A 72,089-nucleotide genomic window follows, 5' to 3' on the forward strand; every position below is an offset into this window, starting at 1 on the left:
TATTTGGTAGTCTGTATGAAATATTGATATACGTATTGAATATCATGCCTCTAAATGATATGATAATAAATTAAAATTTAATTTCATGTGACCTTGCGATTTTGAATGAAACTTTTTTTCATGAAAGTGAATGCATATTGTGCTAATATTCTTTACTTAGGCATTTAAAATACACAACGGAAGACCTATTGTAGTTTTATAAACAAGTATAACGAAAACCCAGTGGCCTATAAACAACCACAATTGTCGCATGTAATAACGTTTCAGTAAATGAGCATACTTAAATGGTGTGTAAAGAACAATCTAAATTATAAAATGGAAAGTTTACAATGCTGTTGTCGGCTGTCTTTCCTCCCTCCTTCAAAATGGTAGCACTTGTGATTCAAAGGTACCCAGTCGGCAGCCGAGCATTCATCTGCAACAATATAACATGACATTTATTGTTGTTGTGGCTAAGGTAATGTAGAGCCGTATTTTCATATTTAAAACATCAAGAACAAAATTGGCTACACAGTAGTAATAGTTGGAATAAAATGTAGAATATTGATATACATGTAAAACCGTATCTGGTGCTGCGTGGATGCTCTAAACGCTTCGAGTGGTAAAATAGGTTTCAGTAAAGAACATTGAGAGCTATGCAACCTACAGTATGAGTTTGATGATGCATTCGTCATCTGCTATCTGGAAATCAGAACTAATAAGAGAAATGTAAATACTCGCATCATTGGAATGATCATTTTGATATTTACTCATTCAATTTCTGTTCATGTATCCCGGAATACAAATGTTGATGTTCACACTCGACTGTGTTATGCATTTTTATGTATTTCATCATGGACGTAGATGACGCGTATAAATCATTGATAGCTTGTAAAGAAAAACCAAGTAAAATTGTAGCATTTTGAATTCGGTCGATGCATGTATTTATTGACGTCCTCGGTCTTGATCAATAGTAATATGCATCATCCTCATCAAATTGCTATAATCATATATTGTTTACATTCAAATCGCCATGTAGTAGATTATAATGGTTAACTCGAATAACCCGACAGATACATAATGTCATGTACAATGTAAATGTAATTATGTTCAAATGATTGATACCTTGGTTCAGACAGACGTAACTGCCACTATCGATGCCAACACAAACGTCCTTCTTTGAACATGAGCCGCAATTGTGACTGACACTCTGTAAAAGTAGTGGATAGTATTGTTATCAATAAGTTGATTTTCGTAGTTACACATATCTTGCCACTATTATGTTTTCGTATTAATTAAACATTGTCATAAAGGTATCAACCTTTCCTAAATGATAGAACATATATCCCATTGAAAATATCGACTTATTTTCAATGTCCAACCCAAACTAAGATCCCGCGCGCTTACATCCGGGCCATCGAGAATGATTTGCACAAGTTTTATTACTTGTTTCGTAATCGATGAAAAATAAATAAAGTTTATATTATATAATAAATTAACAAAAACATCGATCATGGCAGCGTTACATGGAAAACAAGAGGCCCAGAGGGCCTGTATCGCTCACCTGTTTTTTTTAGTAAATCTGTAATTTAGTAATTAGTGATTAAAAAATCACAATTGACCCCACGATTTGTTTAATTTTGAATCCCAACAATATAATAATGCTACACCGAGCCAATATTTATCACATACGCACCCCTTGACGACATTTTTCTATGTAAAAGAAGCGTTTCCACGTGCGTAAATAGCGTAGCCTGGTTTGTACGATTAGCCCCGGTGGTATAGGGCGAATGGGGTATTACCAAACCATAGCTATGAAATTTGATTTAGGTCATTTCACATAATTATGCACATACATATAATTTGATAACATATCTTTAGTTAATTCAGGAACATCGTCTTTAAAGTCCATATAGGAAATTGTTATTCAATCATTGCCTGATATCACTTTGGAATAGTGATGTTTACGCTATCCCTGCTTCCTGGAATTTACCATACTCAGGATATTCTTTAAACACATACTACTACACACTACTACACTACACGACACAATCCACACTCTACTCAGGACATATCTACAGACACCAACACTCGGAAGCCATAAATAATTTTATGAACATGTACTTTAGTAGGACGGTTGAACTATTACTGTAATTGCCGTACAACTAAGAGTCAACGCCTTTCATGATCATTATTCATCAACGAAAACTGACCAACAATGAAAGTCAACAAACATAACATAATTGTATTACATGAATATAATGTTGGTGTTGTGTGTTGTATTGTTGAGTGAATTTGAGACGAGTAGAAGTCAAATGCAGGATTGTAGTTTCAGTACTTTATTCTTCGATACCAGGAAGCAGGAATGGCGTCACATCGTGACTTCAGGCAATGATTATGTGCAATGACCTAAATCAAATTTCATAACTATGACCTGGTAATACCACACAACAATTTTGAGAATTACAGTGTTTTCATTGCATTGGTTTTAATTTTAAAGTTCAAATTGGAGCTGAAAATGAGTTTTAAACAGTACTGAAATGAGTACCTGCGGTCAGACCATGAAGGCAAATTGTGGTGTATAATTTTTACAGTGTTATTAGTAATTGTAAAGTGATTACTGCCTGCTAGAATGTTTCAGTCTAAACATACATCAGGCGTAAATACAACATGTTTACAGGTACGTAATTTATGTGTTGTTGCTAGCGTTTAGAAGGTATCTGAAGCCATTTAAATGATTTCCATAGCTTAATTCATCAAACCTTATGGTTTAAATAGAATAATGAAGAAAACATAGCATGTCAAAATTTTCGCTCATTATAACTTTAACATATAACTTGAAGTAATACAACTAAATCGATGAAAATACCAGTTTAATAAACAAATCATACACGAATATAAGTGTAGTACGATTTTAATGTCAACTCACCTGGTCCAAATGCAGACAACCCAAAAGTGATGCGTCACAGTACCTTTTCTTTCGTACGTCCATCATAAGGTCTCACGTGAGCTGTTTCCCTGTTTGTGGTGGTATTTTCTTACAAAGTTTGTATCTCTAACACATCTTAATGCATTGTGATACACCAACCAACTGGTGTCTAAACTGCAATGAATTACCTGTAGTAACTCGTTTAGATTTCCTGAACAACCATGGAACATTAATTTACACATTGTTCGTGTCCGTAACGGATAACAATTATTTTTTCAAGAAGACAATCACTATCCTGGATATACTTTTGATGTTCTAAAATATAATACCATTGCCTTTGTTAGAAACGGATACATCTAGCTCTCTGACTACCCATTACTGTATGTCTCCGTTTGTTGTGGAAGCAATCACAAACTGCACGGCACTATGAGACTGTACATCAATACACCGACCTATTGTACAGGTCGTTGACTGCTTATAATTTATTCACGCCAATGATGCCACATTTATGGTTATATAAAACTGAATCATGTCTAGTTTTCCTTTAAATCACATGTGAAGTTTTGAAATATTAACTATTTATGTCTCGTAGCAATGACAGCCTGCATTTTTGCACATTATTTCATTTGAGTGTTCATAGTGATTAAAGCGTATACATCAGAGTAGAATATGGGATACATTGATAGGAATTACATGACTAAAACAAGAAATTGTCATCACCACTAAGCCTTTCAAAACAACAGAACGCCTCAATTTAATGAAAGTCCAGACAAAATGTTTTTTTTTATGTCAGACACTAAGCCTTTCAAAACCAGTAAGTTTTGATAGATTTGTTTGGCCATTTGACCCTGAAAAACAACGCCTCAATTTAATATGTCCTGAAAAAATGTTCTTAAATACAGGAAGCATGTGGTGCATTCTGGACTATGTTAAGGGGGCGAAGAAAGGTTTGAAAAAGAACAATTTTTGATGAAAAATATGCCTAAACAAGCCACTGATTTAGAATATGACAGTGTTATGTCTGCTGTAGGAATGACCTTCTGATGATTTTAGTAGACGGTTTCATTTCATCTCAACAAATTTTCATTATTTGTTGTAGTCAAAAGGATCGAATAACAGGCAAAACCTATATAAAGTCTTTCCTTGGGTGGATAATAAGTTAAATATTTGAAATGAATATAATTATATAACAACAAAACATAGAAAAGGTAACTATTAGGTTATATATATAAATTACATAAATACATACATTCACACGCACACCATTAAAAACACATTTATTATAAACTGAATACAGATATTAGTATAAGAAATAAATACATATGAAATAAGACTTTTTAATAAGACTGACAAACAGTTAGGTGGTTTGACCAAATGTCCTTGTGCATTATTATATGCACAGGCCATACCATCCTATCTGATAATGTCTAAACTTGTGTATAATTTTATATATTTACTAAATATATGTTAGTTGGATATTTATTATTAAGTAAATATAAGAGTAAAGTTTAAAGAATTGTAGTATAACGATGCCTTGAAATGGAAATTTAATTTAAAGATTTAAGTGAAAGTAAGCTATATATAACTTGGTAATTTGATTGACCAATGTGAATGTCTTCAGGCAGTTGATTCAGGAACATCGTCTAAGAATTAAGCCCATATAGGAAGTTAGTTCATATCTAGGAAGTTGTTATTGAATCATTGCCTGACATAATTTTAGGAAATCGTGACCTTTACGCCATTCCTGCTTCCTTCCTGGTATCGAATATATAAGACACTCTACACTCTACACTCCACAGACACTCGAAAGACACTCCACAGACACTCCACAGACACGCCGGACACAACATACACTACAGACATGACACACTTCACACCAGGACACCTTTGAAGATACCAACACTAGGAAGCATGGAAATAATTTTGTACATGTATTTTAGTAGACGGAGAAGTTAAGATTGTAATTCCCGTCAGGATGTATAGGACTATATGGTCCTTTGTCCACTGTACTAAGTATTTATATGGAACCAAATAAAAACCATGCAACTGAAAGTCAACGCCTCCATCATCATTCAACTCTACAACTACATCGACACGAACATCACGAGCCATGGGACGAGAACAACCCACATCAAGCATACTCCATAAACTATCAAAATTAAAAATATTATAGAATCACAAACTAATTGTTTAACAAGAGATCCCAGAAGGTCACAAACTAATTGTTTAACAAGAGATCCCAGAAGGATCTTGGCGCCCACCAAAGAATGATCTATGTCTGACAATGGAAAGAAGGATCTTTTCCCTGCTTTTCAAACTTTTTCAAACACACTATATATAAAATTTGAGACAGATCGCTATAGTTATCTCTGAGAAATAGTGGTAACAAACTTAAACAATAAAATCCAAGATGCGGCCGTGCAGCCATCTTGTTGACCTATCAGTTACCAAATGCAATATGCACAACAAGGGCCCTAGGGGAGCCTACATATAAAATTTGAGAGAGATCCCTTCAGTACTTTTTTTTAGAAATAGCAATAACAAACTTTAACTCAGGCGGCCATCTTGTTGACCGATTGGTCCAAAAATGCAATATGCACAACTAGGGACCTACATATGAAATTTGAGACAGATCTCTTCAATACTTTCTGAGAAATAACAATAACAAACTTTAACTATCAAATTCCAAGATGGCTGCCAGGCGGCCATCTTGTTGACCGATTGGTCCCAAAACGTACTATGCACAACAAGGGACTTATTGGGACCTACATATGAAATTTGAGACAGATCCCTTCAGTTCTTTCCGAGAAATAAACTTCCACTACCAAAATCCAAGATAGCTGTCTGGCGGCCATCTTTAGACAGATCGGTATCATAACACAATTAGTTCTCTAAGGGAACCTACATATGAAATTTGAGTAAGATCCCTTCTGTACTTTCTCAGAAATGGCGGTAACAAACTTTAACTATCAAAATTCAAGATGGCCACCTGGCAGCCATCTTGTTGACCTATCAGTCCCAAAATGCAATATGCACAACTAGAGCCCTAGGGGAACATATATATGAAATTTGAGAAAGATCCCTTCAGTACTTTATGAGAAATAGCGGTAACAAACTTTATCAAAATTCAAGATGGTCGCCTGTCGGCCATCTTGTTGACCGATCGGTCCCAAAATGGAACATGCACAACAAGGGTCCTATGGGAACCTACATATGAAATTGGAGAAAGATCCCTTCAGTACGTTTTGAGAAATAGCGATAACAAACTTTAACTATCAAAATCCAAGATGGTCGCCTATCGGCCATCTTGTTGACTGATCGGTCCCAAAATGCAACATGCAAAACAAGGGTCCTATGGGAACCTACATATGAAATTGGAGAAAGATCCCTTCAGGACTTTCTGAGAAATAGCGGTAACAAACTTTAACTATCAAAATCCAAGATGGTCGATCAGTCAGTCCCAAAATGCAATATGCACAACTAAGGCCATAAGGGAACCTACATATGAAATTTGAAAAAGATCCCTTTAGTACTTTCTGAGAAATAGCGGTAACAAGAATTGTTAACGGACGGACGGACGACGGACCACGGACGAAAGGCGATTTGAATAGCCCACAATCTGATGATTGTGGGCTAAAATTGGTTCATTAACACACAAATACAGACTTATTGTTCAATTGGGTTCAATCGGAATAAAGGATTATACTATATTCAGAATTGGATAACTACGGTCAATACAGAGACTTAATTTTATAAATATTAAATCGTTTAGACTTTCCAACGAAATGATGAATATCTTTAAGCATTTGGTTATTTATATTAATATCACAATTATTGCATCCATATAACAGGAGGCCCAGAGGGCCTGTATCGCTCACCTGGTTTGTAATGCCAAGTAATGTTCTGAATACAGGTTCATTGTTTCTTTTCTGAAGGAATTTTAATATTAACCTCTAACTCCCCTATTGGGCCCCGACCCTCCTACCCCCAGGGGGTCAGAGCCAACATTTATAAAAGTTCTGTTCCCCTTCCCCCAAGGATGTTTATGGCCAAATTTGGTCACAATCCAAGCAAAACTCTAGGACAAGTAGCGATTTATAGGATTTACCTCTATTTCCTCTATTGGGCCCCACCCGTTCAGTTCTGTTCCCCTTCCAAAAAGGATTATTTATGTCCAAATTTGGTTACATTCCATGCAGAACTCTAGGACAAGTACCGATTTAAAGGATTTACCTCTACTTCCCCTATTGGGCGCCCCCTCTCCTGCCCCCGGAGGGTCAGAGCCAAAATTTATACAAGTTCTGTTCTCCTACCCCCAAGGATGTTTATGGCCAAATTTGGTTACAATCCATGCAGAACTCTAGGACAAGTACCGATTTAAAGGAATTACCTCTATTTCCCCTATTGGGCCCCGCCCCTCCTGCCCCCGGGGGACCAGAGCCAAAATTTATACAAACTCAGTTCATATTCTCCCAAGGATGTTTGTGGCCAAATTTGGTTACATTCCATTCAGAACTCTATGACAATTAGCGATTTAAAGGATTTACCTCTATTTCCCCTATTGGGCCCCACCCCTCCTGCCCCCGGGGGGTCAGAGCCAAAATTTATACAAGTTCTGTTCCCGTTCCCCCAAGATGTTTGTAGCCAAATTTGGTTGCAATTCATGTAGAACTCTATGACTAGTTGCGATTTATAGGATTTACCTCTATTTCCCCTATTGGGCCCCGCCCCTCCTGCCCCCGGGGGTCAGAGCCAAAATTTATACAAGTTCTGTTTCCCTTCCCCCAAGGATGTTTGTGGCCAAATTTGGTTACATTCCATTCAGAACTCTATGACAATTAGCGATTTAAATGATTTACCTCTATTTCCCCTATTGGGCCCCGCCCCTCCTGCCCCCGGGGGACCAGAGCCAAAATTTATACATGTTCTGTTCCCCTTCCCCCAAGGATGTTTGTGGCCAAATTTGGTTACATTCCATTCAGAACTCTATGACTAGTAGCGATTTAAAGGATTTATCTCTATTCCCCCTATTGGGCCCCGACCCTCTTGCCCCTGGAGGATCAGAGCCAAAATTTATACAAGTTCTGTTCCCCCTCCCCCAAGGATGTTTGTGGCCAAATTTGGTTACAACACATGCAGAACTCTAGGACAAGTAGCGATTTATAGGATTTACCTCTATTTCCCCTATTGGGCCCCACCCCTCCTGCCCCCGGGGGGTCAGAGCCTAAATTTATACAAGTTCTGTTCCCCCTCCCCCAAGGATGTTTGTGGCCAAATTTGGTTACAATCCATGCAAAACTCTATGACTAGTAGCGATTTAAAGGAAATGTTGACGGACGACGGCCGCCGCGCCATGACATAAGCTCACCGGCCCTTTGGGCCATGTGAGCTAAAAATGTATCAACACTAATGTGATTATGTGTATTATTGTATATGTTGATGTTTTTGAATAATTAATTGCGAATATAAATGTAAAGGGGGCATTCCAAAAAATAATGAGAAACTGTCTCAGATGAATCAGAACAACTACATGATGGGTTATCAGTTAGATGATCATAATGTAAATCAGAATTTAAATCACTATAACTATTTCTAAGTTGAGTAAGTATGATATTTGCTCTCCTTTCCCCTTCATATCAGTAACTTTATTTTTATCTAATAGATGTATGAAACTTGCAAGAAGGAGAGTTAAAAATATTTTCATCTGAGGTATTAACTGTGCGGTACATTAATGGAAAGAAGCTATCATAGTAATTGTTAGTCCTACAAATTGGGGAATTAAACTGTCTTGTGTGACGCGTGGCCCGAAACGTTATATATAGCGTTTTGATACGTAAAACTCTTCAAATCATGTCTTGTGTGACGAAGAGAGTAGTGATTATCGTTAGGATTATTAATAAAAGGTATTAGAATATCTTGTTAATACTGAGGGGCTATATTGTGCATTAATTTATACATCATGATGTATTTATGTTTTTCTCTTCTGGCAACCAGAGATTCCAAACCAAGTTCAGTATAAAGTTTATTATGAAAAGTGCCTGATCTTAAAGGGACATGAACCTAACTAAACCTTGTAAATTTGAGTTAAAACATATTTCAGACGTGTCAGATACCTTACTAAGTTATATATATCAGTTATTGTGCAAATATGTCTAATAGAATAGTTATAATGAAAATTCCATCATTCGGTATTTTGAACCGGCCCGGTCGAATTTTGTCGATAAAAATAGCAGTGTTGAACTTCAGTGACCTCCCACGATGCACTGCACACATTAAATGAATGTAAACAAAATGGTGGGTCAAAAACGTGCGTGAAGCGAACACAAACGAATTCCGATAGAAAACGGAGCACGACAAGAGTCCGTAACGTGCGCAATTGGGAAAGTAGGTAAATATCAATGGATCGCTGAAATACAAGATACGGGAGCAACTTCCCACTTTCTACTTGCGTGATGTACATATTTGCAATAAGTCAAGAACCTCTCTTTGCGGTGCCTCATCGAATGAAAAGTCTCGTTTGACTTTTGACTTATCTTTCTTACGCTAAATACAAATGGTTTTATAACAATATTAACAAATGTGGCTTCATATGTCAACAATCGTTAATTAGAAAATAATCTTAAAAATGTGGAAAACTAATATTCCTTGTCGTGTCAGCAAGTCTGTTGTTCATTATAACCTCGCTTTCGACCAGCTTTCGTTTTGTGTTCCAAAAATAGAATATGACGGTCTATTTTTATCATTTGTGGGGTAGGTATTTCCCACGTTTTTCGGTCGTTTTAGATAACCAATCCTTGTAATAAAATATTCAATAAAAATCTGAAAACCATATCTAAGCATACAGAACAACTTATCTAAGGTTCATGTCCCTTTAAGCCTGTAATTATTCTTGCTGCTTGCTTCTAGTTGAATTGATTCTAAAAGTTCTGAAGATTGTTGAGTAGTTATCCCAAACAATGTTAGCGTATTCTAAAATTGGCCTAATAAATGCTGTATATAAAGAAATTAATGTTTTCGACTCACTTTAGTTTATTGTGGGGTGATTTGCGTTTCGTTTCCTGGAAAATGTGACAGATTTAGTTTTGGTAGGGTTAAATTTTATGTCCCATAAATGGGCCCATTCGCTTAGTTAGTGAGGTCGGATGTTAATTCCGGTTCCGCTTGTGCAGGGTCATTGTCTATAATCACAAAGAGGGAGGTGCCATCTGCAAAGAGCTTTATATTAGTAGAGATATTTTCAGTGATAACATTATTATAAAGAAGAAAGAGAAGAGGCCAAGAACAGATCCTTGCACTAATAGTCTTGAATTGGGAATAATAACCTTCTGTACTTACTCTTTGCATTCTTTCCAGAAGATAATTTTGAAACCATTTAAGCATATTTCGATTTATACCATATTTTTTAATTTGAATAAAAGACCTTGGTGCCATACTCGGTCAAATGCTTTGCTAATATCACAAAAAATAAACTTCAACTCTTTGCCTTGATCCATATTACAAACAATTTCATTATAAATAAACAACAATTCACAGTTGAATCTCCTGCTGTAAAGCCAGACTGATGTCTGGTAATTATAGAGTTGTCAACAAGGTAACTATAAAGATATTTAAAAATGATTTTTTCTATCAATTTACTAAAACAAGATGTTATTGAAATTTGTCTATAGTTCAGAACATCATTTGTAGAACCATTTCCTTTATAAATTGCTTTTATATTAGTAGATGGTTTGCAGCAAGCCCTGGCTTGAAATTTGGCGGGAAATAGATGACATTTTTCCGTAAACATGCCAGTATATTTTCCGTCAAGAACGTATTAATTTTAGATCTATACAGAGTATGTTGTAATATTTTGTAGAGTTATTCATTTTTAAAATCAATTGTAGAATTTACAACATCTTTCATACTTAACTAAAACACTAATATACCAAATAAACTAAATAAAATGAATGAACTGAAGAACACAGCAGAGATAGAAAATACGACATAGTATGCACAGAAAGTTTAGAAACATTCAGGATTCCTTTCCACTATACAAAAAAACAACACAATTATACACTGATCAGATACCGATTACAGAATACATTGTAGAATACTTCCGACAAACCCTAATATATAAAATGATAAACAATTCATCAATTCATATGCAACCTTTGTAATGAAGGGATTGAGACGACTGAACATGAATTGACAGAAAATGCAATTTATATCGGATTATATTACAGCGAAGGTTTTCGAAACAAGACTGTAAATTTTAAACTGAGACACAAAGAGCATATTATTAGGCCTCATAAATGTAGTAATAAAAATATTTAAAAAAAAAAACATGATAGAAATTAAAACAAAATTATTACATATTTCTTAAAATATTACATAATTACAAAATTATTACATATTTCTTAAAATATTACATAATTTTGATTTTTCTGACAAGGTCAAAAAGAACTCGATGTGTATGCCTTTGTGATATCGAATCCATCTAGGAAATCGAAACATGACTATTCCTTGCAAATATTTCAAATATTTTAAAGTCTATAGGGTGTCAATAGTACGGCTTAATACTGTCTTCACACGCAAATCGAGGCAGATTTGTTTCAAAATTAAAGTCCATCAAATCGCCTTCATTGTCGATCAGTCTCAGAACACCACAGTTCTCGTTATCGATGTTGTTAGGTTCACCGTTACCCCACCATTCATTTGGCACTTCGTCTCCAGACCCCCACACCCACTGGTTCTCAATAGCTCTATCGTTTGCCGCCGTCCAAATAAGTTCTAATCCTGTAAATGAAATATTGCTTTTGTGCACAATTTGTTTGTTATATTAAATTAATATGACTATTTGATTGAAGCCAGGGTCATAAACGTTAAATTAATCAAACAAACGGATTGTTCATAAAAGTACAACAACAATGTCATTCTCATTTGATGTAAGACGGTCATCTTCTTAGATAATGATCAAACACGACATTTCAAGAAACACATATTGTGGCAGTAACACATAAATTGGAATGTCAATTAGGACAGCTAGAAGCATAAGGGAACCTATGCATGCAATTTAAAACAGATCTCTTCAGAACGTTTTGAGAAATAGCGGTATCAAATTTTAACTATCAAAATCCAAGATGACTGCCTGTCGGCCATTTTGTGTTAGTGATCGGTCCAAAAAGGGGGCCTAGGGGAACCTCTATACGAAATTTGAGAAAGATCCCTTTAGTGCTTTCAGAGAAATAGCGTGCATTTGTAACAAGAATTGTTAACTGACTGACGGGCCACGGAAGAAAAGCTATTTGAATAGCCAACCATTAATTTTGATGATGGGTGGCTACACATCGTAAATTCTACACCTCTCTAGCGTTCAGCATAAATAGAATGGTACAACTAGTTCGCCCGTTGTCAGTAAAATGCGATCGAAGACAACGATGTTATTCTTTGTCTTTGGAATTGCTTCAGTAAAACCAGGACGAATATTAGGCTACCTCTCGAAACAGACTTCCACACATTAAAATGACCTTGAACCTAATAACCAAACATTGTTTGTGCATTTGTTCAGCCAAGTTGATGTACATTTATAGGTAAGGAAAACACTCTCCTCTCTTTCCCATTTATGATGTTAAGAAAAGAAACACATCGTCGTTGTCAATCCTCACAAGCTTGGCATTCATAGTTCTGCAAATCTCCTGGATAATGTAAATAAAATTTTGCATTGCGTAGGGTGGCCGAAACCTACAATAGTCTAAAATAGTTTCTGTTCTCTACATAAAGATGATAAAAATACAAAAACGACCTCCCAAAATACGTCAGTGTAATATGGGATGTGCTTATTCCGTAGGTTCGGCAGTACGCTTAAGTGAGATAGTAATATAAATACAGAATGGCTAGGAGACGCATATACCATAATTTATTGCAATCTCTGCAAACATACAAATCTCTACACACATCGGCATACTGTACACATGAAATTTACGGCTAAAATTGTAACTCCTACCCCTTTTGCTTGATTTTTAAATGCGACTAGATTATCTTTTCTCGTCTTCCTAACTAACTTCCCTCCATGTTTTGTGATGTTACAGGCGTTACACTAACTAAGAGTTCTACTACAAAAGAAGACAAACTTGAAAATACCAAAATACACTCATCGCACTTCATACACGCAACATTCACCATACACGGGAGGCCGTCCTTAAATGACCTAGCTGTTAATATGACGCTAATATAATAAACTAAATCAAGCCAAAACGACGTTATTAAACGCGTGCATCAACCTGGAAACTGCACGGAAGCTTAAATGATCTAAGCTATAAGGACTTATGAATCAGAAACATTAAACAAAACAAAAAACCTATAAAAACACAAAAATCATAAAAATAAAACTTAACGGTGGTCTGATCCGCAGTTTTCTGTTCTTCGCCGAAGAAATAACACTTATTGTGGAATGGTATCCAGCCGTCCAAACACATATCTGTAATATGAAAAAGATGGTGCAGGGTATGAATGTCATTACAATCTACAACAAGGAGCCGCAAACCGTGGCATTATCCCCGAGCCTCGCAGTTGGAATAAAACCCAAATACATCAAGGTCAAAGTAACAAGTATAACTTTAAATGATTGCGAGTATTGAAAACCTGAAAAAATAACAGCAGGTAACAAAAAGAAAATGCTATTTGGCATTTTTACTGAGTTTCCATGGTAATAGAAAAAAACACCTAACATGGAAGGTCCGTAATAGCAAAATCACAACTAGGACATTTGTATGATATATTCAGAAAACTTCACTGAGCTGCGTGGAACGGTTTTAGAGTTATAGCCCAGAAACAAAAGGAAACAGTTATTTGGTATTTTTGATTAAAAGTTTCTGTAGTAACGGAAATATTCCAAAAATGGAAGGTCCGCAATATCAAAACGCACAACTAGGGCATTTGTCAGATGTTTGTTTGTTTGATTAATTAACGTCCTATTAACAGCTATGGTCATATAAGGACGGACTCCCATGTATGCTGTGTGTTGCGTGTATGTTGCGCGACGTACTTGTTTTGGGAGACTGCGGTATATTCATGTAGCGTCTTCTTGTATAGTGTAACTGTTGCCCTTTTTAAAGTGCTATATCACTGAAGCATGCCGCCGAATACACCAAGCAACAAACCCCACCCGGTCACATTATACTGACAACGGGCCGACCAGTCGATCCCTGTATGCTGAGCGCTAAGTAGGAAAAGAAACTACCACTTTTATAGACTTTGGTGTGTCTCGGCCATTTTGTTCGTGGGTACTGATATTCTGCCTGTGGCATGCTGGGATAATGGGTTACTACGTTTCACTTTTATTCAAGGTCACAAGGGTCAAAAAGCTATCTTTAAACGACGTGTGAATAACTAAAATGTCAAGAGAATGATATTGGGCCTGCTGCATGCTGGGATGAAGGACTTCCACGTTTGTTCAAATCAATGGTCATGACCTTCATTTAAAGTCAAATAAGGTTAAATATTAAAACAACGGAGATCTCTAGAGACCTGATATATAACCTGCAGCATGCAGGGATGAGGGGCTACCAAGTATATTTCAATGAACGACATTGGTGATTTTTCCTGACTAATCATAAAGTTGCATACTGGGGAACAACTTTGATAAGAAACAAAAGATTTCAGAAGGATCTTGGCGCCCAGAAACGAATGCTTTATGTCTGAAAATGGAAATAAAAGGAATATGCACAATTAGGTCCTTAGGGAAACCTTTATATGAAAGATTCGTTCATTACCAACTTCAACAATCAAAATCCAAGATGGATGCCTGTTGGTCATCTTGTTGACCGATCTGTCCCACAATGCAATAGGAAAACTAGAGCCCTATGGGAACCTACATATGAACTTTGAAACAGATCTCGTACATCTACATGTAAGTGCTTTCTAAGAACTTAGAGATAGCGGTAACGAGCATTGTTAACGGACGGGCGGACCACGGACGAAATACGTCATATTTATAGATTTTGAAAAATATCGTCGTAATTTCTAATTAGACTTTACATTTATCTAATCGGAAGTAGAATGACACGAAAAAGCCTTTCTTTATCCATAACTGTGAACATCTGCGCTAGTATTAAGTAACGTGTGAAATAGAAATCTAAAGTCCATTCATAATAAATTGTCATTGTTGGAACTGTTATGAAGCATTGCAAATCACACCAATGTAGTCTTACAAAAGAAGGCTTCAACCGTTCGGACGACAGCGTCGCTGTTGGTGTCTTTCTTTGTCAGTTTCGTATATCATTGTTTTCCCTAGGAAAAAATACAGTATTTAAATAGGAATACCTACCTTTATGAATACAAACCGGGGAAGCATTGTCTCTGTCAACACAAACTTCAGTTTCCGAACAAAGGTCAGAGTTAGGATCTTCCCCCTGAAATCACGACATTCAATTATCTACTAATAATGCATAAATTGTCTTCTTTCATTGTTAAATCAAGTTTTCCATTTTCATTGTTCTCGTTCATTTCATTTCATTTACAATTGTTATCCTATGTGAAGTCAGCCCGTAAGAAGTTGGTAATGTAACGAATCTATTCTGTACAAAAAGGTTTCCATTAGGAACCTAGAATGCTGCAATAGTCCTTTTATTTCCCAAATTCAGCACCTAAAGCAAATTCGTTTTTGCGCTCCAAGACACATAGATCCTTCGAAAAATCGGCGTATGCAGTATATTGAGAAACTATATGGTGACGTTCAATTGCTCCTTAAATACGTAGAGTATCATTCTGTTACTGACTCGCAAATTTAAATGAGATAGTAGACTTACTTGTGCAGACCCTCCTTCGCGGGTCGTAGTCTTTGGCGATCATTATACCTTGCTTCAATAAACATATTAACTCAAGAGGCCCAATGTAGCCCTAAACGTGTCACCAGATATTTTTTATACAATTTATTTATATCAATAATTATAATCCAACCGGATGTCGTTACATTCAACCTACATACAAAGTTTCATGAAGCTTTGTGCATATTAAGTAACCTAGTCGTGTTTACAAGGTTCAATAATTATGATTGGAAAAGACAATAACTCCGTAATTAAATAAAAGTCGAATCTCGCTCATATTAAAACTAATCCAAGACCTTTTCCAATGATAGTCTACATACAAAGTTTCATTAGGCTCATTTCATATTCACTCATGTTATCGTGTTCACAAGGTCCAATAAAAATTATTAGTGCAAAGTGCAATAACTCCTTAAATAACTGTTGAATTAAGCTGATTTTTTTTAACTCGTCCAAGATCATTCCAATATTAAGTTCACAAGCGAAGTTTCATTAAAACTTTGTGCATATTACATATCACTATCGGGTTAACAAGGTTCAATAATTATTATTGCAAAGGGTAAATAACTTTGTAATTGAGTTAGTGTCGAACTGGGCTTATTTTCAAACTCATCCAAGATATTTCAAATATTAGTTTCGGTCTACATTTAATCAAGTTATTATGTTTACAAGGTCCAATAATAATTATAAGTGTAAAGGGCAATAACTCCGTAAATTACTGTCGAATCACGCTGACCTCCCAAACTCAGTATGCTTAGCGCTAAGCAGGAGCAGAAACTACCACTTTTTATAGACTTTGGTGTGTCTCGTCCAGGGGACAGAACCCAGAGCCTTCCTCACAAGGGCAAACGCTCAACTCAAAGCCAAAAGTGAGGCGGTACCAAGGGAGACAAGAAGAGAAAAGATAAGATACTAAATTAAGTCGCCTTTTACGATCATGCAATAGGGGCAGCAGGTACAATTCTAACGCCCTATCGACAAGAGTGCATACCAGTACGACTCGTGCAAGTATGTATATTTGTAAATATTAATGACCTTTAATTGACTTCAATGACACTTCAAACGTATTATTCAGGTTGATTATATTCAGGTTCTAATAACATTGTGGCAATTATCATAAGTCTCCATCAGTGCAACGATAGATTACATTACATTATTTATTATCCCTTGTATTAACGAAAGAGCTTTAGATTCAAACTTCGCCCACCCATCCCTGCTAATAAAACTGTTGAACACGACCATTGTTGATATGCAAGTATCCATAACAAATATTAGATTTTACGAAAATAAATATAATGTTATACAAGTTAACAGTAACCAAATTTGGTTCATTCGGATACTATCTTAAACAAAACTTTCGGAGTTTCATACTTCACTTGTTATTACTATAACAATTTCAAGCAATTGGTGAAGATTTACAGTTAGAGTTACGTCCCTTGAATCACGTTTGGTTATACTTTTATTTAGTTTAATAATAGTTATGGATTTAATTTGCCAAATGGTAAAATGTAATTTACCAATATTGTTGGAATTATAGAAAGATTTGATTGAAATATGCTCATATAGTTTATTTATTGTAGCATACTGAAGAAAAAATAGAGTTATAAGTTTCTATAATGCAAATGAGCTCTTACCACTGACAGGGGAGACATTGATTTCTACATATAATCGCACAGGTATGTGTAAGGCTGGATACTCTCTGCTGAAAGCTTTGGTAAACACCTAACTTGCTTTGTGATTGGTCACTATTTAAAGTACCGGTGCCAAAGCTGCTGAATAAGGAGCAAACTCCAAAGGCTACTCTAAGTTATCTCAGTACGTTTTGTATGTGTGTCGTAAGTGTGGTGGCGTACCACATTGTATAGTGGTGTCAGGACTAGTGTCTTCTCAAGTTATACCGGTGCGAATTGGCTGAAACTTGCATGAAATGATCCTGATATGGTCCCGACAAAAGTATTCTTTATTTTCGGGTCGATCCGAAAATTCCAAGATGGCCGCCACAGCTGCCATCTTGAAACTACATTTTGAACTTCTTCTTCATCAAGTTCCTACCGGTGTGCTTTTGGCTGAACCTTGCATGAAATGATCCTGACATGGTCCCGACAAAGTTGTTTCCTTATTTTTCTTGGTCGATCCGAAATCCAAGATGGCCGCCACAGCCGCCATCTTGAAAACACATTTTGAACTTCTCAAGTTCAACCGGTGCGATTTGGCCTCTGAAACTTGCATGAAATGATCCTGACATTGTCCTGACAAAGTGTTCTTATTTTTCGTGGTCGATCCAAAATCCAAGATGGCCGCCACAGCCGCCATCTTGAAAACACATTTTGAACTTCCTCTCAAGTTCTACAGATGCGATTTGACTGAAACTTGCATGAAATGATCCTGACATGATCCCGACAAAGTGTTGTTATTTTTCGGGTTGATTCGAAATCCAAGATGGCCGCAACAGCCGTCATCTTGAAAACACATTTTGAACTTCTTCTCAAGATCTGCCGGTGTGTTTGGCTGAAACTTCGGATGAAATGTTCCTGACATGGTTCTGACAAAGTGTTGTTACATCTCTGGTTGATCCCAAATCGAAGATGGCTACCATTACACGATATCTAATTAATTTCCTATATGATTATTGCCAAGGTAATCAGATGACCGTTAAGGCCCTTGGGCCTCTTGTTTTCAATATAGATTACTTCCTCTCTGAAATTATGTATGGATAGCTTATTCTTATGGTATCTATATTATCATTATATGGTTGGGATTCAAAAATTAAACAAATCTTGGGCTCAATTTTGCTAATTTCTCTACTTGCCATTTCGTACATGAAAATAATTCTGACAGCTTTTTCAAACAATTTCATCCCCTTAAAGCCACATTTAAGATTCTGGCAGCAGCACATTTGATGGGCCTTTTCGAAAGGTCACCTGAACATGACCCCTTATGGGATGTTGTCAGATCCTCAATTAAACGGAGTGGTGATAAGGATCTGTATTTCAATCAGATTATAATAAACGTTTATCTCACCAAGCTTTGGAGTCTTTCGTCCGTCCGTCCGTCCGCAGTCTGCACGACAAAGTTTTAATGCTTTAAGTCTTTGTGATATTAAAAAACAAGAGGCCCATGGGCCTTAACGGTCATCTGACTATTAGTAACAATACAACATAGTCCGTTTAAAGATTTTAGCCTATGTTGACCTCTGTGACCCTTGATTGAAGGTCACAGGTATTTCATTTGAACAAACATGGTAGCCCTTCATCCAAGCATGCTACATGCCCAATATCATGTCTCTAGGCCTCTTAGATATTCACAAGAATTTGTTTAAATAGATTTTGAGCCTATTTGACCCCATGTGACCTTGAATGAAAGTTCAAGTGTAATTTAATTGAAACTAAACTTGGTAGCCCATCATCCCATCATCCTATCCGGCCAAATATCAGTTCCCTGGTCCTTCATGGTTCTATGAGAAGAATACGTATTAAATATTTTTAGCCTTTTTGACCCCCGTGACTCAGTTGAATGAAAGGTTAAGGTCATTACATGTTGAACAAATCTTGGTAGCCCTTATCATCCAAGCATGTCACAGGCCCAATATCAGTACCCTGGGCCTCCTGGTTCTTGAGAAGAAGTCGTTTAAAGATTTTTAGCCTATTTGACCCTCGTGACCTTGAATGAAGATCAAGGTCATTTATTTGAACAAATTTGGTAGCCCTTCATCCCAGCATGCCACAGGCCTAATATCAGGTCTCTAGGCCTCTTAGTCATTCACAAGAAGTTGTTTAAAGGATTTTAGCCTATTTGACCACTCTGACCTTGAATTAAGGTCAAGGTCATTTATTTGAACAAACTTGGTAGCCCTTCATCCCAGCATCCTACAGGCCAAATATCAGTACCCTGGGCCTTCTGGTTCTTGAGATTAAAGATTTAAGCCTTTTGGACCCTCGTGACCTTGAATGAAGGTCAAGGTTCATTTTATTTGAACAAACTTGGTAGCCCTTCATCATCCCACAGGCCTAATATCAGGTCTCTTAGGCCCCTCTTAGTTATTCACAAAAAGTTGTTTAAAGGAATTTAGCCTATTTGACCCCTGTGACTCTTGAATGTAAGGTTAAGGTCATTCATTTGAACAAACTTGGTAGCCCTACATCCAAGCATGTCACAGGCCCAATATCAGTACCCTGGGCCTTCTGGTTCTTGAGAAGAAGTCGTTTAAAAGATTTTTAGCCTATTGACCCCTCGTGACCTTGATGAAGGTCAACGGTCATTTATTTGTACAAACTTGGAAAGCCCTTCAACCTCAGCATGCCACAGTGCCTAATATCAGGTCTCTAGGCCTCTTAGTCATTCACAAGAAGTTGTTTAAAGGATTTTAGCCTATTTGACCCCTTTGACCTTGAATGAAGGTCAAGGTCATTTATTTGAACAAACTTGGTAGCCCTTCATCCCAGCATCCTACAGGCCAAATATCAGTACCCTGGGCCTTCTGGTTCTGAGAAGAAGTTGTTTAGAGATTTAAGCCTTTTTGACCCTCGTGACCTTGAATGAAGGTCAAGGTCATTTATTTGAACAAACTTGGTAGCCCTTCATCCCAGCATGCCACAGGCCTAATATCAGGTCTCTAGGCCTCTTAGTTATTCACAAAAAGTTGTTTAAAAAGGATTTTAGCCTATTTGACCCCTGTGACCTTGAATGAATGTCAAGGTCATTTAATTGAACAAACTTGGTAGCCCTTCATCCCAGCATCCTACTGGCCAAATATCAGTACCCTGGGCCTTACTGGTTTTTGAGAAGAAGTTGTTTAAAGATTTTAGCCTTGTTGACCCCTGTGACCTTGAATGAAGGTCAAGGTCATTCATTTGAACAAACTTGGTAGCCCTCCATCCCAGCAACCTACAGGCCAAATATGAGTACCCTGGGCCTTCCGGTTATTGAGAAGAAGTCGTTTGAATAAAAAGTTTACGCACGGCGCACGGCGGACGGCGGACGACGACGGACGGTGCATGATGACAATAGGTCATCCTGACCCTTCGGGTCAGATGACCTAAAAAAAAAAAAAAAAAAAACCACAACAAACAAACAAAAAAACAGGTGATCCATACAGGCCTGTTTTTAGCCTACTGTTTAAGTAAGGGAGGGTTGACCATGTAAGGACGGCCTTCTGTGCAGGCGTTGTGCTGTGTGTGTGAACTGCAAGGTGCGTGTTTTGGGAGACTGTGATATATTCAATATTACAAAAAGACATGGCAGAATAATACCGCATCCTCTATAACTAAACAGATATTCAAACATTTAGGTCATCCTTTAACTACCCTGGCTGTATGGGGACTTTAAATCTAATAAACCAAATTTACTATGACGCCATAATTACCTAAGAAGTAAAAAACAAACAACCTTGAAGTAAGAAAATACAAGATAAGCGTTAAATTAAAAAAAGTGATTTCTCTGGGGACATGCTTCCATACATTTGCAGAGTCAATATCCAATAATGAAAGCAAATTGCCCTTTTCGCCGAAGGTCATCATGAGGTCACACGTGAGCTGTTTCCTGTTGTGGTGGATTTTCTTACAAAGTTTGTATCTCTTACACATCTTGATACACTGTGATACACCAATAGTGTCTATCTGCATGAAAGACTTGTAGTACCTGTTGGCGATCACCTGCTCTAATGGATAATTACTAGAACACTGTAACGTGTCCATGAACAAGTGTTTTAAAAGAATGAATTTAGTTTGGCAGATGGAACAAGGTGTCCATACAAAACACTGAACATGATGATCGTCTTTCATTTACCTCGATTATTGTTTACTGGTAATAATTTGATTCTGCTGTGTCCACGCAAAGTTGAACGGCTTCAGTGAAATAAGACCCACCTATAGGTTCTTCAGATCACTGATAAACTGATGACTTAGTTCAATAGAAAGAAATTTATGTATAGAACTATTATGAAAGACCAAATACTTTTAAATTTGATACTCTATTTAATTATGTAGTTAACAATGAACGTATTTCACTTACAAAATTTATATTGATTATACAAGAACGACTTAATTCAGTTTCATTAATATAACCAGTATATCCTACATGTATATTCTAGTAAGTGGTGTAATATGTACTGCACTATTGTCATTGTTCAATGCTGTTTACATGTATCTGTCCTATTTATATATTCTCTACACTACTGTTTGTATGTTTACGAGAATAAAATCTTTGTCATCATCGTCTATGACTACACACACACGACTGTGTCAAATGCGTACGGTAGTGGGTACAGTTGTACACACATCGAAGCATTAATTAGTTTTTTCTGTAAATGCCGGACATAAAATAGTCGGAATATTGCAGGGAATTTTATTCCATAAAAACTGTCACAACATTCCGTCACCAATAAATGGAGTTCCGGATTAGGTAATCTGAATAAATGTTTAACGCCAGATATCGGTTAGTCCATACCAAAAAATACAATTCGAAAAACAATTCTACAAAATATTTTTACAAAAAGTGCATCAGTAAAAATATGTGTGAAATATCATTCCTATCAATAGAATGAACGTATACATAGCAATTGACGTTATCGTATCCGCCACCTGCGCACAATCAAACCGCATGTGACTTTGTATTTGTAATGTATTGTGCTACGAAAATCATAAAATACCACAATAACCGCAACTAAAGTTTGGAGAATTCATCTATCGAAAACCATTGTACCATATAAACTGACTACACCACACGCGTACATTTTGACAAAAGTCCTACAGGTAAACGCCAGTTGCTATGATCTGAGGGAAAGCCGTTGCTCATGATCTCAACACACACGTGTACAAGCTGTAGTGTTTTTATTTGGACATTTTTCGGCACGTGGCGACATACCTTACGTAAAATTCGTATACACTTAAACGCCAGATACAGATCCTAATGACGGGCTTCTGGATAATCTTCCGACAAGTTGATATATTCGTCCTTGCATCTGATGACCAGTTATAGTCGGCCGGGCACAGGTAAATCTGTCTATCACAGCGGGGGCTAAAGAGTGTAGTCTGGGGAGATGGGCTTGCACACATGTTAGCTTAAAATAAAGGACATCTTCATTACACGATTTCATTTTTGACAAAAGCTAAATAAGTCATCTTCATTACACGTTCATTCTACAAAAGCGTCTACAGGTAAACGCCCGTTGGCTATGATCTGGGGCAGCCGTCGCTATGACAACACACACGAGTCAAGCTGAAGTGGGTATATTTGTACATTTTTTGGCACGTGACGACATATCTACGCAAAAATTCGTCCGGAATATTGCAAGAATTTTATTAATGAACAACATTACGTATAACTTAAACGCCAGATACAGATCTAAACTACTGATGGCTTCTTCGTCATTGCTTCGATGACCAGTTAGCCGGCCGGGCACAGGTAGAAGAGTATAGTCTGCGGATGAGGCTTGCACACATTAACTTAAAATAAAGGTCATCTTCATTACACAATGAGTATGAAACTCATATTGAGAAACCGATTAAGTTCTTGTTGTAAACATGAATGCTTGGAAGTATATTGGTATAGCTATCAAGCGGTCCGTAAGCTACATTACAGACGATACACTATACGTACACAAGGTCGGTCTTATGAATACGTAAGTCATGACAAATTTGTTATCGACCACAAACTATTTTATTTAGGCCTAGCTATAATTTAAGACATGTACACGATGTAATAGACTATACTAGTTAGTGACGGTTTTTAGACATAGATAATCAGTGATGTTTTTGTTGGTGTAAAATTCAAACTAGTAAGAGAAACTTAAGGCACAAGATAGGGGAATTTCAGTGAACTCCTTTGAATGATTAGACAGATCTAGTACGTGGTCCTTCAATATTTGGCTGGCTAGATAGACCGTCTCTATAATATTTGACTGATGTCACCAAACATTAGTCCCGGGTCGCTGAAAATTTGACCACCGCTATGAAATTAGACTGAGGTCATCAAAATTCGACCCGCAGTCGCTGCTTAAATTAGATCATTGCTGTAATATTAGACTGAGGTCATCACAATTTGACCCAGTCGCTGAAAATTAGACTCGTCACTGAAAATTAGACCACCACTATAAAAATTAGACTTGGGTCATCAAAATTAGACCCGCCACTGAAAATTAGACCACCGCTGCAATATTAGACTGTGGTCACCAAAATTAGACCGGTCACTGAATATTAGACCCATCACTGAAAATTAGACCACCGCTGGAATATTAGACTGTGGTCACCAACATTAGACCGGTCACTGAAAATTAGACTGTGGTCACTGAAAATTAGACCCGGTCACTGAAAATTAGACCCATCACTGAAAATTAGACCCATCACTGAAAATTAGACCGCTGCTGTAATATTAGACCGGGGTCATGGAAATTAGTACCATGGTGGTTATTTTTAGACCAGTTTGCTCAGAATTAGACTTTTTCTGATTATTAGGTCATTTTCTCTCAATATTAGGCCTGTTTTGAAAATTAGGGCAATTTCTGTCAAAATTAGGCCTTTATGGTCTTCCAGTGTTAAATATGGTATCTAACAAACATTTTGATTCATTTTATTTTCAAAACAAATATTAAAAACAAATGTATCTAAAATGTGTTTCATTTCCAATAGAAATAACAGCAGCAATACATACATAAATGATTCAGGAAGAATAGTATGGGTTATATGGTCAGTGTCTTTAACTATATTAGCTACATTATCATGAAGGTAAAGGGCAAAGTGGTGGTCCTCTTTTGTCTTTCTGTCCCGAAGGAAAATGCAGTTTTTTATTCCGATAAATGGCTCATCTCTAAATATTAGTAAATCCTTACATTTTACACATATTAATTTTTCAATACTATATATTATTTTTTCCATACTATACATTTTTGTTAGAATGTTAAAAAAGAGTATTATTGTTTACTCTCGAAAAACATCATCAATGAAGTTCAATGAGAGAAAACAGAGCCATATAATCATCGTACTTTTTTTAATTTTTCCATTTACACATTTTACATAAAGATTAAGTGTTAGTGTTTGTAAAGGCTATTAGAATCCGAATCTATATTTTTCCTTATGAAGTTAGCTCCTCTAGTTTACTGAGTGAAGCAAAGGGAAGCCACTCTGGAAGGACCCATAGATATCAGGCTAAAGTAGTTGATATTGTTTAAAAATAGCGTCTTTAAATAACACGTGTTTGTGTGGACATGATCGCAACTCGGAATATTAATAGAATATATATTCATTCAAGAGCGTACAAAACTGTGAAATCATGATTTTGTGTTTGGCTTGTATTTCAATAAAATAAAGGTTTGAAATTAATGTTGTTAGGGCCTAATCATGAACAATGCATTTTAGAAAAAGAAATCGCTAAGGGACTGTCTTAAAATAAACATGGTAACATCTGCTCGGTGTGTATTTTGATTTGTAGACACTCAGGCGTTAAATTTTGTTTACGTTTCATTACTATAATGCTATATTGTTAATTGTAACTTATGCTGGAGAGTGGTTTGAGGCTTTGTAACCTAATATGATGTCTATCAAAGAGCAATTTGCGTCATTCCTGATGTGCAACAATTTAAATAGGCCGGTGATGTTTAACCAAAAGGGTTTGATGATTTCACAACTTAAAAAGATGTATTGCAAGTCTTCATTAACTTTGCAGTAGCTACGGAGGGACTTCTCATTTAATTTTCATGTGTGTAGAGGTTTTTACGTGGTACCTTGAGGTGAAAATTATTTGAACCTTATTTCTAACATCATTGTGAGAATTTCCTAAATATTCACACCGAATACATAAAGCTTAACTATTTATCTACATTCATACTTTATTTCCTATAATTATGTAGACTGTCCATTAACGCTCTCATTATTCAAAACTCTTAGATTGCAGACACAAATGTGGTCGCCAGTACATGTAACTGGCATATTTGTTCAAGATATATTTAGAAAACTTCGTAGTTTATCCATAAAGCAGATACATACATACCTACCGCAGAACTGTATATATCTATCTCATTTACTGCTCTTGTATTCAACTAGTAATTACTGAAAAGTAAAATGTCGTAAACACAATATACATCGATACAAAAACCAAGATTGCTGATAAAATACGTGTAGCAAAAAGTCCTAAAAGTAATTGAATAGTTATCCCTACTTTCAAATGTAAGTATGTTCACGCAGGTTAAATGTCAAATACAAGGTTTAAGTAATATAGTTATATTATTCAATATAGATATTATTAAAATAATCTTTGATGACTACTAACTTCAACCGAAATGACCGCAAACATTTTAATAAATTATATATTATAGCCTGGATGGCAACTAGTAGCGCTTTTTGTCCTGATCAAAATATCTTATATAGTTTATTTTTTCTGCTCAATAATGCCTTTTATCGCACATCGGAAAGAAATGTTTCCAATTAAAATTTAATTGCATTCTCTTTTATTAAATACAATAAAATGCATTTTAAGCTCGCCTCTCGAAGAGAGAGTGGCTTCTGGAATTACTCCGGCGTCTGCGTCGGCGTTGGAAGTGTAGAGTAAGGTATAAATAAAATTGGAGTTATCCCCCTTTAACTAGTATATTCAATTTATATGTATATATTACTGAATACAGAATGAATTTATGTTTAAAAATATGAACCGGAGAGGACTTAAATAGGCGTAGCCTGATGACCGATCCTATTGATGTACATGTACATAATGTCAATAAAATATTGTTGAAATTGAAGTAAAAATTGTTATCTGTCACAACTGACATTGACGTCTATATGCTACAATCATTTTGGATTATTATTGTAGCTGTGGGTATGAACAATCAATTAATGAAGCCAAATGTTGGATTTTGAGAATTTTAAGAGGACCAAAGGGCCGAAAAACAGGTTAAAGTTTTGGTGTAAGTGTTGAAAAACTTGTATTTGTCACAACTAACATTAATTTCCACAATCATTTTAGATTATCATTGTTGCTAATCATTTCAAGGAGCCATATGCTGGCTTTTGAGAAATTCAAGAGGCCTAATAGGTCAAAAAAGTCAGATTAAAGTTTTGGTGTAAGTGTTGAAAAACTTTTATTTGTGTGGTATAAAATTTCTAAAATTCTTATCATTGATCATTATTATATTATCATTATGACCAGTATATTCTAAATTACAGAATCTAGAAACTGTAGAACGAACTGCATATACATACATATAAATAATACAATGAAAATTTACAGTAAAGTTAAAATGAAAGTAAGACACTTTCAAATAATTTTCAAAATTTTGATTGAGATAATATATAAATAAAGAATATGAAATTATTGATATGAATGTTGCTTGAAAAGAATATATATAAAGCATGATAAGTATAGTATGTAAAACGTAGAGTTCCGAATAGATTATTTAAAACACAGTATTCAAAATATAACTTTAAAATGTCCATCGTAGATATAGAAATGTTTATAAATATGCCGTCGCGTGATGAAAAGTTAATGAGTGCTGAAAACAATGTACAACCATCTTGAATCCAACGGTGATTTCTTGCACAACAAGGCTAAGAATTATTTTAAGATGAGAGTTCCGTGTAAAAATTGTAGAATATAAGTTAAACTAAGTGTAATGAATCCTCTCCGGAGATGAAAAATATAAAACACGTTTTCCCTGGCATTAGACTCCATCAGGTATTTCCAAATCCGTTGAGCACTTCGAAGACATATGTTGACGTGGAAGGTGTTGTGTTGACGTCATCGGAAAAGGAGATTTATACAATTTCCCGGCATTAGACTGCTTCGGGTATTTCCAAATCCGTTGATGATAATTGTGTTGACGTGGAAATGTGTTGTGTTGACTTCTTTGTATAAGGAGACTTTAGACAAACATTCCGGCATTAGACTGCATCGGCTCCTCCCTATCCGTTGAATATGTAGGTGTTTTTTGGTGAATGTTTATGTCGTCAAGCACAGAGATATAATAGAATTTTAGAAATTTTATAATTTATTATATCAAATTATATCTAATTTGATATAATGTATAACATGGCGACGAATGTGGTATAATATATATAAATGATAATAATTTTAGAGTTTGAAAGTTTGACTAATATATAATAATTATTTACATATATCTTTCAAGTATATTACATTGTGTAGGTCAAGCACATGAGTTTCTTATTTACAATAGTATATGTACGTACATGTAAAGTCTATTGGAAACCAACCTCTGTTTAGGGTCATTGTATTGCTACTAATTACATAGCCATGTTATTAATTATGTTACATGATAAGTTCTAATGAGTAAAACATGTTTCCCTATGTAATACAGCAACTACGGTGGTATGAACTGTTCCAGGTATTGGCTTTCATACCCAAATATTGACATATGTTATCCCGATGTACTGCTATATTAACTCGCCAATAATCTCTGTACAGAGTCGATTCCTAAGACTCCAATAAACGTATCGTACCATTCACTGAATCTGCGTTGGAGTTCTACATCTACATTTCCTCAACATACATTTATACAAGATTATAAACATCATATTTGTCACTAACATTAATTTCTACAATCATTTTTTTAAATTTAATTTTATTGTTGCTATTGGTGTGGACAATCATTTAAATGAGTCAAATGCTGGATTTTGAGAATTTCAAAAGACACAATGGGCCGAAATAGCCAGGTTCAGGTTTTGATGTTAATATTGTTATACCTTGTAATACCTTCCTGCTCATCTCCCGTGTGATTGTGTCAATACATGATGTATAGTTTGTTTTGTTTATCTGTCTCTGGTCTTCGTTTTTTTATTGTTATCTAGCATTAATCTGTGTCTTAATTTATCCTTCATGTAATATGATCCAAAAATTTATGTTATTATTGAGGTGTGCATACTTGTCTAACATCTAAAAGTAGTGTGTTTATAAACCCATGTGTGTGCATATACGTGTAACTGAGTACAACGAAGGTGAGCATGCACATGTTTTTATCTTTTGACAAGAATAGTATGTGTTGGTGTGTGATTTTCATGTAAGTCAATGATGGTGGGTGTGATTATGGGACAGATGCTAACATTCTGTGTGTTAATGATAAATTAAGAATAAAAATAAATTGAAACTGGCTGTATGTAAAGGTGTATGACTGTGCAGGCTGAGTGTGTTCATCTTGCGTGTTATTTTTTTTTTTAAAGCGGCGATTGTTTTTTCCTTCGCCAGCCTGGTTCAAGTTTGATTTCAGATTCCTAAAAATATAGGAATCAAAGACTAATCAATGGTCCTCGATCCGATAAATTCAGTCAGTAAGTCAGTAAAACGTATAGGAGGCTCGAGTTACGCCCTCACCCCTATAAATCTTACTGACCTTCTATGCCTATATAGAGAATCAGTAACTGAATATATAACTAATATATACTGATAGTAAGGTGGATATTGTTGAACATTATCTAATTTCGTTCCGTAAAATATCAGATCCGGAATATCATTTCTATGATTCGCTATTCCTAAATTTATATGTAACCAAGCCTCTCTTTTGAATAAAGTGTGGACGGGCAATGGGCAGCAAAGAACACTTTCTTGTCTAGCTTTGTATTTTATGTATATACGATATTATCAACTCCAACAATCATCGATGTGAGCCCCCGCCGCAGCGTGGACGGTACGAAAGCTATTTCACGACTGTATGGACTTCGATACCACAACCGTATAACAGTGGAAGTATCTGATTTTTCAAGTGCCAAAATGACTAACTCTAGGAAATAGTGGGATGACGATGGACACCCGGAGGTATTATTCCTAGACCCGCAGGCCGATGTGCAAAGAGCCGCGTCCGCGCAGACCCAAGCTTAACACAAGACAAAGTTTTTAGCTTGTACATTCCACCCACCGCGCAAAGACACATTCAATTCCGGGAAAATTGGTACCCTGGAAGTAATTATCAAAACTATGGAAACGTCATATCGAAATATATACTGAACCGCGAGAGTGGGTTTCTCACGGAGGGGCGCCGAAATAAGCAATACCGTCAACAATTACTATAAGTAAGTAGAGTGTAGAGCTCTTAATGACGGCAAAATCTGAACATGACTTTGTAACGGTAGGGCAGATCTTTTATGGCATGAAACTAACTTCCCGTAAGAATGATATTCACACAAAATTAAGAGTCTTAACTTGAGAGGAATTGGGTTTGGGATCCTAGACATAACGAGGTCCACCTGTGAGTCCCAAGCAAATTATAATGGACTAGGTTTAATGCAGGTATATGTTGAGCCATTTGGATACAATTTATGTTAACTGAATGTGAAGAGTATCACTTCGCGACATCCTTAATATAGTTATATGGACACAGGAAAGATAGGATGATAGACAGGAGTAGCGTTAAAAATAGTTATTCAACTTGCTAGACGACTACGAACCAAGAAGCAGCAACGGCTACACTATATCTAAGAAGACGAACCTTACGACCTACATCGATAGCAATCGTATCAATAATGTATTCATCAAACTTATGAACCATCCAAGAGACAGCGTACTGAGTCAACTATGGTAAGAACATGCCTAGACCAAATGAGCTACAAAAAGTACAGGACATGCACACAAACGGTGAACAGACCAAATACCAAGTCCCAAAAGTGTATGGGACAAACTAAATCTACCGACTCTGAACAGTAGGCCATTAAAGTACCGTGAATCATATAGCTCAGGTGTAAAAACTGTTGCAGGGATGAAATGTAAATGTTAGCGTGTGACGGTACCCTCTCCGACACCAATTGTATCCGAACGCGAGGGAATGCGCATCAACTCACAACCCCTCCATGAGACCAATCCCCTCCTCGGACTGGCCAAACGCACTAGAACCAGACACCCGCAGCCCTATCCCATCCCATAAGCAGAGAGCATGGTGACACCGAAGTGCCACCCATACATAACATCCGAAAATAGATTCATGTCAACCCTTGATAACTATACAACAAAAACCCAACTAAAACTCTTCAAGTCGAACGGTTCTTGTGTGTGAGGGATGGACAACTACTTGAATTCGGACTAAGAATGGAAACGACCCATTAGGTTTACACTGCTGTCCGCAGATATAAACAGAGTAAACACATAATTACTATAACTTGGCTCCATAGACTGAAATGAGAAACCCAGTGAAATTTCCAGTCATAATACAAGTGGAGACAGAAGGTAAATACCCCTCATACCAAAGATAGTGATACGAGAGAGAACAAGTTCAGACAACGAAATCTCTGCCGACCTACACATGTTTAAATTGAGAGCACACACACCACCATTGATTAGACGGATACTCATGGTCATGGAATCCTAACAAACATTGAGAAGGGCCAGTCTTGGAAATTTGATGTAGGTCAATATTAGACTTTCAGAACATTCTTTCTTGGGGTAAGGAGTCCATAATAGACTAAAAGAAAAAAAAACTAGGGGTCTGAGATCACTATAAACCAAAGACTGAGTCCATATGGAAAAGGAGGTATTCCATCAACTGAGTAACACATTGGTTGACCAAGGGGAGGCTGACTCATACTCTCTGTGCACCCTTAGTGTAAAAACCGAAAAGGTTTCTACGTAGTATAAAACTAACCAAGCTCACTCCAAGAATCAAGTCAAGGCTGAATTAAAACAGTCTGGTGGAAGAGACAGAGATTTGATACCCAACTTTAACCAAACCAACACCTTGGGGTAGAGTCAAATGCCGCTGTGAGGCCCAATAGAGGTCACAACGAAATAACTTAGGATCTGTTTGGACCCCCAAAGATTACTAAACATCTGTGAAATCTTCCAGAGGAAATTAACGAAGCCCTAGAAGGACTAGATGGTATTTTCGCCATAGCTGACGATATCATTGTTGTAGGAAAAGGCGCGTCAGACGCAATCGCTCTGGAGGACAACAAAGAGAAACTAGAGATTCTTTATTAGCGATGTGAAGAAAGAAACATAGTCCTCTAAATGAGAGGGGAAGAAAGAGTCTAACAGGTTCCCAAGTAAATACACATTTATTGGTACCCCCCCGACGCCAAAGGGTAATTATAAAGCAAGACCCTCTGAAAGTTGAGAGCCATATCTGAAAATGGGCCAGTCCCCATACTGATGCTTGCCAGGAGGTGCGAAGCATTTTGGTGGTATGGGGTTTTCAACACAATGGCTATGGTCCTTACCTGTCTTCTCGCTGCGACAAATGAAGAAACCACTTCGTGAAACTTACAAACTAAAGATTTAGATTTCCAATTGGAACAAAGAGACACATGATCGATGGTTCTCTACTTGGTAAAAACAGTCATCACAACATGCTACGTCGCATATCTACGCAAAACTATGATCCCAAACAGGAAGCGCTTAGGGAGGTTATGTTAATTGCCAGGATTCTGACAGTAGCAAAGATGGTATCGGTGCTGTTATGTTGCAGGATGGAAAACCATTGGAGTATGCATCCCGAGCACTTACTTCCTCGGAAAGGAAGTGGGCACAAATTCGAAAAGGAAGCACTCGCTACCCTATATGGTGCAGAACGGTTTGACCAGTATACATATGGCCGGAAAATAGTAATTGAAAATGATCACAAGCCGTTGGAGTCAATACTGAAGAAACCACTTAGCAGTGCCCCAAGGAGGCTTCAGGATATCATCATGAAACTCTACCGGTATGATGTAGAATTCCGTTTCCTTAAAGGGACATCACTTGTCATTGCTGATACTCTGAGCAGAGCATATCTTGACGAAGCTAGACCTCGCATCATGAACATAGAGGTCAATGAGGACATTTCAGACAAATGGCTAAGAGAAATATGTGACGGCCACATCATCAGACCCTGATCTTCAAACCTTAATGAACACTATAGAAAACTGGATGGCCAGAAACAAGGGAGAACTACTCAAAATCCTTGTAAGAACCCTACTTCGATGTAAGAGACACTTTGGGGATTATAGATGGTTTGATAGTGAAAGGAGAAGCTGTCCACCGTACCCAAATCACTACGAGCTGACATCAAATCTAAGCTTACACAAATCACATGTTTGATTAGACGCCACTATGAGGAGAGCCAGAGGTACAGTATACTGGCCCGGTGTGAAACTGAAATAAAGCAAATGGTGGGAAACCTGTGAGGCATGTCAAGAGATGGCACCTCGATCTACGAAACTACCACTCAAACAACATAATGATGGTGACAAGCCATGGAAAAAGTTAGGTATGGATCTATTTGAGATAAAAGGGAGACAATACCTGATAACTGTAGACTATTACAGCAACGTACATAGAGGTTGATTACCTCTCAAAGGTAACCTCAACTGCTGTCGTGAACGTTCTGAAGAAACAATTCGCTCATTTTGGAATTCCAACAATAATTGTGTCAGATGGAGGACCACAATTTACCTCTAGAGAATTCCAACACTTTACCAAGCATGTCTTGGGGTATTAACCATGTGACATCATCTCCTCAGCATCAGCGAGCGAACGGCAAGGCTGAAGCAGCAGTAAAAGTGATCAAACATCTTATGATAAAATGTACCAGAAACAGAGAGGACCAATACGAGGCCCTTATGGAACTAAGGAACGTGCCTAGACAGGATACAGGACTCAGTCCTAACGAGATGGTATTCGGTCGACGAACGCGTACGCTCCTCCCAGATTTGAACCCTGGTCGCGAGGAAAATGACGTAGTTAAACGAAAACGCGAGAGTCGGAAGAAAAGTGTCAAACGTTACTATGACAAGACTGCTCGTGATCTACCTTATGTGAAGGAAGGACAGAATGTCTATTTTCAATACAAGGAACATGAACGATGGATACTAGGTCGTGTTTTGGAACAGTGTAGTGACTCTACCTACATGATACAGGCTCAGAATGGTGCTGTGTACCGTAGAAATCGAATGCACATTCGACCAACTAAGGTTGAGGCAATTATCCGCGATAGGTCACCGTGTACATGTTACCACAGCAACAGTGACACTCCGGACAAGAGTGATATTATGGTACCACAACATCAACCCATATGTGTTAGCCATGAGTTGGACAATCGAGCAAGCCCGATTAAGCGCGATGAGGAAAAGTGTGCCACTAACACTTCACCATCTAAAACCATGGAAGGAACCACAAAGGGAAGCCTTAACGTACCACCCAGAAGGTCTGGAAGGGAAAGGAGAGAACCTACTCATTTGAAAGACTTTGTTCGTTATAAGTGAATCTCCTCAAAGAATAGGTGGTTCTCGGAAACTCTAGTATTTCGGATGAGTTCCAATCAAAGTTTAAAGTCTGTTTCTAGTAGTTATAGTTAGTTAAAGTAGTTAGTGTGTTTAAAAGGTCCTAAAGACTTGTTTGAACAGGACATTTTATACTGCCGGTGAAATTATGTGAAGGACACTGTTAAAAATATTAATAATAAGTCGGAGAACACAAGTTCAGTAAGTTTACTGTAATACCTTTATTTCTTAACTTCTAGTCATATATATCTGCTAGTCAAGAGACATTATCATAGATGTGTTTATGGTAAACCAAATATTTCAAGTTAAAGTTATATATGTTCAGTGCTACCTTAGATAGTCTTTTCTTAAAGAAAAAGGGATGTTGAACATTATCTAATTTCGTTCCGTAAAATATCGAGATCCGGAATATCATTTCTATGATTCGCTATTCCTAAATTTATATGTAACCAAGCCTCTCTTTGAATAAAGATGTGGACGGCATGGCAGCTAAGAAAACTTCTGTCTACTTGTATTTTGTTTGATATGACAACTCCATCTTCACAATTGCCATAACAAGAAGTGTAAACGAACTGACGGAACACATACGAAAATCGATTTGAATAGATTGAAAATAGATTTTTAGCCCTAAAATAGCGATGATCAGTGTCTCCGGCTACTTCCCAAACTACTTATCAATCAAAGCATTTCATCCACATTCACCGTCAAAAGAGGATCTGATAACACCCCACAAGGGGTCAAGTTCGGGTGACCTTTATACTACATGTACTTCAGATCAAATGCATTTTCTACACCGTACTACATGAACTGAAAACGCCATTTCGTCCCAGTATACATATATATTTAAACTTGTTGTGCTCTTCGGGCGAGCTGACTTCATACATTAAAATAATCCTGCGAGCTTCTTCCAACTTTTTTAACCCTATTCAAGATTAAGGAAGCAGCAATTTGATTGGCAATTTCGCATGAACATAACGTGACCCCTAATTGGATGTTGCCAAATCCTCTTCTCCCTGATTGGTATGCCAGTCAAAAACGTTTTGCAAACCGGTATCAGATTGGCACAGAAATATAATTATACACTTCTATCCATGAATTTGAAATTATTTGCGGTTCATATTTCTTCTATATAAATCATATCAATAGATGTTATTAACTTTACGGCCGCCGTCATTTGTATGTTGTAATGGGGTCCATGTAGATACGCTTCCATCCAATTTTTAGTCCATTGCGCTATTGTTATGAGCCTGTTGCTAAGGTACATATCTCCAAAATATTATGTCCATTCCGTTTAATATGTATATTCTTATACTCACTACTTTCGTAGATTAATGAGACAGAGTGATAATAAGAAAGGCATGTGTTTTTTTTAAAATATGATTGCAACCTATGGCAGCATTTTGAATGGCCTTTCACATGCAACAAATGGATATCCATTATTTTCACAGCTGAGGTCCTCCCAGACGACACCAATACTTGTGAGCTTTAGTGCAACACAGTCTTCCTCGTTAACATTGTTTGGTTCCCCGTCTTTCCACACGGCGTCCTCGACCACGTCATCCGGTCCCCATACCCAATCGCCCTCCACATCGCGATCATTTGCCGCAATCCACAATAAAGATATTCCTATAAAAATGATTTAAATATTAATTGTGCCAAAACGCCCATTATACCAGATTAGCTCGCCACTGTATACAGAGTATTTCTACACATTGCCATTTAAATCCTCTCAGTAGTTTATCAAGAGGAGCAGTTTAATCGTTTTATTTACGAATAGCCATAATTATAAAAAAATGTGGATGTATCTTGTGTCGTTAATGTCTTGCATAAAAGTTTCGTTAAAGGTAGGTTTCGCCCAATGAAATATAAAGTTTACGAATTTGAAATTTATCCTGTTAATAGATATAATCTTCAGATCTTTTTCGATGCATACAGCGAACAATATGGGTGGTATGAACAAATAAAAAAAATAAGGCAATCATTTCGATGTTGTGTCTTTAGCAATTAATAATTTGGCATAACATTGTACACGTGTCTTTCAAAATAAAGATTAAACAGAAATGTAGCAATCTAACGCTGTCCTCAGATCATGATGTTCGACTAAAACAAAATTATGATAAAAAATCTGTCATTAATTTCACATCGATATTGCTGATTATTACTTGAATACGTGATAGTAAAACTCAGAAAAAAATATAGAGATCGAATTATCCAAAGGAATCTGCTTCATTTAAGTATCCAGATAAAAAGTTGCATGAATTGCAATTGCATACACAAAAAATAAGAGTCTTTTTCTTTATTTAGTATGATTTCGCTATAATTGTCAAAAGTATAGAAGATACTTAGTTTACATGTAGTCTCTATTCTCCGATTAAATCAGATATTGGATTCTGATACTGGCGGAGATATATATTATACATGTAACAGAAGACTATTTTGTTGGTATTTTCGCTATACACAATTGTTGATGTTGGCGTTGTTAGTGTCCTTCTCGAGTACTGCCCGCGCAGGGCTGACACGCCTCGAACGGAAAACAATATTGAGCGGTATTTCAACACAAGCAAATAAAGACTTAATAAATATCAATATTAAACAGTTTAGTTTAATTACATCACACATTATCGTATGTTTTTTTCGCTCGATGGCAATACACCTTACACCGAAACAGTTTATGGCTTTGCCATATATTTACATGTATAAAAACACTTCACTTTGCCGTGAACCTCAGAAATCTTTGAAAAAAATTACTGGACTGTACGTTTACTAAATTTTAAAATATAAAAACAGGGTGGACAAGGTTGTCCTTTTCAAAACTGCTCACGGTTAGATAATGTAATGTAGCGGCTTATAAATAATTTGTATTTTACGTGAAATATATGTTGTGCCATTGTCCTGTTTGAACTGAAAGTACCTGTCATTTTTTGTTATGAGGCCCTATAAATATATAGAGGTGTGTAGTACATGTATTAAGCGGGAATGGGGACGCGTGTGTACAAGGTAAAACTATGATGTCCTTTTTTACGCGGATATGATGGGATAGGTGGGGTAAATTTGTCAATGAATAATAAATTGAATATATTATGTGTAGTCTTCTTATTATTTTGGCTCATTTTCTTGTCAACCTATATTTGCTCTTGTCGATATATCCTATCAAATGTTACAAGTCTGTGTTCAGAGTTTTAATTTACCAACAAATGTCAAAGCAACAAAATCGAACCTGGTTTGACGCACTAAGCTGATGTGTCGACTTGCATGCAAACGTGACACGTATCGCTCCTGTTACAAATATTTGTTAATAAAAGTAATTGTAGTAATGCAACAACAAGTTGTATTTGTGAAATATAGTTCATGAATACGTGCGATGCACTGTAGATACAGACAAATCAGTATGACTTACTGAACATAACAATTTTACAGCGCAGAACATGACGATTAGAATGAGAACTTTTTCATTATATCAGGGTATGTCATATATTGTATATTATATACAGATACATTTCTTTCCACTTATCAATTTAACAAAACGGCACATAGCGCGACGGTTGAAAGTATTCATAATTGTAAATACCGCAACACCGCCCCCCCCCCCCTAAAATTTCCCGCTGCCGCTTTATTGAGCGCTAACCAAATGAGTTCAGTATTAGGAATTTATTGGTTCATAGTTTTAATTTTACAGTTCACTACCAGAGTAACATTTCAAAATAATTACCTACCTCTACTCTGCATCTGTGACTCCAGGAAATTATGGATGCTGGCGTTATATATCCTCACAAGTGTGGAATCCATATTTCTGCAAAAAACCTTAAAAATGGTATAAAATATGTGTATTGATAATTTTATCGCACTGTACTAAACTGCAATAAAGACACATTTGTAGTTTTATCAATTCTAGGAAACAAATCGGAAGAAGATAAATATTAATGTGTGTCGTTAACCGACATGTCAACTTCACTAAACAATGGTATTTACAGTCCAGCAGATTAGCATAAGAATTGTGCACTTTGTGGTAAAAGCAGCAAATTTGACACAGTTATTCTAAAAGATATATCGATTAATTTGAGCGATGGGGCATTCTGCATATGTCACGTGACCAAGATGGTGGCCATTTTGAATAATGGTCGCCTCCCCACGTCTATTTCATCAACATCTGTTATTCTCGTTCACATTTTTGATGTTTTTGTTGCTGTTAAATACTTACAAATGATTGATATAGTTATTTACACACAGATATATGAAAAATAATAAATACAAGTAAAAAAAAAAGAATTTAAAAAAAAAAATCTGAAATGAAAAACGTGATAAGAAAATATGTATTTACCTACAATATTACATACCTGTTTTGGTCAAAAATGATTTTTTTTTGTTCTAGGTTGTGAGAGAACTCTTTATCGGTGATTTCTCTAAGCAAAATTATCTTTTTCTGAAAACAATATCCTTATAAACATTCGTATTGATGGCTTTGAAAAATCAAGATGGTAAATCCTTTGTATATGATTCAATATTTAAAAAAAAAAAAAACCAAAAAAAAAAAAACCGTATTCTTGTTTGTTCTTAATCAATCAAAGATTTTATGTTAGCCTTGACCATCTTATGTGAGACGAACATTTCATACACTTGGTAACTCCAAAAGTAGTTTTAAATAGGCCTATTGTTAAATCATCACAAAATCAAGTCACATTTAGTCAACATCTGTACAAAATTTGGTGCTTTTACCGTCTTGTGCATAATTATTCTGCAAACCGGAGTTATCTGCTATACTATTAGTACGATCCTCTCCCCGAAACTCTAGGCAGATCTTGCAACAAATTTGAAGGTCCCGCAATGTGTCACCTCATGGATTACCGCAATTGCGCACCTTCCCTTACGTAATAAGCAACCAATGCAAAAAGTCGTATCAGTGATCTATGGATTGAGGAAATGATAGTGCCCTTTGAGACCAACTCCATCACGAGATCGAAATATATCATTGTATGTTTAGTTTAACTTCATGAAACAGAAAGTATGCAGTATTCACTTAAAATATTAGTGTGGAGAGAAAGGTATCCAATTATTTCATTAAGCTTGAACGAATAACTTAACAAGAGGCCCAGAGGGCCTGTATAGCTCACCTGGTTTGTAATGCCAAGTAATGTTCTGAATACAGGTTCATTGTTTCTTTTCTGAAGGAATTTTAATATTAACCTCTGAGTCCCCTATTGGGTCCCACCCCTCCTGCCCCCAGGGGGTCAGAGCCAAAGTTCTGTTCCCCTTCCCCCAAGGATGTTTATGGCCAAATTTGGTCACAATCCAAGCAAAACTCTAGGACAAGTAGCGATTTATAGGATTTACCTCTATTTCCCCTATTGGGCTCCACCTCTCCTGCCCCCAGGGTGTCAGAGCAGAAAATTTATACAAGTTCTGTTCCCCTTCCACCCAGGGTGTTAGTGGCCAAATTTGGTTACAATACGTGCAGAACTCTATGACTAGTAGCGATTTAAAGGATTTACCTCTATTTCCCCTATTGGGCCCCGCCCCTCCTGCCCCTGGGAGATCAGAGTCAAAATTTATACAAGTTCTGTTCCCCTTCCCCCAAGGATGTTTTTGGCCAAATTTGGTTACATTCCATTCAGAACTCTATGACTAGTAGCGATTTAAAGGATTTACCTCTATCTCCCCTATTGGGCCCCGCCCCACCTGCCCCCGGGGGACCAGAGCCAAAATTTATACAAGTTCTGTTCCCCCCTCCCCCAAGGATGTTTGTGGCCAAATTTGGTTACATTACATGCAGAACTCTATGACTAGTAGCGATTTAAAGGATTTACCTCTATTTCCTTATTGGGCCCCGCCCCTCCTGCCCCCGGGGGGGTCAGAGCCAAAATTTATACAAGTTCTGTTCCCCTTTCCCCCAAGGATGTTTGTGGCCAAATTTGGTTACAATCCATGGAGAACTCTATGACAAGTAGCGATTTAAAGGAAATGTTGACGGACAGACGGACGCCGACGGACGACGGACGCCGCGCCGTGACATAAGCTCACCTCCTTCGGGCCAGGTGAGCTAAAAATACTAATTCGTCTGCTCTTGTTTTTTAATTGAGGAAAAACACTATTCGTCAGCGATGGAGCATCTGATTGTAGGACGTGAATATAATCAACCAACCCATCAACAAAGTAGGACGTGACCAATTAATTGTGGTCATGCTTAGCACTCGGCAAGTTTACCTTACATTTAAGGCGTAGAATGGTACATGCTATCCAGAAGGATCTTTGCACTCTTTGACATCATGGTCCATAGAAAGACCCGTATTGCTTTAAATTAACTGTTAACGGACGCCGCGCCACATCATAAGCTAACCAGTCATTCAGTCCAGACTTAAACTGATTGCATACAATTTGAACCATACATTATTGATATACATTTGTTCTAGAGTTGTGCTACATAATGATTAGCCATTCATTAGTACTTTTAATGGAAAGTTAACAATGCACTCCAGAAAGTCTAGACAGTTAAAAAATGATTTATGCCATTTATTTGGTAGTCTGTATGAAATATTGATATACGTATTGAATATCATGCCTCTAAATGATATGACAATAAATTAAAATTTAATTTCATGTGACCTTGCGATTTTGAATGAAACTTTTTTTCATGAAAGTGAATGCATATTGTGCTAATATTCTTTACTTAGGCATTTAAAATACACAACGGAAGACCTATTGTAGTTTTATAAACAAGTATAACGAAAACCCAGTGGCCTATAACAACCACAATTGTCGCATGTAATAACGTTTCAGTAAATGAGCATACTTAAATGGTGGGTAAAGAACAATCTAAATTATAAAATGGAAAGTTTACAATGCTGTTGTCGGCTGTCTTTCCTCCTCCTTCAAAATGGTAGCATTTGTGATTCAAAGGTACCCAGTCGGTAGCCGAGCATTCATCTGCAACAATATAACATGACATTTATTGTTGGTGTGGCTAAGGTAATGTAGAGCCGTATTTTTATATTTAAAACATCAAGAACAAACTTGGCTACACAGTAATAGTTGGAATAAAATGTAGAATATTGATATACATGTAAAACCGTATCTGGTGCTGCGTGGATGCTCTAAACGCTTCGAGTGGTAAAATAGGTTTCAGTAAAGAACATTGAGAGCTATGCAACCTACAGTATGAGTTTGATAATGCATTCGTCATCTGCTATCTGGAAATCAGAACTAATAAGAGAAATGTAAATACTCGCATCATTGGAATGATCATTTTGATATTTACTCATTCAATTTCTGTTCATGTATCCCGGAATACAAATGTAGATGTTCACACTCGACTGTGTTATGCATTTTTATGTATTTCATCATGGACGTAGATGACGCGTATAAATCATTGATAGCTTGTTAAGAAAAACCAAGTAAAATTGTAGCATTTTGAATTCGGTCGATGCATGTATTTATTGACGTCCTCGGTCGAAATTTTTTCTTTGATCAACAGTAATATGCATCATCCTCATCAAATTGCTATAATCATATATTGTTTACATTCAAATTGCCATGTAGTAGATTACAAGAGGCCCAGAGGGCCTGTATCGCTCACCTGGTTTGTAATGCCAAGTAATGTTCTGAATACAGGTTCATTGTTTCTTTTCTGAAGGAATTTTAATATTAACCTCTAAATCCCCTATTGGGCCCCGCCCCTCCTGCCCCCGGGGGACCAGAGCCAAAATTTATACAAGTTCTGTTCCCCTTCCCCAAAGGATGTTTGTGGCCAAATTTGGTTACATTCCATTCAGAACTCTATGACTAGTAGCGATTTAAAGGATTTACCTCTATTTCCCCTATTGGGCCCCGCCCCTCCTGCCCCTGGGGGATCAGAGCCAAAATTTATACAAGTTCTGTTCCCCTTCCCCCCAAGGATGTTTGTGGCCAAATTTGGTTACAATTCATGTAGAGCTCTAGGACAAGTAGAGATTTAAAGGATTTACCTCTATTTCCCCTATTTGGCCCCGCCCCTCCTGCCCCTGGGGGGTCAGAGCCAAAATTTATACACGGTCTGTTTCCCCCTCCCCCAAGGATGTTTGTGGCCAAATTTGGTTACATTCCATTCAAAACTCTATGACTAGTAGCGATTTAAAGGATTTACCTCTATTACCCCTATTGGGCCCAGCCCCTCCTGCCCCCGGGGGACCAGAGCCAAAATTTATACCAGTTCTGTTCCCCTTCCCCCAAGGATGTTTGTGGCCAAATTTGGTTACATTCCATTCAGAACTCTATGACTAGTAGCGATTTAAAGGATTTACCTCTATTTCCCCTATTGGGCCCCGCCCCTCCTGCCCCTGGGGGACCAGAGCCAAAATTTATACAAGTTCTGTTTCCCCTCCCCCAAGGATGTTTGTGGTCAAATTTGGTTACAATCCATGCAGAACTCTAGGACAAGTAGCGATTTATAGGATTTACCTCTATTTCCCCTATTGGGCCCCGCCCCTCCTGCCCGGGGGGGGACAGAGCCAAGATTTATACAAGTTCTGTCCCCCTCCCCCAAGGATGTTTGTGGCCAAATTTGGTTACAATCCATGCAGAACTCTATGACTAGTAGCGATTTAAAGGAAATGTTGACGGACGGACGGACGGACGGACGACGGACGGACGGACGGACGGACGACGGACGCCGCGCCATGACATAAGCTCACCGGCCCTTCGGGCCAGGTGAGCTAATAATGGTTAACTCGAATAACCCGACAGATACATAATGTCATGTACAATGTAAATGTAATTATGTTCAAATGATTGATACCTTGGTTCAGACAGACGTAACTGCCACTATCGATGCCAACACAAACGTCCTTCTCTGAACATGAGCCGCAATTGTGACTGACACTCTGTAAAAGTAGTGGATAGTATTGTTATCCATAAGTTGATTTTCGTAGTTACACATATCTTGCCACTATTATGTTTTCGTATTAATTAAACATTGTCATAAAGGTATCAACCTTTTCTAAATGATAGAACATATATCCCATTGAAAATATCGACTTATTTCTAATGTCCAACCCAAACTAAGATCCCGCGCGCTTACATCCGGGCCATCGAGAATGATTTGCACAAGTTTTATAACTTGTTTCGTAATCGATGAAAAATAAATAAAGTTTATATTATATAACTAATAAATTAACAAAAACATCGATCATGGCAGCGTTACATGGAAAACAAGAGGCCCAGAGGGCCTGTATCGCTCACCTGTTTTTTTTTAGTAAATCTGTAATTTAGTAATTAGTGATTAAAAAATCACAAAGACAAATTGACCCCACGATTTGTTTAATTTTGAATCCCAACAATATAATAATGCAACACCGAGCCAATATTTATCACATACCGCACCCCTTGACGACATTTTGCTATGTAAAAGAAGCGTTTCAACGTGCGTAAATAGCGTAGCCTGGTTTGTGCGATTAGCCCCGGTGGTATAGGGCGAATGGGGTATTACCAAACCATAGCTATGGAATTTGATTTAGGTCATTTCACATAATTATGCACCTACATATAATTTGGTAACATATCTTTAGTAAAACCCTGGCCGAGACACACCAAAGTCTATAAAAGTGGTAGTTTCTTCTCCTGCTTAGCGCTCAGCATAACGGGAGTGGGACGACTGGTTTGCCCGTTGTCAGTATAATGTGACCGGGTGGGGTGTGTTGCCTGGTGTCTTCGGCGGCATGCTTCAGTGATATAGCACTATAAAAAGGGCAACAGTTCCACTATACAAGAAGACACAACACGAATATACCGCAGTCTCAAAAAAACACGCACCTCGCACAACATACACGCAACACACCGCATACATGGGAGGCCCTCCTTACATGACCATAGCTGTTAATAGGACGTTAATGAATCAAACAAACAAACAAACAAACAAATAATTCAGGAACATCGTCTTTAAAGTCCATATAGGAAATTAATTCTTATCTAGGAAGTTGTTTTTCAATCATTGCCTGATATCACTTTGGAATCGTGATGTTTACGCTATCCCTGCTTCCTGGAATTTACCATACTCGGGATATTCTTTAAACACATACTACTACACTACACGACACAATCCACACTCTACTCAGGACATATCTACAGACACCAACACTCGGAAGCATGGAAATAATTTTATGAACATGCACTTTAGTAGACGGTGAACTATTACTGTAATTGCCGTCAGGATGTATAGGGCTATGCAGTCCTTTATCCAATATACTAGGTATGCATATTGGATCTAATAAAACCATACAACTAAGAGTCAACGCCTTTCATCATCATTATTCATCAACGACAACTACCAACAATGAAAGTCAACAAACATAACATAATTGTATTACATGAATATAATGTTGGTGTTGTGTGTTGTATTGTTGAGTGAATTTTAGACGAGTAGAAGTCAAATGCAGGATTGTAGTTTCAGCACTTTATTCTTCGATACCAGGAAGCAGGAATGGCGTCACATCACGACTCCAAAGTGATATCAGGCAATGATTATGTGCAATGACCTAAATCAAAACTTCATAACTATGGCCTGGTAATACCACACAACATTTTTAGCTCACCTGGCCTGAAGGGCCGGTGAGCTTATGTCATGGCGCGGCGTCCGTCGTCGTCCGTCCGTCCGTCCGTCGTCCGTCCGCCAACATTTCCTTTAAATCGCTACTAGTCATAGAGTTCTAGATGGATTGTAACCAAATTTGGCCAGAAACATCCTTGGGGGAAGGGGAACAGAACTTGTATAAATTTTGGCTCTGACCCCCAGGGGGCAGGAGGGGCGGGGCCCAATAGGGGTAATAGAGGTAAATCCTATAAATCGCTACTTGTCCTAGAGTTCTGCATGGATTGTAACCAAATTTGGTCAGAAACATCCTTGGGGGAAGGGGAACAGAACTTGTATAAATTTTGGCATTGACCCCCTGGGGGCAGGAGGAGCGGGGCCCAATAGGGGAAATAGAGGTAAATCCTATAAATCGCTACTTGTCCTAGAGTTCTGCATGGATTGTAACCAAATTTGGCCAGAAACATCCTTGGGGGAAGGGGAACAGAACTTGTATAAATTTTGGTTCTGACCCCCTTGGGGCAGGAGGGGCGGGGGCCCAATAGGGGTAATAGAGGTAAATCCTATAAATCGCTACTTGTCCTAGAGTTCTGCATGGATTGTAACCAAATTTGGCCAGAAACATCCTTGGGGGAAGGGGAACAGAACTTGTATACGTTTTGGCTCTGACCCCCAGGGGGCAGGAGGGGCGGGACCCAATAGGGGTAATAGAGGTAAATCCTATAAATCGCTACTTGTCCTAGAGTTCTGCATGGATTGTAACCAAATTTGGCCAGGATAAAAAAATCCTAAATAAATAAACGACATGTTCAACAGATCGAGCTACAAAAGAAAATAACGGGGATGGTGTTTAAAATTATCCCTAATTCTCAACAGAAAACCGTACAAGACTGAAGGATATTAGCTTAATACTAACAAAAAGCGTGTGGTGTAATACATCACTCTATCAAACAAGAAGGGCAGAAGGGCCTCTCGTATCGCTCCACCAGGTTCTTTGTAATGCCAAGTGAATGTTACTGAATACAGGTTTCAGTGTTTCTTTTCCTGAAGGAGAATTTTATCAGACTAACCGTCTAAAGTCCCCTCATTGGGGCCCCCACCACCCCCTCCACACCAAAGTGCTGGCAGGGCGGCCAGAGCCCCAAAATAGTTAGACAGCTGTTCGTTTCTCACCAAGGAGGTTGTGTGGCAAATATGTGGTTACAATCTTAGCAGAAACTTAAGGTCAAGTAGCGATATATTGAATTTCGGCTCTATATTACCTAGCATTGGGCCCCCACCTCCTGCTGCCCCCGGAGGCGTCCAGTGATCCCAGAAATTTTATCTACAAGTTCCTGTTCCCCCCTCCCCCCACAGGATTGTTGTTGGGCCCACTTGGTCTTACATGACCATTCATGAACATCCTATGACCTAGTAGACGAGTTGAAAGGATATTACCTCTATTTCCCCTTTTGGGCCCCCCCCTCCTGCCCGCCCGTGCGGTCCGCAAGCCCCAAGAATTTCTATTACCAGATTCTCGGCCGTGTTCCCCCATTCCCCCAAGCATTTTTATGCGTTGGCCAAATTTGGTTACTATTACCTTTCAATACTCTTATGACTAGTAGCTGATTTAAAGGATTTTACCTCTATTTTCCCACTCTTCGGGCCCCGCCCCTCCTGCCCGTACCCCGGGGACCAGAGTGCAAAAACTGTTATACCAAAGATCTCTGTCTCTTCTGCCTTCGCGGATTGTGCGTGCCAAAATTCTGGTTACATTCCATTCAGAACTCGACGACTGTAGCCGATAATCAAAGCGATTTCCCTATAATTCCACCTATTTGCGACCTCGCCGCCCCTCCTGCACCGGGTGGGGCCGAGCCTCAAAAATTATACAAGTTCTGTTCCCATTCCTACGCGAACCTGTATGTGGCCAATTGTTGCATTACATTCCATGTCAGAACACTAACGATCTGGTAGCGAACTTTAAACAGGATTTACCATCAATTTCCCCTATTTAGGCCCCGCCCCCCACCCTCGATCCCCCAGGGGGGAGTCTGGAGCCCCCTCTTTGATACAACGTTCTGTGTTCCCCTTCCCACGATTCTGTTCTGTGGACCAAATATGTGTTACATTCTAACTTCAACACACTATGACTCAGCTAGCTGATTTAAAGGATTTACCTCTATTTCCCCTATATGGAGCCCCCCCCTCCTGCCCCCCGGGGGGTCAAGAGCCAAAAGTTAGATACCAGATCTGTCTCCCCCTCTCACCCCAAGGTCATCGTTTTGTGGCCAAAATCTATGGTTAACAATCAATAGGAACTCTATGACTCTTATGGGATTTACAACGGAGACAATGTTGACTGACAAGACGGACGACGGACGGAACGGACGGACCAGGACGGACGACGGACGAACGACGAACGAGACGTCTGCGGGATGACATATCCCAAGCTCACGCACTGCCTATCGGGAGAGGTGAGCTACAAATTATGAACAGAAATGATGAGCATATAGAGAAACGTTCTGTAACGTCGACGCATCTAAAAGATAATTATGAACAGACTGTATGAGCATCAAGAGAAAGTGTGAAGCTGAGCATCTCTACGCTCAAGGACAAATATGAACAACAATGATGAGCATAGAGAAAGTGTAAAAGCTAGCATCTAAAAAGAAAAATATGAACCACGAAAATGATGAGACATAGAGAACGAGATGTAAAGCAAGCATCTCACCTCTAAAAGAAAATATGAACAGAACATGATAGCATCAGAGAGACAAAGTGTAAAGCAAGCATCTAAAAAAAATCATGAACACAAATAGATGAGCATAGAAACACGTGTAAAGCAAACGCATCTAAAAGAAAATAATGAACAAGAAATGAAGAGCATAAAGAAACCAAAAACCAGAAACTTTTAAAGATGAAATATGAAAATGATGAGGAATATTTCTGACAATATAAAAGAGTCTGAGTGACTTAGCTTCAAGGAGATGAAAAGAATGAAACAGAAGCACATTTATAATAGATTTTGTGCTACAGCACCGTCATTATAGGACAGATGATACAGCGACTCTCCTGCTCATTGTCTGTCTCTGTGAGTCTCTCTAGTTTGTTATTGTTACACATGCTTTTTGTTTGTTTGGCTTTTTGAGTTTTTAGGACCCTTACGAGCAAACTACGGTCATTTAGGGACCAAACTACCAGTCAAGCATTATTATCTAAGGATAAAAGAGTCAGGGTAAATGACAAAAGGCACGGCAGGGCCAGGGACATAAAACAAGTGGATGTATGACAGAACGTTTACATGATAAACACACAAAGGCACTCTTGCATGAGGAATAAATATAGTTATGGGCTAAGAATACCCGTAGAATACTCATGCACACCCCCTAAATTGATGAAACGAATGACCATGTTGAGTTGATCACGATGATATGATGAGAAAAAAACGTTTATAGTATTTTATCTAAAATTCGATTTCTTTAGAGATAAATAAAAGACCAGAACTGCTCCTGACTCACGGCATCGACCACAATGTGCTAGTGCATGTCGCGACGACATCGTAGTGCCATATCTCAGCGTATGTTGCTTAAAAATATTAATACCGTGCACTAAAATTATGCTCCACTAGTGAGACGGAGTATCACATGCATATGGCATGTTGTTGAGGAAATCCTCTCGAGACCTTCCCCTCTCCAACGTAGATACGAAAGTCGTAAAAAATATGTGTCGTCCTGTTCCGGAGCCCAGAGAGTCAAATAATTGCTTCTCATGCGTCTCTTCTCGACTGGACCGTATTATCTGATTAACGTGTATAGGTTGAGTTTTACACTGTTTTCATTGTTTGCGTTTCCGGTTATGAACCACCTATGTTTAGTCCCACTGGTGTTTGATGGACTGACTGAAATGAAGGGTCAAGATGCTCGGTGTAGTATGGTAGTTTCAATATTTTGTTGCTGCTAGGGCGAAGAGAAGTCTTAGCTGCCTTTACTCAGCCTGTTTCATTCCCCCCTTTATACTATACCCACGGAGCTGGGAATCCAGACGATAAGTAATTTGAGTTTTAGAAGATACACTCGTAAATGTTCGGATTAAAATACTTTTGTTCCGAGTAATTGACCTAGGGATATTTGATTTCAAAGCTCCTTAAGGAATCCGAACGCGCAAGTCTGCACAGATGATTGCCTGTTTCAATGCAGTGTTCTACGCGTGTGGTACAAGAGCATGACCGATTGCACAAGCTTCGCAAGAGAAAATGGAGTCAACATCTTGAGGAAGTTGGTATGCGAGGGAACCGTGATATATGATCGTACTGTCATGCATTGCCAGTGGCCCAACTTTAACACCGATCTTTTGCGCCGTCAGTGTAGATCATTAACGAATAATCAGAGGAAAGTTTGCTGATGCACCGTCCGAATGGAGGCTTCTAAGTACATCGGGCTAATGCACACTGGCGAACTTTGACCCTCTCATGTAACGATAAACATTGACTATCAGAGTGTTAGACAACTGCAGCCATGTAGGTACTCCGATATGGTGTCTTCGTCAATGGCGTCGAAATTTTAGTTTTTAGGTTCTGCACAAAACTTTCAGTGCAAGATAGTTGCCATGCCAAAATGTTGGTTTGGGAGCTTTGATTGTTTGTCTGGAACTTATGTCCTGGTGTTGTGCGATTAAATAGAACTAGATGCGGAATGCGCGGGTATTTGGGATTGGATTTCAGTTTGTAGGCAGCCTACTGTAAAGGTAGTGCATTGTCACACGGTCTGCAACGCCAATCAGAATGGGAACAGAAAACACCTGATAGACAATATTCAGCGCCTTCGAAGCACTTATCACTTCAGTGATGCTTTTTATGTTGTGGAACAAAGGAAAGTTTCGACGATCTACTATATAATCCAAGACATTTCGTTTGATTCCAACTTACTGGAGGCTAAATTTAATTTCCATATGAGTGTGAGGTTCTGGCTCGGTTTGAAGTGAGGTTTTCGTTTTTGACAGAAATGCATGCAGACCAGTTTTTTTGAGCTTGAAAAATCTAAAGCCATTTTTCGTCAGCCCATATTTTGTAATGTTGGCCTAAACATGTGTTGTAGTTGTCGTTCTATAGTGTGCATGTCTTTTTGATCTGTAACAGATCAAGAAATCATCCACAAATGGGAGACCCTTCTAGTAGATTGACCAAGACATTTGGTTATGCTTTGTTAATTTTTAAGCCAAAAAGTGTGACAGACAGGATACCACCCTGAGGGGACACCCAACTCTCCTGTTTTTGTTGTTTCTGAATAAGTTGAACCCGTTGCGAACTTTGAAAATGCCTGTGTCAGATAAAAAATTGAAATAAACTTTGGCAAATTACCACGTATACCGATATCATACAGATCGTTCATGATTCCATATTGCCAAGTTGTGTCGTATGCCTTTTCAAGGTCAAAGAATACGGCCACAAGAGGTTCTTTCTTGTGCAATTGCTTCTCGTATAAATGTTTCTAGTCTAACTAAGTGGTCTACCGTTCCCCTGCAGGTTTCTAAAGCCGCTTTGCAAAGGACTTAAATATTGTTTGATCCAGGAACCAAACTAGATCTAGTATTTTCTCATACGTTCTAGAGTTTTACAAATACAACTCGTCAATGAAATAGGACGATAGTTATTGACATCAGTAGCATCTTTCCCGGGCTTCGGAAGGTGTATAATAGTAGATTCCTTCCAAGACTCGGGAATTTTGCCAGAAGAGTAAACTTGGGTATAAATATAGTTTAAAAGAACATTTAGTGAAGATTCTAGGTAATTGATTTTTAAAAACAGTATATGGAATTTTCGTCTGGTTGCAGCTCGCCGAGACAATTTCCGTTATCTCGAAAGGCCTATTGTAACTTTCAGTATTGGGAGGATTTAAAATTTTAGACGTCTCTTTTCCTTCTCTTTTTTATATTTTTGGAATTTTTTTTGGAACTGATTTTTGTCCGATGAAAAGATCGTTCAGCCGAAATTTGTTAGCCAACAAGGCGTCAGGCTAATTCGGGTTTTAGTAGAAAAGATTTTATTTTTTGTTTAATGAGGGGTGGGGAGGATGGTTGTTAGTTTTTCTTTTCCCATAATATTTTGCCAATCATTTCCCAACTATTTCTTCGAAGCATGTATTGGAGTTTAATTTTTATAAAGTACTCTTGTCCAAAGTACTCTTCTTAGTCGGACCTTAATAGCAACTCTTCGAGCCTTTAGCGTACTCCATATTTTAAAATTGTTCTTAGTTTGGGAGGACGGTTGGCGAAGCCAAGTACCGCCTCAGAAAGCTGCATTTTCTACCAGATCTATTGATAAATGATATCATTTGAGAGAAGGAACTTCGTTATGTTGTGGCACGGATTTTGGTTATGGTTTTGTAGCGATAGAATGTGAGCGCTTCTGTGAACAATGTTATAATGGGGTCATCAAGGTTCAAAAAATTATCCTCGATGAGCTCCTTGGCGACATAAGGTTTTAAACTGAGGCCCAGTCCGCCTTTTGTAGATTTCCAACGAGGAATAGTAATATCTCTCTAATATCTGCTTTCATACCCAGAAAGGGACATGCTATTTATGGAACGAGACACAAGGAGGAGAGAGGGATGTAATCAGGTAGGATCATGTGTCTTAAAAAATAGATAGCGTAGTCAAACAACACAAAGTCAAAAGAAATAACTTTCTATTACGATACTTGTGGGGGCCAAAAACAGAAACCAATTCATGGCCAGTGGTCTTCTACTATGCCATATTTAAGGAACATCAGCATATTGAAGAAGATCAATCAGCAGCCGAGCATGCCAAGAAGAAACACAGATATCCGTCCCAACGTCAGTGGGCAAACTGTCATTAGCATGGCTCGACGGGAACAAGCAATACATTGTCACTTCCTATTTGACTTTCATGATTTAGCTCTGAAATCTGGGATTGCACAATAATATAAGAAAGTGGAGGTTTCTGAGTGGACGAGTGAATTGGCTCAACATAAGTGGATCCAAATTCGTCAAGAAACGCCAGACTCATTGTTTGTTTAAATTATGCATTTGATCCTGCAGTTTTTAGAGATTCGTAGTCATTAGAGGACGTTTGCAGGGGCCCAAACAGATGTTCTACTGACCAGCTGCTTTTGCGGCAAAAAGACCAATCTCGATAGCAAAGATAAGAATGTTTGTATGTCTCTCAGTCGGTCAAAAAAATTATTCCAGTGGACATTTCATGGGTATTAAAATTCACTGGACTACTATTGTAAGCTTTTGCACGGGTCAACTAGATGTTATTGAGGAAGAGAAGATGTATAAACGAAGGTTGATAAAATACAACCAGAATGCGGTGTTGTAAGAAATAAAAACATGATGATGAGTATGATCAAGGTGTAGAATTTTTTCTCAATGCCAATGGAATTAATTATTCATAATTTGTAGTAACCATTTAACAAATCATTTAAAAATGTTTTTGGAATTTAAGTAATTAGATTTTGAAATAGGTAAGTGCCACTCACTTTCTACATACTCTTTAATGTTTTGATTACCTAATACTTTCTAACTTGAGAAAATTCCTTAAACTCGATTCTTATATATCTTCAAAAATATTGGATAACTATTTTTCTTGTACTTAAATATAAAATATGGAAAACCTTTCCTGCAATTAATGTTTTCCATAAAACATCTGTGTTTATGTGACATGAAGGATCTGCAGAGAGAAGTTAGAACTTTTTATTATTATAAACTGTTTGTGATTAGAAAACCTGAAAAGCTCTTGTGATTCCAGCTTCCAGTTGTAGGAGTTTCAATGATGGAATCCTGTCATCATAGAAAATACTTTAACGATCTTTCGGACACCATTACTAAACTTGGTTTGGCCCAAAGTCCAGCAGGATATGGAATGCTGATGAAAAAGGATTCCAAATGGAACAACACTCGCCAGTGTTCTGTTTGTGCTGAAGAAAGGGATCAGGAGTCTCTCCTGGCAGAACATCTAACTCCAGGGAGTCCATTTCAACACTGGCATGCGTCAATGCAAGCAGGAGCAGCTATGCCGCCACTGTGTGTGGTTAGAGGGAAGACACGCAGACTCCCTGGATTCCTTTTGCCACCGACAAAGCACCAGCTGGAAGCTGTGTGGACCTGGCAGGAAAAGGCGTGGATGACAGATATATTCTAGGGCAGAAACTGGTTTTAACGATGTGTTTTTAAAAGCACTGTGGACCCTGAAAGGCCACAATCTGCTTATTTTAGATTCTCACAGCAGCCACGAGCGCGTCCTTGGTCCCTACTAGAAGAGTGCCAAATCTGAAAATATCCCATGTGTTTGCTTTGCCTCACATCAAACTCACACAGGATTACACAGCCGTTAGTAGAAATGTCCGCTTTTGGCCCTTTGTCCTAGGCGTACAATAGGGCATGTACCTCAATTTGATGTCTGGCTTCGCATACATCACAAATTTGTAAGTTAAAGCGTGGCCGGAATTTTTGGCCAGCTGCATTGGAAGATGCTTGTGACATTGCCACAACATTCTAAGGTGGTTTTTTCCGTGCTGTGGTATTTTCCCCTTTCAATTCAAATCAGCTGTCAGCAGCTGGACCCTTTGAGCTGGCATCTTCTCAGTCGAGCTCTTCTCCATCTGGATTGAGCTCTTCTCCATACTGTCTGAATCTAGCTCTTCTCCATCTGCCCTTCAGTGAGCTCTTCTCTGTATCCCTCAGTCAAAGCTCTTCTCTGTCTGTCCCTCATTCGAGCTTCTTCTCATCTATGTTCTGGCTCTTCTCATCCTTTTTGAGCTTCTTCTCAATCCTTCCCTCAGCCAAGCTCTTCTCGGTCTGTTGCTGGATTTGAGCTCATTATCTGTTGTTGCTGGATTGAGCTCATTCTCTCAGTCTGTTGGATTGAGATATTGGATTGAGCTCTTCTCAGTCTGTTGCTGGAGTGAGCTCTTCTCAGTCTGTTGCTGGATTGAGCTCTTCTCATTGGATTGAGCTCTTCTTCTGCTGGATTGAGCTCTTCTCTTGGTTCTGTTTGCTGGTAGTCTCTTCTCAGGGGGGGTTTTCTGTTGCTGATTTGAAGCTCTTCTCAGTCTGTTTGGATTGAGCTCTTCTCAGTCTGTTTGCTGGATTGAGCTCTTCTCAGTCTGTTGCTGGATTGAGCTCTTCTCAGTCTGTTGCTGGATTGAGCTCTTCTCAGTCTGTTGCTGGATTGAGCTCTTCTCAGTCTGTTGCTGGATTGAGCTCTTCTCAGTCTGTTGCTGGATTGAGCTCTTCTCTGTCTGTTGCTGGATTGAGCTCTTCTCTGTCTGTTGCTGGATTGAGCTCTTCTCAGTCTGTTGCTGGATTGAGCTCTTCTCAGTCTGTTGCTGGATTGAGCTCTTCTCAGTCTGTTGCTGGATTGAGCTCTTCTCAGTCTGTTGCTGGATTGAGCTCTTCTCAGTCTGTTGCTGGATTGAGCTCTTCTCAGTCTGTTGCTGGATTGAGCTCTTCTCAGTCTGTTGCTGGATTGAGCTCTTCTCAGTCTGTTGCTGGATTGAGCTCTTCTCAGTCTGTTGCTGGATTGAGCTCTTCTCAGTCTGTTGCTGGATTGAGCTCTTCTCAGTCTGTTGCTGGATTGAGCTCTTCTCAGTCTGTTGCTGGATTGAGCTCTTCTCAGTCTGTATGCTGGATTGAGCTCTTCTCAGTCTGTTGCTGGATTGAGCTCTTCTCAGTCTGTTGCTGGATTGAGCTCTTCTCAGTCTGTTGCTGGATTGAGCTCTTCTCTGTCTGTTGCTGGATTGAGCTCTTCTCAGTCTGTTGCTGGATTGAGCTCAAATTCTATTCTGACTTTAGCTGAGTTGACGTCTCAACAGTCTGCTACTCAGTTGAGCTCTTCTGATCATGACCTGTCTATTTCTTTACCAATAGATGGTAATGATGATACCACTGTGCTTGCCGAAATTCTTCTGCCAAACACAAGTTCTATTCCTGTTGAGTATGAGTTGGTTACTCCAGAAGATCTGGCTAGCCTGCATGGGATAGAAATTGAGACAACTATTAGTAATATCTTCACTCCAGAAAAAAATGTAAAAAAGAAAACAAAAAATGAATCAAAAAGAAAACTAACCACACATAGATTACTCACGTCAGATGCAATTATAGAGGAAAAAAGACGAGAGAGAGATGAAAAAATGCAAAAGGAGAAACAGAAAGAGGAACGAAAGAAAGTACGAGAGTTGAAAACAGAAAGAGAAGGCTGCAGTCAAAAAGAAGTCTAACAAAAAAAATCAAATTGTGTGTTGTGTTTGTTTAGAAAATTATGACAATACAGACACCGAGAATGTGAGATGGGTGCAATGTGACAAGTGTAATGCATGGGTTCATTTTTTGTGTATCCCTATAAGGATACGTGATGATCTGGTTGGAAAATTATTTTATTGCCCAAAATGCCAGTGGCTGTCTTCTTGAATTCCTTCTTACATAATGTAGAAAATCATTCTTAATTATGTTGTTCATTCCTCACTGAATGAATGCAGTGACCTGTTTGTTTGTTTAATATTACCTATTTGTTTACAATGGGAAAAAATGTAAATGATGAGACTGAATATACTAAAATTTCCTCAATTTCATAAAAGGCGTGAAAGTAATATATCTTGGTCAAAAGACAGTGGATAAGAAAAAAAAAAACTAGTCCATTTATAATAATCATCAAATTTGTTAAAAAACTATAATTAACTTATTTGTCAAAATTTTCTTAGCTAGCCTACTTGTCCAAGACATTTTTTACAGAACATTGACAAATATAAAAAAAATAACATGAAAAATGCTGAAGTCTCACTGTGGTATCCATATCTTAGCTAATATATATAACAAATACGCGGTAATATGATTTAATCCTAATCTGAAGCACAATTTTTATTTTCATAAGCATGTAAATTTAATTTTTTTGAATTAGCTTACATATTCTTGCATGCTGTATTTAAAATCAATTTGCTGAAAAATTGCATGCATGTCTTAGTTAAAAATTAAAGGAATATCATTAAATGATATCAATATTCTGTTATGATTTGTACTTCTATGAAGAATTGTCATAAAACATGGGTTGGTGAACAGTTGAAAAAATAAAAGACTAGTAAGATTTTATGTTATGTATTGTTTGTATATAGTGAAATGTATCACATATGCTACTGCGTAGCACATTTTTTTTTTTTTTTTTTTATTTTTTTTTTTTGAAGTTTGAAGAACAAATGTCAGAATGTAGGTAAAAAGGTATAGTGGCGGTACGCCCTAACTTTACTGCATGTTTGTTTTTCAGGTATACCTTGTTTGTTTGTAACATATCATGAACTCCAAGTCATTTTTGACTTCTTTATGATAATGTTATTGTACTATTGTTCCTTAATATCATTTTGTACTAGAGCTGGTTTTCATGGTAACGTGGCGGTACGCCCACCATTTTAACTAGTGTTTCTTATGTATATTTGATACGAAAGCGTTATGTACTTATAATATATATGTATGTCTTAGTGTGTTACAGTTTCTTCTATCTATGTATGGCATGTTATTTATATGCCGCACCTTTACCCGATAAAATGAGAATTTGAGAATATTTGCAGCTAATTGGTAAAAATAAATTATACGGCCATCGATCAAAGATATGAGCCATTTTTTCGCCAATACCTTGTTGAGTCATTTTCTCTTGAGAAAACAGAGCTTGTTGGCTATGCAAGTGTGGGGGAGTTGTTTTAGAAGTGAAGTGAAAAAACTATATGTATGCCACGTGCACGTGTAGCTGCTTTAATATGGTCAAAAGTGTGCCAATGAGGTGAAAATTCTCTACGTCTGAAGAAAATTAATTTGATGCCGAAATATCAATTAACAGTTCAGCTTTAAAACTTACATTTTGTGTACATTGAAATCATGACATCCTATTGATAAATTATTTGGAAGAAGTCGCTGACTTCCAGAAAGCTTTTCTGATGTGGTCGCGATCTACCGTCTGCTCTGTTTAACGTACCCGTACCAGTTTAACCTACCTGTACCAGTTCGTCTGCTGCATGTTAAACGTAATGTGTAATGCGCATGCCCAACAGTCATATGTATGTGAGAGTGTGCTACACACGTTTGTCATGTCATATCCGTGAATAGAAACGTTAACCAGCAACAAACAAATCACTATATTACAGAAATATGGCGGGATCATAAAAATGTCGATTGCTTAATTGACTTTTTACATTAGCTCTAATTGGCTTTCATTGACATAAATTTTTACTATTATAACATTGAATGGAGCTTAGTTTAAAAAATTGAAATATTCACAAAACTTGAGTCATCCAGTCAATATTTCGTAAAATTATTCATTTACACAATTCACGCAGACGTTTAGAGACTATGACAATATTATTTAATTAGCCTACCTTTAAAAGCCCTTAATTGGTGTCCGAAATTGTAGCAGCACGTGTCTGAAGTTATAACACCCCTGACCGAAGTTGTAACGCACACATATGATGGATTACTTTAGCCTTTTGCGCTGTAAATGTCACTTTAGCGGATGCTGGTTCAGCAATAACAGAAAGCGGACTATCGGGGCTTTCGATTGATATACGATAAACAGCTGAATACAAACGTAAGATAAGTATGGAGCAAATCGTGTGTTGAAGTGTCCGAAATAACACACACTTTACCCTGCAGTAATGGGGCGATATGTTAGTGTAATCAAATACAGCTTGGAGAAAAGAAAGGGTACCAAGAATACGAATTTGTTGATGGAGTTTTAAAAGCTGTGCCAACCAGTTCATGTCTTCGAAGCGATCTGGAGGGGTGATATGAACTTTCATTATCAGCATTACAGAGAAAAGTCTCCAACTGAAATCTACAATGAATTAATTAGAGCCGTTCAACAGACCTCAGAAGACAGTTCTAATTTCTTGATGCGAGCGTTAAATCTTAAATAGCGTATTATGTTTGCGTCTCAGAAGACAGTTCTAATTTCTTGATGCGAGCGTTAAATCTTAAATAGCGTATTATGTTTGCGTCAAAAGAATCTGATTCAAAGTCGCCTCGTTATGACGTGAGCCTGGTTCAGTCAGTGTTTGAGCATTCAGTCCTTACCGGTCTCAGGAGTGAAGATATTTCGAAGAGAACAAAACAGGACGAGGATCTCATCAAGGAAATGAATGAAATTTCTGCTTGATGGAAAGAAACTCAAAATTTTGTAACCAAACTTGGCCACAAACATCCTCGGGGAAGGGGAACAGAACTTGTTTTGGCTGTGACCCCCCCCCCCCCCCCCCCCGGGGCAGGAGGGGAGTGGCGGGGCCCAATAGGGGAAATAAAGGTTAATCCTATAAATCCCTACTTGTCCTGGAGTTCTGCATGGATTGTTACCAAATTTGGCCAGAAACATCCTTTGGGGAAGGGGAACAGATATTGTATAAATTTTGGCTCTGATCCCCCAGGGGCAAGAGGGGCGGGCCCAATAGGGGAAATAGATGCATGCAGTACATATTCATATTTATATTTAAGTTTTTTAGTACATATTGTTAAAATAACATCAGAATGTGGGTCACGCATATTTTGGTATCAAGTTTACTTTGTATAGCTAAACAAGAGGCCCAGAGGGCCTGTATCGCTCACCTGGTTTGTAATGCCAAGTAATGTTCTGAATACAGGGTCATTGTTTCTTTTCTGAAGGAATTTTAATATTAACCTCTAAATCCCCTATTAGGCCCCACCCCTCCTGCCCCCAGGGGGTCAGAGCCAAAATTTATACAAGTTCTGTTCCCCTTCCCCCATGGATGTTTGTGGCCAAATTTGGTCACAATCCAAGCTAAACTCTAGGACAAGTAGCGATTTATAGGATTTACCTCTATTTCCCCTATTGGGCCCCACCCGTCCTGCCCCTGGGGGGCCAGCGCCAAAACTTATACAAGTTCTGTTCCCCCAAGGATGTTTGTGGCCAAATTTGGTTACAATCCATACAGAACTCTATGACTAGTAGCAATTTATAGGATTTACCTCTATTTCCCCTCTTGGGCCCCGCCCCTCCTGCCCCCCGGGACCAGAGCCAAAATTTATACAAACTCAGTTCTTATTCTCCCAAGGATATTTCTGGCCAAATTTGGTTACATTCCATGCGGAACTCTGTGACAAGTAGCGATTTAAAGGATTTACCTCTATTTCCCCTATTGGGCCCCGCCCCTCCTGCCCCCGGGGGGGTCAGAGCCACAATTTATACAAGTTCTGTTCCCCTTCCCCCAAGGATGTTTGTGGCCAAATTTGGTTCCAATCCATGCAGAACTCTATGACTAGTAGCGATTTAAAGGATTTACCTCTATTTCCCCTATTGGGCCCCGCCCCTCCTGCCCCCGGGGGGTCAGAGCCAAAATTTATACAAGTTCTGTTTCCCTTCCCCCAAGGATGTTTGTGGCCAAATTTGGTTACATTTCATGCAGAACTCTATGACTAGTAGCGATTTAAAGGATTTACCTCTATTTCCCCTATTGGGCCCCGCCCCTCCTGCCCCCGGGGGGTCAGAGCCAAAATTTATACAAGTTCTGTTTCCCTTCCCCCAAGGATGTTTGTGGCCAAATTTGGTTACAATCCATGCAGAACTCTATGACTAGTAGCGATTTAAAGGATTTACCTCTATTTCCCCTATTGGGCCCCGCCCCTCCTCGGTTCCGGTTATGACGACCAGGTGAGAGGACGTGCTGTTATCGCCTCCGTAAGTGATTTAATTTAAAGCCAGATTTGTGCAAGTGTTTCACCTCAAACTTTGATCATTTTACTGGAATGTCTGTTTGACTGTCTAAATTATATAATTTCGTCATAATTTCATGACTTATAGAGCTATTTAATATTTCTTACCTGGACACGCACCTGTGTAACATTTATACGTACACGTGTCACTTTCTTCACGTGCGCTCCTGAAGTATACCTTGCCAAGGCTAGTATGGATACCAACCAATGTATTGTACCTGAGTACAAGTGTGAGAATTTCTCAGATATATCTGAGTGTTTTAAAAGTCTTCACCGTTCCTTTTCACAAGAATTAAAAAATGTTAAGGAAGACGTGTGTGTCCTGAAAGAAAAGGTCGACGTGCTTGACTCGGCAGCTACTTGGGTCAACTCCGAAATTACTGATCTGCATAGTAAACATCTCCCGTCTCTCAGAGACAAATTAGAGGAAGAGAAAAATGATCGTTTAGCTCTGGATCTCTGGGGGAGGAAATGGAACCTCGTGGTGAGGGGGATTCCAGGCACCAGTAAGGAACTGCCTAAAGATACCCTTGTTAAATTTCGTGAGTTCCTTGTCGATGAATTGAAGCTGGATAAGTCTTATGTGAATTCCATTTTGGTCCAAGCCATACATCGCTTGCAATCTGGAGATGACGACAAAAAGAATATCATTGTTCGATTTGTGTCCCTAATAGACAGGGACACAGTCCTGAACCAGGCAATCAGTGTACTTAGACCAGGATGTGGGAAAGCTGTTATTACTGACCTGCCACCTTCATTGTCCAAACTGAGGGGAGAACTTTTACATAAAAGATCCAAAATGCATGAATCCGAGAGAAAAAGAACTCGTCTTGTGTTCAGGAAGGAAGCTCCTTTCCTGAAACTGGTCACTCGAGACAGTTAAATATTTCATTATTATTACTACTTAACAGTATAATTACACATGGATACGATCTTGTTGGTAAAATCTTTCTAATAAAATCAATTTAAGTATCCTTTTTATATACATGTGGATTTATCTGATTCTCCATTGATTAATAATATAGTGACTTTTCTCTTGTATGTGGGTGCTACTTGGTATATTATTTTAAGAATTGATCCGATAGATCCTCTCTTCATTCATGTTGCTATATACATCTGTATAGTAGATCTATTAACAGTGTTTCATATAGGTACACGTACATGTACCGCAACTACATGTATATTTAACCTTGCAACTGATGAGCTGTTGAATTTTTTTTTTTAATATATCTTTTTTTTTTTTTTTTTTTTGATCATACATACCGTAATAAGGCCATAACTAATGTATAAACCCATATTACATTGTATGTCTAATTCTTGGCCTGATAGCTCAAATTTAGCTATGTCTAACTTGAACTGAGAGATGAATATAAAATGAATAATAGTATTTATAAATCTAAATCTACTGCATGTGTACACGTACATGTATCTCATCAAAATACTGTGTCTGTAACTTGTATTATGTATACGTGTATGCTAAATGCAGTACATATTTTATCTACATGTATGTGAATAACACGCTTAAATATATTGTCATATCACATTCATTGACTACTGTATAGTGTATACTAGTCGAATACACAGTTTTACAATATTTATCAAAGTCAGCTAATGTGCCGTGTCCCTGTGTAATGTGCTTAATTCTTATACACTTAGTTTGATTTTTCGATACTTTTGTCTGATATACATATCAATGGTCTTATCGGCTATCTTAACCTGAACATGTTGTTGTACGGGTCAGGTGCGTTTATTAATCATGTTATTCGATTGTAAACACATGGGAACTTCGAAGTGTTGGCCTGATGATTACTTATTGATTAGTCTCCTGTATGAACTCCAGACAAGATGTAAGTTCAGCAAATACCTTTTAAACATATCCGTTTTTTTTATTTTATGATGTTGTTTTGTTCCTGATACCATGGCATTACTAAATAACAGTTTGCTAATCGGTACTGTACCTCTAGTCCGCTAAACCTGCCTATATTGTTGGGCTTTTTTAATTTTTTTTTTTTTTTTTTTTTTTTTTTTTGCCTAATATATATTAGGCAAAAAGAAAAAATTTAAAAAGGCCTAATAATATGGGCAGGTTTAGCGGACTACTGTACCTCATGCATAGATTACCCAATGACACACATATATATAATAAGCTTACAGTGTAAGAATTAATTCTATATCTCTCTCTCTCTCTAGTAAATCCCCTAAACTTATTGATTGATTGACATATTTTTTTTTGTCAATGCAGTACTGTACGCAACAAATTAGATCTAATTTGATCAAATTATTATCAACTGAAATTAAACCTTGCTTATATTTTATAACCAAGACATACATTTATAATGTATTATATCCGTATATATTTCTAAATCCTTGATATAATTCATAAAGTACACGGAGGAGACATATGCAACTTTGTCCTCATCGTTGTGTTGATCTTCCCTCTCTAACTCATTTTTAGTAAGTACTTTAAAGTTAATTATGATTTTCTATATTTTTTTTGTAAGTATGAGTGTGTATGAATGTAACAGATTAAATATGACTTGCATCTTATGTCCCTTTACTTCTAATTTAAAGTATTACCTTTTAATTATTGTAATTCTACTTATCATGTCAGGTGATATTCACACAAATCCAGGTCCATCCTCAGCTTCTTCTGATGAAAATTATTTATTCAATGATTTATCAATAGTACACTTAAATGTTAGGTCTCTCAGGAATAAAATTGATCTAATTGATGCTGAATTATGTGATAATGATATCATATGCCTAACTGAAACTCATCTCGACCCCAATGTATTGAATACTGATCTACAATTGAAATCCCATCCTAATTTATATCGAAGAGATAGGCAGCTTCAACATGGTGGAGGTATCTTGATTTATACTAAAAGTAATATTCATGTTAATCGCAGAAATGATTTAGAGACTGAAAATATTGAACATATTATTTTAGAGATAAGTTCCTCAAACAAAAAAATACTTCTATGTTGCTTGTATAGACCTCCCAATACTGCAGTTGATTACTGGAATAAACTTGATATTGTAATAGATAACCTTATCAATACTACTCATAACATTATCATTACTGGTGATATTAACATTGACATGCTAAAAATGAAGACTTCTTCTCATCTCTCTAAGCTTCTAACTAAATATCAATTAATAAACCTCATACAAGCACCCACACGTATTACTGATACCACTGCTACACTGATAGATGTTTTTATTACCAATAATGTGAATATTTTTAATTCAACACAAGTACTTTCTCCCCTCTGTAGTGATCACTGCCCAATACTAGCTTATATCTGTTTTAAAACTTGTAGAAGCAAACCTTATAAAAAAAATGTTTTTAATTTCAATGAAGCAAATTGGGAAAATATTAATAGTGAATTACGTAATACTGATTGGGATGTTATTTTTAATGATAGTAATAATATTAACGAATTATATTCTATTCTGTTAGAGAAAATAAACACTGCTACTAACAAACATTTACCACATAAAACAGTTATTGTACATCCTGATGATAAGCCGTGGATGACTGGTGAAATTAGACATAAATTGAGACAAAAAAAACAGATTACATCGTCTTGCTAAACAAAAAAATAGGGTTCAGGACTGGGCAAAATTTAGGAACTTTCGGAATGAAGTAATTGATTTGATTAGGAAAACAAAGGAAAGTTATATGAAAAAATTACAGAGCTCTCTTGCTGATAAGTCTACTAATCCTAAAAAGTGGTGGCAAATTGCTAAAGCTATGGGAAAAATCAATATTAATAATAGCCAATCTTCTCCATTAATAAACAACAATGAAATTCTTATTCATCCACTTGATAAAGCTGAGGCATTGAATAATCACTTTACTAGTATTGCTTCTGACATCAGAGACTCTGATCTACCTGAATTACCTCCCCTGCCTCATGTTGAACTCTCAGAAATAAATATAAATGAACAAGATATTATTGACCAACTTCACATTCTAAATAAAAATAAACCAGCTGGTCCAGATGGTATTTTACCAGTTATTATTAAAAATATCTCGCCATCTTTAGTATATCCACTTAAATTATTATTTAATAAAACATTAACTATTGGAGAAATACCAGATATTTTAAAAGTTGCTAATGTTACTGCAATTTATAAAGGAAAAGGCGAAACCAGTGACCTTAATAATTATCGGCCCATAGCGGTCACTTCTGTCTTTATTAAAATTTTAGAAAAAATTATTTTTAAATACACGTTTAATTATATTTCAAGTAATAATATGTTAAGTGAACATCAGTCAGGTTTTCGACCCACTGACTCTACAGTTAATCAGTTAACTGATATATATAATACTATAAGTAGTATGTTAGATCAAGGTAAAGATTTGCGCTTTGTTTTCTGTGATATAAGTAAAGCTTTTGATCGCGTATGGCATTTAGGTCTTTTACATAAATTAAAATCTTATGGTATTAAAGGTAAATTATATAATTGGTTCAATGCTTACCTATCTGACAGAAAACAAAGGGTAATATTTGAAGGGTATCAATCCAACACTAAACCTATTTCGGCAGGAGTCCCTCAAGGATCTGTCCTTGGTCCATTTTTGTTTTTACTCTTTATTAATGATATTACTAATGATATTAACAGTAATATCAAATTATTTGCAGATGACACTTCTCTTTATGTAATAATACAAAATAATAATGATCTGGAAACACCATCTTCACTGCTTAATAATGACTTAGCCTCTATCTCAGAATGGGCACTTAAATGGCAAATTCTCTTCAACCCTAATAAAACAATAGCTATGAACCTCAGTCGAAGACAAAATATTGATTATCCACATCTTTTATTTAATGATAATATAATAGCACAAAATGAATTCCATAACCACCTAGGGCTTACCTTCAATAGTAAAGGAACATGGTCAGACCATATTTCTAATATATATCAAAAAGCTAACGCTAGATTAAGTTTACTTCGTGTATTGAAAAATTTAGTTGATAGAAACACTTTGAAAACTTTATATACTTCCTACATAAGACCAATATTAGAATATGCTGATGTAGTCTGGGACAATTGTACACAAGCTGAAGCTGATCTTCTTGAATCCATTCAACTGGAAGCTATGAGATTAATAACAGGACTTAGAAGAGGTACATCTCACTATATTTTATATATAACGAAACACAACTAGAACCATTAAGTAAAAGAAGACAGGATCACAAACTTATACTAATGTTTAAAATTATTAATAATTTTACCCCAATGTATTTTTATAATATTATACAACCATATCTAAATCTAAACAATGTATACATTTTTAGAAATATTAACAGAGTATTTAATATTCCACAGTCAAGAACTAATAGCTATAAGAAAAGTTTTTTTTTCCGTCAACCATGGATATGTGGAACTCACTTGACAGTTCCATTAGAGACTCTGTTTCAATTTCTTCTTTTAAATGTAAATTGAAAATTGCTCACGATATGATAGTTTCAGAAGTCTTCATGGATTCCTCTCCAAGACAACTTAACATAATCCTTTGCCAACTTAGAAATTTTAAAAGTGACCTTAATTTTGATAAACATTCTGATCACCTGATTGATAACTCATCCTGTGTATGTGGTGCTCCCAGTGAAGATTTAGTTCATTTTTTCTTTCAATGTCCATTGTATAATGATTTAAGGCACCACATTTTATCCATCTACAATTTATTAGGTTATGTAAATCTACAATGCCTACTGTGTGGCATCCGTAATGTACATGTACCTGATCAAATAAATACACTTATTCTTTCTCATGTAAATCTATATATTAAATCCTCAAAACGTTTTTCTATGTACAAATAATTTGAAGTATATGCAATACTAAGTAGTAGTAATTCAGTTACTTACATTTACTTGCTATGATATTATAGCAATTAAGTCATTATTATACTATAATAAATTTATATAACATTCTAGTATGAATGGAAAGGAATGAATGAGCGTGAAAGAGTAGTTCTATATAAAAAAATATTGAAACGTATATTTCTTCATTTAAGGCTTGTTGGAAATGTGTTCTGCATTCACTCTATTAATTACATGTATCAACTTAGTTTGCTTGATTTTTTTTAGTAGAAATTATCCTTTTAATCATAATGCATAGTCCATTTAATTACACGATGAATATAAATCCCTTTTTCCTGAGTTCAATACTAAACACGTAATGCCATGTTTTTGTAATAGAGTGAAACATACCATATTTCTTTCAAGCCTAACCGGAAGTAACAGAAGAAGACTAATATAGGCAATATGCCTGTTGTCTTATTCTTTTGACAATATAATGTATATATGTACTCTGTATTTATGTATATTTGTATTGTTAATAAAATATTTCTGAAATGAAAACTCTAGGACAAGTAGCGATTTATAGGAAATGTCGACGGACGGACGGACGACGGACGCCGCGCCATGACATAAGCTCACCGGCCCTTCGGGCCAGGTGAGCTAAATATACCGCATGCATCTGCACATGGTCCGTACGTGTTGTAAATCGAAAGTGATCATCCATGCATCCCGGTTGGGCTACTACTATAAATAGATATCGCTGGACCGTCAGCATGATATATTTGTTTTTCAAATGTCAAAAAATGTTTAAAAATTCATTATTCTATAAGCAATTAATATCCCTTGTAAGTATTTGCTAAAATCTTTGTCCATCTCCATCACACAGGTTCTTATTTTGTACCGATGACGTCAAAGTTAAAATTCCGTTGAAATTATTTGTTGATTTGTGGAATCAATAGACAACTTATTTACGTACGTAATGAATTATAAAATGAATTATTTTGATCAGTGTTTTCTCGGCTTTTATGGTATATATACTAAATTGCTATTTTTGGTTATCTTATATTAGAATTTGTTTAAGTTTTATGTGCAGTGCACAGGGTACCTATTGCATGTATTTATTCTACGAGAAAAATCACTTTTAGAGTGTATTTCTTTCTATATAATTGGTCATACATAAAATAGAAATAATCAACTACTAAACCTGTGACATACAAGCATTATTTCTCGCTACTTATTAATATTTCGAAACTCAATGTCTTCATGTAATTTCCGCTCCGGCGATTACACCGCCCGACGTCAACAATTTAAAAATGCTCGGAATTAGACTAAGTTGGCACGATTTTTTAACTCACTGAAAGAGAAAGTGGACATTGCCAAATGAAATTTTTCTCATAACAAAAGTTCTCCGTTTTTATCTGTATTTTTACAATGTGTAGAAGTATTGCGATAGATCCACAAACGAAGGAGATATGACGAGTTTTCCAACACCAACATGAAAATGCGTAGAAGTTACGACAGGGTAGAGTTGGCGTAAAGTTACGCAAGATTTTTGACGTAACTTACGAACGTTCGTAAGTTATGAAGTTTTGTGAAATGCTTAGTAATTCGTAAATATGACTTACGCAAAAGTTACGAAAATTCGTAAGTTACGAAGCTTTGTGAAACGGTACCCAGGTGAGTGATACAGGCCCTCTGGGCCTCTTGTTGTTGACAAACTGTAGAAACGTTCTGTTTTTATGTTTTGAAGCGTAGATAAGCTTCACTATGTGAAAACATGTGCTTTGAGATGTCAAGTTTTTCATCTTACTTTATCAGAACTATCTGATCTGTAAATGCATGTAAATAGTCACTGAACATTATATTTTGGTATTTGCTTCAAGTTTTAGTAAGCATGTAGTCAAATTTTGGATTTTTTTTTAAATTGATAAATATGAAAACTTTATAAATTTTATCTGAAAATTTACCCAGGATCCATTTGGTTTTCCGGTAAACATGTCTGCGACCATGATTTAACCGGAAGTGACTATCGTTCATGTAAACATTTGATCATTACACTAGTAGCTAAGAGTATATTTGTAATAGGAATTACATAATTGGAATGAGTTATATTAATAAGATAACTTACAGGATAGACATTTTATAACAGCTTTGCATGATTATTTAACTGGATGGTCCAAAATTACTTTGTAAAAGATTTTTATAAATATTATTTCTGAAAATTCAATAATAGTAACAAGTGAATTGAATTTTGAACTTAAGTGTTAGTGATACACCTTTGGTGTAATCTATAGTATTTTATATTGGTATTTTTGTATCAATTCATTATTGCCATTTTATACATGTAGTATGTCAGGAGTTAGATGTTGTTTCGTGTAAAGTCCTAGTCATGACAGGTCGGATCAATTTTAGACATAATTCTGTTAATTACTCTGTATAAGAGTAATGAGATGAGTAAATTGTCAGACGTTGGTCATTAGTCACTCCGAAATGAGTACTGCAATTCTTGTCATGAATATTTGCCAATTGCATTTTGATTTTGGATGCAATAGCATTATTTGTTTGCCGTAGACAAATAAGTTGAGTCTTTGTTAATAATGTTATATAATGCGACATTGTATCCGGACGCCATTAAAAGTGAAAGCCTGCTGACTGTTGTTCTCCTGTGTATTTCAAGTTCCCTTGCACTCCACCCAGACGTGTAACATTAGCCTTTAGGGATGACCCCCTACTGACACTAGTTACCCCGACCATTACGACCGCGGGGGCCATCGCAACATGCGATGGTCACCGGGATCCCCGATGACCGAACCCCGCTGATGCATCGGCATAATTAGCCCATCGCAATCCTTTGACATCACTTAGGATGTTAATGGTCCGGTCTACATATATAACAGTACATACAACTATGCGATAACTAAAAAATAATTGGTTATAAAAATGTGATAATTGTTTTCTTTACTTCTTAGCATTGATGTTTCTATTTTTTAATTGCATCAAGTTATGCAAACAATTTTGTTTGCAAACTGTTTTATTATATCTGATTAAAATAAAACACAGCTCCTTAGCTTACTATGTAATAGGGAGGGTTTCCCGAGAGACCTGGAGGGGCGATCCGACGTAAGTCCTCAGTCGTCACAAATCCTCTCCGAATTCCGTTTCCTCGACAGGTTACAGGCCTATATCACAACAGGTTCGATCTCTAGGACGTAGCGGAATCACAGATACTAATTCAATAACTCAACTAGGTACATACAGGTACAAATAACTATTTATTATATAAAGACAAGTAATACAGAATTGATAAAGAATATATTTACAATAGTGCCTGATGTAGACAACTTACAGTGAGAGAAATAAGCATACAGTCATCATATATGTAGTGAAACCCTAATACAACAGGACCACGTGTTCCCACACACAGTACAAAAACACCTAACGGGAGACAACCGACCTACCAAATGTTCCCAACTCTTAGAGACATGACTGTGTAAATAGGTTTCCTATGGATGTTTTAGTCCTAAACCCCTGACGAGCCCCTACTACACTGTGTGAACTAGGTTTCCAATGGATGTCTAAGCCCTAAGCTCATGACAATCCCCTAGCACTTTTTTGTTTGTTTGTTTGCCATAGCTCAAGGTATAAACCCAAATGGTAGTTCAGAGACCCCACAAGTGTTGCACTGTTTACAGTGCACGACCATGGCTCTGCTCCCTAGTCAAGACCAAAGTTTCCTTAGAAGCAGCCCCTTTTATACCAACACATCAACCAAGTACCCTAAAGTGATCACTGATAAGTTTAAGTCCGGACAGAACACTATATTTAGGGAAACCGTTGCTACAACAACCCACCTACACACTAAATATAACTTCCGATTCCATACAGACAAGGCTGATCAACTGACTGATAAACACCGCCCACGTGTACTCCGGCCAGCGGTCAGCATCGGGTTGATCATGAGGACAACTAGGTTGATGAATGTGACTGCTAAACAGCAAACACACCATAGATAAGACCTGTTCTCACGGTATTCCCCTGAATTTGGGTCAAAAATACATAAACAGATCACTGAAGTGAAGACTTAGAAGAGTGCAATAACAAATATACATACTGTACAAATAGTATACCACTATATCAATTTAAAACGTCATTTCGCCCCAGTTTACATATTCGATGAGCTTAGCTGTGCTTTTTGGGCGTGATGACTACATACACGAATATAATTCTGGCAGCTTTTTTTCAAACTTTTTCGTCCCATAATATGTAAAAATTTGGCAAGCAACAATGTAATTGGTTATTTCAAAAGGTCGCAAAGGTTCCAAAGGACATGACCCTTAATAAGGTTTAATCGGATTGTTATTGAAAACATCTTTTTAGGGGTCACGTTCTAGTGACCTTTGAAAAATGGTCAATCTGATTACGTTCAAAAATGGTCAATCTGATTACGTTCACTACGTTGTCCGATCCTGACAACATTCCATCAGGGGTCATGTTCGAATGACCTTTTTACCACGTGTTCTGCATTTTTTAAACATTGTAATGTCCAGTGATAACACCATTTCGTCCCAGTATACTTAAACATTTAGCTTTGTTGTGCTCACTGGGCGAGATGACTGTATACAGGAAGTTAATTGTGGCAGTTTTTTCAAACTATTTCGTCCCCAGTCATGATTCTGGCAGCAGCAATTTCATTGGCCATTTACAAAGTCAGCAGAACGTGACCCCAATTGGCATAGTGTCAGATCCTCTTGTCAACGTAGTGATAATAAGGATATGTATTATACTCAGATTGAAAAATGGCTAATCAAATTGCTGCTACCAGAATCTTGATTGGGGACGAATACGTTTGAAAAAGCTGTCCGAATTACTTCATATTCGAAGTCATGTCGCCCAAAGACCAAAATAAAACCAAATGATTAACGTATCAATATATAGAACATATACATTTAATGTATATGATCTGAAATATACGTGGTATAAAGGTCATCCGAACATGACCCCTTATCAGATCCTCTATAAACGTAACCAGGTAAGTAGAAAGGGTTTAGGAGAGTAGTAAATATAGTTAAAATACGTATCTGAATTCTGATCAACTTGCGGCATGTCACACACATCAAACTACAACTGCTCTGCAGGATAGAGCGTTAGAATTGTACTTGCTGGCCCTATTTCATGATCGTAAAAGGCGACTAAATTTAGTATCTTTTTTGTTTGACCTTGCGAATAGTCAATGTTCAACGGAGTTGCTTCCGAGTTTTTTTGTAAAGAGCTGTTCGCCGTGACGTCACAAAAAAGTCAGATTCGACAAGAATGATCCCAGAAGTTGTTCCGAGTTCCGAAGGAACCAGAGTCGCGTAGAAAGCTTTGGATTTCCGCCATAAAACGAGACAATTGGGAGCCGACTGACAACAATCGAGTCTGCTATATAATCGATAATAAAAGCAAATCTAAGCGACAATCGATTACAAAAAAACTAAATCAATAAGTGAAATTTCTGCTGTATTCTGGAATCAACACCAGGACATTTGTTTTTCATATTTTTAGCCCACCATCATCAGATGGTGGGCTATTCAAATCGCCTTTCGTCCGTGGTCCGTCGTCCGTCCGTCCTTCCGTCCGTCCGTCCGTCCGTCCGTTAACAATTCTTGTTACCGCTATTTCTCTAAAAGTACTGAAGGGATCTTTCTCAAATTTCATATGTAGGTTCCCCTAGGACCCTAGTTGTGCATATTGTATTTTGGGACTGATCGGTCAACAAGATGGCCGCCAGGCAGCCATCTTGGATTTTGATAGTTAAAGTTTGTTACCGCTATTTCTCAGAAAGTACTGAAGGGATCTTTCTCAAATTTCATATGTAGGTTCCCCTAGAACCCTAGTTGTGCATATTGCATTTTGGGACTGATCGGTCAACAAGATGGCCGACCAGCCGCCATCTTGGATTTTGATAGTTAAAGTTTGTTACGGCTAATTCTCAGAAAGTACTGAAGGGATCTTTCTCAAATTTCATATGTAGGTTCCCCTAGGACCCTAGTAGTGCATATTGCATTTTGGGACTGATCGGTCAACAAGATGGCCGCCAGGTAGCCATCTTGGATTTTGATAGTTAAAGTTTGTTACCGCTATTTCTCAGAAAGCACTGAAGGGATCTTTCTCAAATTTCATATGTAGGTTCCCCTAGGACCCTAGTTGTGCATATTGCATTTTGGGACTGATCGGTCAACAAGATGGCCGACCAGCCGCCATCTTGGATTTTGATAGTTAAAGTTTGTTAGGCTAAATCTCAGAAAGTACTGAAGGGATCTTTCTCAAATTTCATATGTAGGTTCCCCTAGGACCCTAGTTGTGCATATTGCATTTTGGGACTGATCGGTCAACAAGATGGCCGCCAGGCAGCCATCTTGGATTTTGATAGTTAAAGTTTGTTACCGCTATTTCTCAGAAAGCACTGAAGGGATCTTTCTCAAATTTCATATGTAGGTTCCCCTAGGACCCTAGTTGTGCATATTGTATTTTGGGACTGATCGGTCAACAAGATGGCCACCAGGCAAAGCCATCTTGGATTTTGATAGTTAAAGTTTGTTACCGCTATTTCTCATAAAGTACTGAAGGGATCTTTCTCAAATTTCATATGTAGGTTCCCGTAGGACCCTAGTTGTGCATATTGCATTTTGGGACTGATCGGTCAACAAGATGGCCGACCAGCCGCCATCTTGGATTTTGATAGTTAAAGTTTGTTACCGCTATTTCTCAGAAAGTATTGAAGGGATTGTTCTCAAATTTCATATGTAGGTTCCTCTTGGACCCTAGTTCTGCATATTACATTTTGGGACTGATCGGTCAACAAGATGGCCGACAAGCAGCCATCTTGGATTTTGATAGTTAAAGTTTGTTACGGCTATTTCTCAGAAAGTATTGAAGAGATTGTTCTCAAATTTCATATGTAGGTTCCCCTAGGACCCTAGTAGTGCATATTGCATTTTGGGACTGATCAGTCAACAAGATGGCCGCCAGGTAGCCATCTTGGATTTTGATAGTTAAAGTTTGTTACCGCTATTTCTCAGAAAGCACTGAAGGGATCTTTCTCAAATTTCATATGTAGGTTCCCCTAGGACCCCAGTTGTGCATATTGCAT

The 72,089-nt window shown here is 37.4% G+C and overlaps 4 protein-coding genes across 4 annotated transcripts; 2 read left to right on the plus strand and 2 right to left on the minus strand.

The window, feature by feature from the left end:
* Positions 1 to 31,934: 31,934 nt before the first annotated feature.
* Positions 31,935 to 32,501, plus strand: LOC138308121 (uncharacterized). The gene has a single exon (XM_069249065.1). The coding sequence runs from the start codon at positions 31,935 to 31,937 to the stop codon at positions 32,499 to 32,501; it is 567 nt and encodes a 188-aa protein (XP_069105166.1).
* Positions 32,502 to 33,089: 588 nt separating this feature from the next.
* On the plus strand, positions 33,090 to 33,869 carry LOC138308122 (uncharacterized). The gene has a single exon (XM_069249066.1). It carries the CDS (start codon positions 33,090 to 33,092, stop codon positions 33,867 to 33,869), a length of 780 nt encoding a protein of 259 aa, XP_069105167.1.
* Positions 33,870 to 35,274: 1,405 nt separating this feature from the next.
* Positions 35,275 to 37,673, minus strand: LOC138308123 (lectin BRA-3-like). Its single transcript, XM_069249067.1, has 2 exons — positions 37,601 to 37,673; positions 35,275 to 35,513 (listed from the first exon to the last, which is right to left on the minus strand). Exons 1-2 carry the CDS (start codon positions 37,671 to 37,673, stop codon positions 35,275 to 35,277), a joined length of 312 nt encoding a protein of 103 aa, XP_069105168.1.
* Positions 37,674 to 53,512: 15,839 nt separating this feature from the next.
* Positions 53,513 to 56,439, minus strand: LOC138308124 (uncharacterized protein DDB_G0290301-like). Its single transcript, XM_069249069.1, has 2 exons — positions 56,417 to 56,439; positions 53,513 to 54,200 (listed from the first exon to the last, which is right to left on the minus strand). The coding sequence occupies exons 1-2, from the start codon at positions 56,437 to 56,439 to the stop codon at positions 53,513 to 53,515; spliced, it is 711 nt and encodes a 236-aa protein (XP_069105170.1).
* Between the last annotated feature and the right edge of the window lie 15,650 nt (positions 56,440 to 72,089).

This window comes from Argopecten irradians, chromosome 14 (assembly GCF_041381155.1).
Source record: "Argopecten irradians isolate NY chromosome 14, Ai_NY, whole genome shotgun sequence".
NCBI lineage: Eukaryota > Metazoa > Mollusca > Bivalvia > Pectinida > Pectinidae > Argopecten > Argopecten irradians.

Coding starts and splice junctions, on each gene's coding strand:
- LOC138308121 (XM_069249065.1), top strand. CDS start 31,935: ATGATCGATGGTTCTCTACTTGGTAAAAACAGTCATCACAACATGCTA.
- LOC138308122 (XM_069249066.1), top strand. CDS start 33,090: ATGTCTTGGGGTATTAACCATGTGACATCATCTCCTCAGCATCAGCGA.
- LOC138308123 (XM_069249067.1), bottom strand. CDS start 37,673: ATGGATTCCACACTTGTGAGGATATATAACGCCAGCATCCATAATTTC. Junction 35,514..37,600: donor GTCACAGATGCAGAGTAGAG/GTAGGTAATTAT, acceptor TCATTTTTATAG/GAATATCTTTATTGTGGATT.
- LOC138308124 (XM_069249069.1), bottom strand. CDS start 56,439: ATGCAGCAGACGAACTGGTACAG. Junction 54,201..56,416: donor CAGCAGACGAACTGGTACAG/GTAGGTTAAACT, acceptor AGCTCAATCCAG/CAACAGACTGAGAAGAGCTC.